This window comes from Aegilops tauschii, chromosome 2 (genome assembly GCF_002575655.3).
Source record: "Aegilops tauschii subsp. strangulata cultivar AL8/78 chromosome 2, Aet v6.0, whole genome shotgun sequence".
NCBI lineage: Eukaryota > Viridiplantae > Streptophyta > Magnoliopsida > Poales > Poaceae > Aegilops > Aegilops tauschii.
In genome coordinates, this window is record NC_053036.3 from 336,544,765 (window position 1) to 336,616,853 (window position 72,089).

At 43.0% G+C, this 72,089-nt stretch overlaps 1 protein-coding gene across 1 annotated transcript; it reads left to right on the forward strand.

Moving 5' to 3' along the window:
• The first annotated feature begins 23,736 nt into the window (after positions 1-23,736).
• On the forward strand, positions 23,737-41,277 carry LOC109786668 (protein TRANSPARENT TESTA 9). The gene is made up of 21 exons (XM_020345243.4): positions 23,737-24,087; positions 25,527-25,578; positions 25,664-25,740; positions 25,861-25,994; positions 26,083-26,179; positions 26,271-26,328; positions 30,074-30,182; positions 30,280-30,403; positions 30,490-30,673; positions 30,766-31,076; positions 32,194-32,282; positions 32,371-32,441; positions 33,393-33,503; positions 35,474-35,536; positions 36,106-36,243; positions 38,320-38,425; positions 38,518-38,589; positions 38,714-38,760; positions 39,932-40,091; positions 40,195-40,355; positions 40,498-41,277. Exons 1-21 carry the CDS (start codon positions 23,897-23,899, stop codon positions 40,801-40,803), a joined length of 2,661 nt encoding a protein of 886 aa, XP_020200832.1. The 5' UTR covers positions 23,737-23,896; the 3' UTR covers positions 40,804-41,277.
• The last annotated feature ends 30,812 nt before the right edge of the window (positions 41,278-72,089 follow it).

The window sequence follows — 72,089 nt, forward strand, 5'->3', positions numbered from 1 at the left end:
CTCATGATGACCCAGTTGGATCCTTTTGGTGGCGGGATATCCTCAAACTCTCCCCCAAGTTTAGGGGAGTCTCAAGCATTAACATTGTTTGTGGCACCACCGCTTTATTTTGGAAAGATCTCTGGGCTGATCAGATCCTGCATGACTCGCACCCACGTGCTTTCTCTCATTCTTTGAACGAAGACGTATCGGTCAGGGACTTCTTGGGGATCACGTCTCTGCATGAAGCGTTCCACCTCCCATTGTCGCCTCAAGCGCATGATGAGATCAGACAATTACAGGCGGTTGCCGCTGAGCTGCAACCATCAACGGCGACCTCAGATGTGTGGCACTACGTGTGGGTCAAAACAAACTTCAAGTCAACGGATTATTACCGTTTCTACTTCAAAGATCTCCATTCCCACCAAGTCTTCGGCTGGATCTGGAAATCAAAATGCACAATGAAACTTAAGGTGTTTGCTTGGCTGTTGTTCCACGATCGACTTAACATGCGCAATATGCTGAAAAGAAGGCATTACAACATCGGGGATGACCATAACTGCTTGCTCTGTGATCATAGCATCGAAGAAACTGTTGAGCACATGATTTTCACCTGCATTTTCAGCAGGCAATGTTGGAATAAACTTGGCATCACCTGTGATCCATTCCCTGGCAGACTACAAGCTATCCAAGACGAGAGGAATAACCACCCATCACCTCTATTCCTGGAAAAATTCATTGTGGCGGCCTGGAGCATCTGGAAGGAGAGGAATAATCACCATGTCCGAGCTATACCACCATCACTCCAGCTTGGCTTGGGAGATTTAAGAGAGACTTTGGGATTCTACAGCACAGGGTTAAAGAGACACATAAGCCTTTAGTTCTTAATTTTGTAAACTCTCTATCATAGCTCTTTAAAGTAGTTTTCTTCTCTTGCCACAAAGTGGCTGAGACCTGCCCCATGTAAATATCCATTTGTACAGTCACCCATATTTATTAATATATTAACACAGTAGGAGTCTTTCCTACTGTTCACGGTCAAAAAAAAAGAAACTTGATATTATTGAGATATGTAAGAGCATAAGTTCCTTCCTCATAATAATTTTTAGAAACATCATGAATGGATTCAACAATATAACCATCACATACAACGCTCTTTTCATGATGCACAAGCATAGAAGATTCATCACTCTTTATGGCATACGTGTCATCATAATAATCATCATAGATAGCAACTTCATTGTCATAATCAATTGAAACCTCTTCCAAAATAGTGGATGTATCACTAAATAAAGTCATGACCTCTCCAAATCCACTTTCATCAATATTGTAATAAGATTCAACACCCTCCAAAATAGTGGGATCACTACTACCTAGAGTTGACACTCTTCCAAACCCACTTTTATCAATGTAATCATCATAAATAGGAGGCATGCTATCATCATAATAAATTTTCTTATCGGAAGTAGAAGGGATCAAAGGATCATATTCATTAAGCAAAGCATCCCCAAGCTTAGGACAAGCATTATTTCCAGCAAATAAATCTTCAAACATGTCATACTCATTAAACATAGCATCCCCAGGCTTGTGGTTTTTCATATCATCACAAACATTCTTATTAATAGCATGAATGGCACCAATAGTATAGCAAACATTATTATCATATTCTTCCAAGCAAGTGCTAAAAAGATTTTCAAGATCATAAGGGATATCGTTGTCTTCCCAATCATAATCATTACAAAAATTAGTAGGTATCACAAAATCATACTCAATATCATCATCCTCCATCAACATATTTGATTCACTTTCATGAGGCACAATGGTGATAGGAGCAACATTATTTGGGAGAGATACATTTTTACCTTTATTCTTTCTTCTTTTCTTCTTCTTCACCACATCATGTGTGGGTTTAATTAATTTTTTCAAGCTTCTTGTTGAACAGATTGATTGGATAGGATGCTCCTCCTCATTACCTGATTCATCATAATAAACACTAGGATGGTATTGGGAAACATTTTCCCTTTCATTAGTACTCTCTTCATATTCCATTTGTTTTCTTGTCTTTAGGTAGTTGGCAATATAAGGATTCTCAATGCAATTTACCGCACAAAACATATAAATTTCTTCTAGATCAAAATCAAGAAATCTCTCAAGATTAAATTTTGGAATACCCTTAGTTATACGTTTCATTTCTTCATACCCCAAAAGAAGACTAAGCTCTTTATGGTGCTCAAGGGTAATCAAGTTATCACAATTTTTGGACACGATTTGATCATGAAAGAATTTGCATTGGAGATTTAAATGACCATGTTCATTGCAAAGTTCACAAGGATGGCGAAAAAAATTAAATCTTTCAGCACAATCATCTAACCTCTCTCGCAACTTTTTCGTTTCTAAATATTTATGCTTCTTACAAAATCTATCTTCCCTTTTTGGTGTGCAATTGCACTCCCAATTCACTCCACAAAAGGTGACATGCTTATAAGAAACATTTTTGTCATGACTTGTGCAATCATCAGCAACATTTTGGATATTCAAAGAATTCACACTAACAACATTGCAATCATGCTCATCATTCAAATATTTTGTGCCAAGCATTTTATTGACTTCTTCTTCTAACAATTGAGCACAATTTTCCGATGCATCATTTTCAAGAAATATATTATAAAGATGATCAATAATATGATGCAACCTCAATTCCATTTTTTATGTAGTTTTCTTTTATAAACCAAACTAGTGAGAAAACAAGAAACTAAAACAATCAATTTCAAGATCTAAAGATATACCTTCAAGCACTCACCTCCCCAGCAACGGCGCCAGGAAAAGAGCTTGATGTCTAGTATGCAACTTTATTCTTGTAGACATGTGTTGGGCCTCCAAGTGCAGAGTTTTGTAGGACATTAGCAATTTTCCCTCAAGTGGATGACCTAAGGTCTATCAATCCGTGAGAGGTGTAGGATGAGGATGGTATCTCTCAAACGACCCTGCAACCAAATACAAGAAATCTCTTGTGTCCCCAACACACCCAATACAATGGCAAATTGTATAGGTGCACTAGTTCGGCGAAGAGATGGTGATAAATGTGTAATATGGATGGTTCATATATTTTTATAATCCGAATAAATAAAAATGGCAAGGTAATAAATAGTAAACGGGCACAAAAACGGTATTGCAATGCTTGAAAATGAGGCCTAGGGTCCGTACTTTCACTAATGCAACCTCTCAACAATGCCCTCAAAGTGCAATAAAGTATCCCCGAGTTCCTATTAGCAGAGAACAAAAGATAGAAATTGTTTGTAGGGTATGAAACCACCTCAAAGCTATTCTTTCCGTTCGATCTATCCTAGAGTTCGTACTGAAATAACGCAAGCTATTCTTTCTGATCGATCTAATCAAGAGTTCATACTAAAATAACACCAAAGCAAATTCATATTCATAATACTCAATCCACACAAAGAACTACAAAGAGACCCCAAAGTTTCTATCAGAGAAAAGATAATAAAAACGTGCATCAACCCCTATGCATAGATTAACCCAATGTCACCTTGGGAATCCGCAAGTTGAGTGCCATAACATACATCAAGTGAATCAATATGATGACCCATTGTCACCTCAAGTATTAATACCGCAAGACATACATCATGTGTTCTCATATTTGAATATTCAATCCGACAAGACAAAACTTCAAAGGGTAAAGATTCAATTCATCACAACAAGAGTATAGAGGGGAGAAACATCATATGATCCATCTATATTAACAAAGCCCATGATATAGATCACAAGAGAGAGAGAGAGAGAGAGATTAAACACATAGCTACTGGTACAAACCCTCGGCCTCGAGGGTGGACTACTCCCTCCTCATTGTGGTGGCCGCCGGGATGATGAAGATGGCCAACGGAGATGATTCCCCCCTCCGGCAGGGTGCCGGAAAGGGTCTAGATTGGTTTTCGGTGGTTACAGAGCCTTGCGGCGGCGAAACTTCTGATCTAGGTTAACCCCAAAGGGTTTCGGAATATTTGGGAATTTATAGTGCAAAGAAGGGGTACGAGAGGCCACCGAGGTGGGCACAACCCACCTGGGCGCGCCTGGGCCCCCAGGCGCGCCCTGGTGGGTTGTGCCCCCCTCGGGGCACCCCCAGGTGCTGCTCTGGTCCATCGGGAGTCTTCTGGCCCATAAAAAATCCACAAAAAGTTTCGCGGTGTTTGGACTCCGTTTGATATTGATTTCCTGCGATGTAAAAAACAAGCAAAAAACAGCAACTGGCACTGGGCACTGGGTCAATAGGTTAGTCCTAAAAAATGATATAATGTTGCTATAAAATGGTTGTAAAACATACAAGAATGATAATATATTAGCATGAATACTTCATAAATTATAGATATGTTGGAGACGTATCAGTTGTGCTGAGACACCACGTGATGATCGGGTGTGATAAGCTCTACGTTCACATACAACGGGTGCAAGACAGTTTTGCACATGCGGAATACTCGGGTTAACTTGACGAGCCTAGCATGTATAGACATGGCCTCGGAACACTGGAGACCGAAAGGTCGAACATGAATCATATAGTAGATATGATCAACATAGAGATGTTCACCATTGAAGACTACTCCATCTCACGTGATGATCGGACATGGTTTAGTTGATATGGATCATGTGATCATTTAGATGACTCAAGGGATGTCTATCTAAGTGGGAGTTCTTAAGTAATATGATTAATTGAACTAATTTATCATGAACTTAGTCCTGATAGTATTTGCATATCTATGTTATAGATCAATAGCTCGCGTATAGCTCCCCTGTTTTATTTTTGATATGTTCCTAGAGAAAACTAAGTTGAAAGATGATAGTAGCAATGATGCAGACTAGGTCCGTGATCTGAGGATTATCCTCATTGCTGCACAGAAGAATTATGTCCTTGATGCACCGCTAGGTGACAGACCTATTGCAGGAGCAGATGCAGACATTATGAACATTTGACAAGCTCGGTATGATGACTACTTGATAGTTTAGTGCACCATGCTTTACGGCTTAGAACCGGGACTTCAAAAATGTTTTGAATGCCATGGAGCATATGAGATGTTCCAAGAGCTGAAAATGATATTTCAGACTCATGCCCGTGTTAAGAGGTATGAGACCTCTGACAAGTACTTTGCCTACAAAATGGAGGAGAATAGCTCAGCTAGTGAGCATGTGCTCAGAGTGTCTGGGTACTACAAGCGCTTGAATCAAGTGGGAGTTAATCTTCCAGATAAGATAGTGATTGACAGAGTTCTCTAGTCACTATCACCAAGTTACTAGAACTTCGTGATGAACTATAATTTGCAAGGGATAATGAAAACGATTCCCAAGCTCTTCACGATGCTGAAATTAGAAATCAAGAAATAACATCAAGTGTTGATGGTTAACAAGACCACTAGTTTCAAGAAAAAGGGCAAGGGAAAGAAAGGGAACTTCAAGAAGAATGGCAAGCAAGTTGCCACTCCCGTGAAGAAGCCCAAAGCTAGACCCAAACCTGAAACTGAGTTCTTCTACTACAAAGGAAATGGTCACTGGAAGCGGAACTACCCCAAAAACTTGGCGGATAAGAAGGATGGCAAAGTGAACAAAGGTATATTTGATATACATGTTATTGATGTGTAGTTTACTAGTGTTCATAGTAGCCCCTGTGTATTTGATACCCATTCAGTTGCTAAGATTTGTAACTCGAAACAGGAGTTGCAAAATGAACAGATACTAGTTAAGGGCGAGGTTATAATGTGTGTTGGAAGTGATTCCAAGGTTGATAAGATCATCATCGCACACTCCCTCTTCCTTCTGGATTAGTGTTGGACCTAAATAAATGTTATTTGGTGTTTGCGTTGAGCATGAATATGATTGGATCATGTTTATTGTGATAAGGTTATTCATTTAAGTCAGAGAATAATTGTTGTTCTGTTTACATGAATAAAACCTTCTATGGTCATACACCCAATGTAAATGGCTTACTGAATCTCGATCGTAGTGATACACATATTCATAATATTGATGCCAAAAGATGCAAAATTGATAATGATAGTGCAACATATTTGTGGCACTGCCGTTTAGGTCATATTGGTGTAAAGCGCATGAGGAAACTCCATACGGATGGATTTTTGGAATCATTTGATTATGAATCATTTGATACTTGCGAACCATGCCTCATGGGCAAGATGACTAAAACTCCGTTCTCCGGGACAATGGAGCGAGCCAATGACTTCTTGGAAATAATACATACCGATGTATGCGGTCCGATGAGTGTTGAGGCACGCGACGGGTATCGTTATTTTCTGACCTTCACAGATGATTTGAGCAGATATGGGTATATCTACTTAATGAAACACAAGTCTGAAACATTTGAAAAGTTCAAGGAATTTCAGAGAGAAGTGGAGAATTATCATAACAAGAAAAGAAAGTTTCTACGATCTGATCGCGGAAGTGAATATTTGAGTTACGAGTTTGGCCTTCATTTAAAACAATGTGGAATAGTTTCACAACTCACGCCACCTGGAACACCACAGCATAATGGTGTGTCTGAGCGTTGTAACCGCACTTTATTAGATATGGTGCAATCTATGATGTCTCTTACCGATTTACCAATATCATTTTGGGGTTGTGCATTAGAGACAACTGCATTCACGTTAAATAGGGCACCGTCTAAATCCGTTGAGACGACACCGTATGAACTATGGTTTGGCAAGAAACCTAAGCTTTCGTTTCTTAAAGTTTGGGGTTGCAATGCTTATGTGAAAAAGCTTCAGCCTGATAAGCTCGAACCCAGATCGGAGAAGTGCGTCTTCATAGGATACCCAAAAGAAACTGTTGGGTACACCTTCTATCACAAATTCGAAGGCAAGATCTTTGTTGCTAAGAATGGATCCTTTTTAGAGAAGGAGTTTCTCTCGAAAGAAGTGAGTGGGAGGAAAGTAGAACTTGATGAGGTAATTGTACCTTCTCTCGAATTGGAAAGTAGCTCATCACAGAAAACCGTTCCCGTGATGCCTACACCAACTAGAGAGGAAGCTAATGATAATGATCATGAAACTTCAGATCAGGTTACCAACCAGAGCACATTCCGCACTAGAGTGGTACAGTGATCCTGTTCTGGAAGTTATGTTACTAGACCATGACGAACCTACGAACTATGAAGAAGCTATGATGAGCCCAGATTCCGATAAATGGCTTGAGGCCATGAAATCTGAGATAGGATCCATATATAAGAACAAAGTGTGGACTTTGGTGGACTTGCCCAATGATCGGAAAGCCATAGAGAATAAATGGATCTTCGAGAGGAAGACTGACGTTGATGGTAATGTTACTGTCCACAAAGCTCGACTTGTCACAAAAGGTTTTCGACAAGTTCAAGGAGTTGACTATGATGAGACTTTCTCACCCACAGCGATGCTTAAGTCCGTCCGAATCATGTTAGCAATTGCCACATTATGAAATTTGACAAATGGGTGTCAAAACTGCATTCCTTAATGGATATCTCAAAGAAGAGTTGTATATGATGCAACCAGAAGGTTTTGTCAATCATAAAGGTGCTAACAAAGTGTGCAAGCTCCAGCAATCCTTGTATGGACTGGTGCAAGCATCTCAGAGTTGGAATATACGCTTTGATGAGTTAATCAAAGCATATAGTTTTATACAGACTTGCGGTGAAGCCTGTATTTACAAGAAAGTGAGTGGGAGCACTACAACCTTTCTGATAAGTATATGTGAATGACATATTGTTGATCGGAATTGATGTAGAATTTTCTGGAAAGCATAAAGGAGTGTTTGAAAGGTGTTTTTCAAAGAAAGACCTCGGTGAAGCTGCTTACATATTAGGCATCAAGATCTATAGAGATAGATCAAAATGCTTGATAAGATTTTTCAATGAGTACATACCTTGACAAGATTTTGAAGTAGTTCAAAATGGAACAGTCAAAGAAGGAGTTATTGCTTGTATTGCAAGGTGTAAAGTTGAGTAAGACTCAAAACCCGACCACGACAGAAAATAGAAAGAGAATGAAAGTCATTCCCTATGCCTCAGCCATAGGTTCTATAAAATATGCTATGATGTGTACCAGACCTATTGTGTACCTTGCCATGAGTTCGGCAAGGGGGTACGATAGTGATCCAGGAGTGGATCATTGGACAGCGGTCAAAGTTATCCTTAGTTACTTAAGAGGACTAAGGAGATATTTCTCAGTTATGAAGGTGATAAAGAGTTTGTCGTAAAGAGTTACGTCAATGCAAGCTTTTATACCGATCCGGATGACTCTGAGTCTCAATCTAGATACATATTAAAAGTCAGAGCAATTAGCTAGAGTAGCTCCATGTAGAGCATTGTTGACATAGAAAATTTGCAAAATACATACGGCTCTAAATGTGGCATACCCATTGACTAAACTTCTCTCACAAGCAAAACATGATCACACCTTAGTACTCTTTGGGTGTTAATCACATAGCGATGTGAACTAGATTATTGACTCTAGTAAACCCTTTGGGTGTTAGTCACATGGCGATGTGAACTATGGGTATTAATCACATAAAGATGTGAACTATTGGTGTTAAATCACATGACGATGTGATCTAGATTATTGACTCTAGTGCAAGTGTGAGACTGAAGGAAATATGCCCTACAGGCAATAATAAAGTTGTTATTTATATTTACTTATATCATGATAAATGTTTATTATTCATGATAGAATTGTATTAACCCAAAACTTGATACATGTGTGGATACATAGACAAAACACAGTGTCCCTAGTAAGCCTCTACTAGACTAGCTCGTTAATCAAAGATGTTTAAGTTTCCTAACGATAGACATGTGTTGTCATTTGATGAACTTGATCACATCATTGATGTGATGGACAAGACCCATCCGTTAGCTTAGCATAATGATCGTTAGGTTTTATTGCTATTGCTTTCTTCATGACTTATACATATTCCTTTGACTATGAGATTATGCAACTCCCGGTTACCAAAGGAATACCTTGTGTGCTATCAAACGTCACAACATAACTGGGTGATTATAAAGATGCTCTACAGGTATATCTGAAGGTGTTTGTTGGGTTGGCATAGATCGAGATTAGGATTTGTCACTCTGAGTACCAGAGAGGTATCTCTGGGCCCTCTCGGTAATGCACATCATAATAAGTGAAAGTGCAAGTATCACTTAGATTATATTTTGGTGTGATGACAATGTGGTTAGTGGAACTAATGTTGGTTGCTAAAGTTTATCTCAGGACGTTGGTTCCAAGGTGTCCATTGATGGAGGTGTGCGACCCCCCAGTCCAAAAAGATCAAAGGCGTGGTTACCGGCGACTCGAAGGTTTTTCGTTTTTGTTCGATTTGAGTCGTAGGTAAAACCGCACTATCAAGAGGGGTCTTCGTGGAATTAGTGTCGTGTGGGAATGCCTCCAAGACAGATACACCAGCCCTCCTACACCTCCTCAGATATTCCACTTCTTGTGTGCTTTGCCGTGGTGTCCTGTGATGGTTCATCAGAAATCTTCTGGACACCCCGTGTGCACGGGGTCTTTGACCCCCGTGTGCACGGGGTAGTCAGAATACTTCTGGACACCCCGTGTGCACGGGGTCTCTGACCCCTGTGCGCACGGGGTAGTCAGAATATTTCTGGACACCCCGTGCGCACGGGGCTGACTTGGCCCGTGCGCACGGGGTACCTCGAAACTCACTGGACACCCCGTGCGCACGGGGCTGACTTGGCCCGTGCGCACGGGGTCCAATGGGCAGAAATCCCCTCCCGGCCAAGAACACTATATAAGCCCCTTCTTCCTCCTCCATCCTTGAACCCTAATGTCTTGTTGAGCTCCTCCATTGCTACACCCCATTTTGCTCACTACTCTCAATCCCTCCACCCAATCTTGTTGAAACTTTGGGGATTGGGAGAGAAAGACCCGATCTACACTTTGACCAAACCAAATCGCATTCCCCGCAACATTCATCCACCATGACTTGTTACTCTTGGAGCTTGGGCTCCTAGGCGGTTAGAGGTTCCTCCGGAAGCTTCCTTGCTTGTGGTGTGCTCCGGAGAAGTTTGTAAAGGTGTGGTGGTCGCCTTCAAGACCAACCCCGAGTGATTCGAGGCTCACCCGTTGGGGGTGACTCGAAGGAGATTACGGTGAGCCTTCAGTGGCGTTCCGCAAGCTTTGGCTCCGGCACCGCTCCAAACGGAGAGTAGCTCTTCCCCAAGGAAGAGTGAACTTCGGGATAAAATCCGCGTCCTCGTCTCACTTGTGGTTAATCCTTTCCCGCACTTTACTTAGCCTTGTATGCTTGTTGGCTTGCTAATTAGTTTGTTGCCTAGCATATTTAGCTTAGAGCTTGCTTGTCATATAGGTTGTGTTCACCTAGTTGCATATCTAGTATCCGCTAAGCCTTAAAATTGACAAGAAAGAGTAAAATTTGTAGTCTCCTATTCACCCCCCCCCCCTCTAGTCGACCGTATCGATCCTTTCAATTGGTATCAAAGCCTCGTGCTCTAATATAAGGTTTTACAACCTTAGAGGATATGGTCGATCTAGGGAATGAGGGAGGTGACGCACCACTTGCGGAGGATGGTCAAAACCTACCCCCCCCCCCCCCCCCGCCACGGCCGACGCACTTGTTGCTCCGGCCGTTGCTCCCGTCGCCCCCATTAACCCGGGTGCACCGTTGACCGCGGCCGATATTCTTTCAATGTTTGCGGACCTCAAAACTTCTATGTTGAAAGAAGTTCGCTCCTCGGTCAAGGAGGAAATTGATGCTCGCTTAAAGCCCTCGACATCCGCCTCAAACTCATTTGATCCAAATGTGGTTCATGATGCGGATGATTCAAGAGAACCTCTTGCATCCCCGGCTCGCACTCAAGTTCCCAAGTACAATGCCGTGGAACCCTTTTACTCACCACAACCCTTGCAGCACCCTCGCATTAATCCTGTGGGGCCTCCGCCCCCTTTGAAAGCTAACGCGTTTGCTAAGTGGAAGCTAGATATGGAGTCTCATATTCGCAGTGCATCTACACAACTATGGTGGATTATGGTCAACGGTTTCAACCCCAAGGATCCCATGAATCTCACTCCAAGAGAAGCAGTTGATGATCAACTCAATGCTATCGCCCACCACATGTTGCGCACCGCGGTGACCGATGACTATAGTGACTCCATTGCTCTACTCAAGACCGCCAAGGAAATTTGGGATTGCCTTGAGGAGGCCCTCGAAGGTGATGAAGCAATTCGAAGATCTCGGTTGGCTTTGCTCAAGCAAGAAGTCAACCTATTTGTGAGAAATGAGGGTGAGTCCGCGGAAGAGGTATATCGAAGGTTGAAGTCTCTTGTGCTCAATTTGAGAACCTTTGGGTGCACTTGGGCAAATGATGATTTCATTAAGGACAAGTTCATTGATGCTATGGTTCTCACGGAACATACCATGGTGATGATGATCATGTGGGCACGGCTCCATTGCCATGCATGCCACTACCTCCTCCTCCACCACCGGCCTCTTCGACACTCCCAACGAGGACAAGCCGTTCACTCATCATTGCCTCATGGCCAAAGAGGTAAAAATAAAGTCCAAATCTCAAAAACCCTTCATCCACACTCCCAATGTTTCATGTGAGATAGTGGAGGATGAGTGTGATGATGGTGTGGATAATGATGAGGAATCCTTGATGGCTTTCATGAAAACTCTTCATGGTGAAGCTCGTGCTCGTTTTAGCGATCTCCTTAAATCACTCGCCGAACGCGGTGATTTTATTGAGAACGTTGAAAACCTCCTCATAGAGGAAAAAGAGAGAGTCGAACTCCTTGAGCACGAGCTACATGAAGAGAGTGTCATGAGAGCATCACTTGAGGAAGCCTTGTCTTCTCATAAAATTGACTTCGTTAAAACCGATGATGTGTTACAACTTGCTCTTGAGAACAACGATGCCCTTAAAGTAAGGGTTGAAAAGCTTCTAGTTGATCACACGAGACTTGTTGAGGAACATGAGCTCCTTGTGACTAGTTCCAAGGTTGTCAAAGGTGACCTCATTGCCCTCACCGAGTCTTATGCTCAACTTAAAGCTACAACCATTAAGGCTCTTACTTCCGTCCCTCATATTGATTTAAATGATGAATCTTGTACGGCTAACTTTGCTCATGATTGCACCTCTCTCCAAGAGGAGAATAAGAAGTTAAAAGCCCAAATTGAGAAAGGGCTTGTGTCGTGCATTCAAGGGGAGAAAAACCTCAATGACCTCTTGAGCAACCAAAAGGAGTGTGTTGCCAAGGAGGGAATTGGGTTTGACCCCTCTTCTAAGAAGAAGAAGACCAAGAAGAAGAGCCACAAGAAGAAGATCGGTCCTACTTCTCCTCCCCAACAAAAGATAGCATTTGTTCATGAAGGACACAAGGAGAAGGAGAAGGAAAAAGGGAATGTCGGGGATGGCAAGGTCACTACGAACAAGGCCATTCCCAAAGAGTTTGCCGGCAAGAACAACCCATCTTATGTCCTCATGAGAGGAGATGATGGTCATACCTTTGCTAAATTTGTTGGCACTAACTATGATGATTATGCTTGGACTATTTGGGTTCCTAAGACCCTTGTTGCTAACTCTCTAGGACCCATTGAAAAATGGGGACCTAAAATCAAAGCTTGATTCTTGTAGGACTATACCTCCGGTGGAACACAATGGGTGATCGATAGTGGTTGCACCAATCATATGACCGGAGAGAGGGAGATGCTTGTGGAGTTCATTGATTTGCTCAAGGCCACTTCAAACATCTCTTTTGGTGACAATAGCAAGGGCAAGGTATTGGGTTTGGGCAAGGTGGTAATCTCTAGTGATGCATCACTTAAGAATGTCATGCTTGTTCAATCCCTTCACTACAATTTACTTTCTACGATTCAATTGGCATGTGCCGGTTATGATTCTCATTTCGGTGAATTTCATGTGACCGTCTTTAGAGAAGCAATCTCAAAGTGGTCTTTGTTGGGCATGTTGAAGACAACCTTTACGTGGTTGATTTCTCAAATGAGAAAACTTATCTTGCAACATGTCTAATGGCCAAGGCCGACGTGGGGTGGCTTTGGCACCGTCGGCTAGCACACGTTGGCATGAGAAATTTACAAGCTCTCTTAAAGGGGGAGCACATCCTTGGACTAACCAATGTGTCTTTTGCCAAAGATCGTCCTTGTAGTGCTTGCATTGCCGGAAAACTTCATGAAAAAGCTCATAAGGTGTCGACTATCATTACCACTTTGAGGCCCCTCGAGCTCATTCACTTGGATCTCTTTGGGCCTCCATCTTATGATAGTTTGGGAGGGAGGAGGTATTGCCTTGTCATTGTCGATGACTATACAAGATATACATGGGTGTTCTTTCTCAAGACTAAAGATGAAACTCAAGACACCTTCATCAACTTTGCCAAAGAAGCTCAACGTCAACATAATTGTGAGATCAAGGCAATTCGAAGTGACAACGGCACCGAGTTCAAAAATTACACTATGAACGAGTTCTTGAGCGATGAGGGGATCAAGCATCAATATGCCGCGCCATACACTCCCGAACAAAATGGTGTTGCGGAAAGGAAGAACCGGACTCTCATTGAGATGGCAAGGACCATGCTTGACGAGTACAAGTCTCCATACAAGCTTTGGGCCGAAGCCATCAACACCGCGTGCCATGCTACAAACCGGCTTTATCTTCGTAAGCTCAAGAACAAGACTCCCTACGAACTCCTAATCGGGAGAAAGCCTAACGTCAAATACTTTCGAGTATTCGGTTGTAAGTGTTTCATTCTAAATAAGAAATCCCGTTTAGCTAAGTTTGCGCCTAAAACTTATGAGGGCATATTTGTTGGATATGCATCAAACTCGCATGCTTACCGTGTTCTCAACAAATCCACCGGATGTATTGAGGAAACGGTAAATGTGGAGTTTGATGAAGATAATGGTTCCCGTGCGGAGCAAATTGTTCCTAGTGTTGTAGGTGATGAGGCTCCTTCACAAGCTATAAGGACTATGGGGATAGGCCACATTCGTCCGCAAGAAACACCCCAAGTCCAAGTAGAAGAAGAAGGAGTAAGAGCCCCTCTTGTGGATTCTCCACAAGGTAAGTCATCACCGCCACCACAAGGTCAAGATGCTATGGAAAATCATGAACCTATCCAAGAACAAGATCAAGTCCCTCATGTTCCCGAGCAAGATCAAGGGCAAGCCCAACCAAATGGCGAAGAACCAATCCGTGAGGCCCAAGGTCAAGCTCTTGATCAAGATCAAGATCAATCCCAACCTCAAGTGTCTTCCACATCATCACATCCAAGTGATCAAGAACTAGAGGTTGTGAAGAGAAAGGTGTCTCCAAGGCTAAAGCATTCTCAAGGCCAAGCTTCTTCCACGAGTTCAAAACCAAGTGAAGAAGAGCTTACCCTCAAAGTGCAAAAAGCGGCCGCCAAGTTAAAGCATCTTCAACATCTCACCGACATTTATGGAAGCATCAACAAAGGGGTAACTACTCGTAGACGTTTGGCAAACTTTTGTGAACATCACTCGTTTGTCTCTTGTGTTGAGCCCTTAAGGTTGAAGATGCACTTGACGACCCGGATTGGGTAAATGCCATGCATGAAGAACTCAACAACTTCACCCGCAACAAAGTATGGACTCTTGTGAAGAGACCCAAAGAACATCATAATGTCATTGGAACAAAGTGGATCTTTAAGAACAAACAAGATGAGCATGGACAAGTCACTAGAAACAAGGCAAGGTTAGTGGCACAAGGGTTCACCCAAGTTGAAGGTTTGGACTTCGGTGAAACCTTTGCCCCCGTTGCCCGTCTTGAGTCCATTCGTATCTTGCTTGCATATGCTTCACATCATGATTTCAAATTGTATCAAATGGATGTGAAGAGTGCATTTCTTAATGGTCCTCTTAAGGAGTTGGTGTATGTCAAACAACCTCCTGGTTTCGAAGACCCCGATCACCCCTCTCACGTTTATGAACTCCATAAGGCGCTCTATGGACTTAAACAAGCACCTCGTGCTTGGTATGATCACCTTACGGCGTTCTTAAGCGAGAAGGGGTTCCAGATCGGGTTAATAGATTCCACTCTCTTCACGAAGAGGGTAAAAGGAGAATTGTTTGTGTGCCAAATATATGTTGATGATATTATTTTTGGTTCCACTAACCATGCTATTAACGTTGAGTTTGAGAATCTTATGACCAAGGAATTTGCTATGAGCATGATGGGAGAGTTGAAGTTTTTCCTCGGATTTCAAGTGAAGCAATTGAGAGGAGGAACCTTCATCAACCAAGCACTTTATATTCAAGACATGCTCAAGAGGTTCAAAATGCAAGATGTCAAGCCCATGAAGACGCCCATGCCCACAAATGGCCAACTTAATATTGATCCCAATGGTAAAGATGTGGATCAAAAGGTATATCGCTCTATGATCGGTTCTTTGCTTTACCTTTGTGCATCTAGGCCGGATATTATGTTGAGTGTGTGTATGTGTGCAAGATTTCAATCCGCTCCCAAGGAGAGCCATTTTTCGGCAGTGAAAAGAATCCTTCGATATTTGGTTCATACCCCAAACTTGGGCCTTTGGTACCCCAAAGGAGCAACTTTCAAGTTATTAGGATATTCGGATTCGGATTGGGCCGGAGACAAGGTAGACCGCAAGTCCACTTCCGGGTCATGTCAATTCCTAGGGAGGTCATTGGTAAGTTGGTCTTCAAAGAAGTAGAATTGTGTGTCCCTTTCAACCGCCGAGGCCGAGTACATTGCCGCAGGAAGTTGTTGTGCACAATTATTATGGATGAGGCAAACTTTGATGGATTATGGAGTCAAATGTGACAAAGTGCCTCTATTTTGTGACAATGAAAGTGCAATCAAGATCGCCGACAATCCAGTGCAACATAGCCGAACCAAACATATCGAGATTCGTCATCACTTCATTCGAGATCATGTGGCCAAGGGAGACATTGATTTATTCCATGTCAACACCGAGAAGCAACTTGCCGACATTTTCACCAAGCCACTTGATGAAGCAAGATTCCGCGAGTTAAGGCATGAGCTGAATATCGTGGATATAAGTAACTTGGATTGAGGTTCTTGCATACACACACATACTCTACTAGTATCTTGTTTTAGATGTAGGCACCTAAGTAGGGGGAGCTAGCTCAACTAATGAGCTATCTTATCCTACTAGTGCATAAATTGATCAAAATCTTTCACATTAGCCATTTGAAGATGGCATTTGTGCTTCAAAGATGAGTATTGGTCTTGGGCCCAAGGTTCATATCTTCGCGGTGCCATACCAAACAAACTCAAACATGGTGGCTTCGGCCACCGCCCTCCGTTGGAGGTTGGATCGTTTTTTTTTCTTTTTTTTGTGTGGTTCTTCTTGTCCTTGTGTTCGTGTTTCCGTGTGTGTGTGTTTCTCGATTCTCTTCCAGTGCAAGTGCTACACATACTCCTTTCTAGTAGTGTTGGATTTCTTCTGCGACTTGTTCAGAAGTGAGGCGGGAATGCTCTTTGGGGTCTTGGTAAGAATTTGCATTCAGCCATAACCCAACAAGCTTCTTCCTGTAAAAATCCTCTGGATACCCCGTGCCCACGGCCCTTGTACCATGCGCACGGGCCTCCGTGCGCACGGGGCCTTTAGCCCGTGCACACGGGGTCTGCGGTTTCTGGCCCTGAAGAGGTGGGACGTGGGGGGGGGGTTGGGTTCTTTCCCACCCAGTCGCCCCCTCCACGCCCCAGATCGCCTCCAGGCCGCCGCCGTCGCCTCCTTGTCGCCGGTGCTCCTCCGTGCGCCGTGGGACTTCGCTGCTCCGTGGAGATCTCCCGGGATGGGGTCCTCCTCTGGTATCCCCCTCCCCTTGAACTTCTTTTTCCTCCTTTGGATCCTTATTAGTCTAGGGTTTCCTCCTCTACTAGTCTAGGCCAGTCGTTCCCTTGTGGTAGACTAGAGGCGGATGGGCATTACTGTGGCGGTTCTCCCTGCCGCACTCACTCCCGGATCTCGATCTGGAAGTGGTTGCCATTGGGCGAACCCCATGTCCACGGGCCTTGTACCGTGCGCACGGGGCCCCCGTGTCCACGGGCCTTGTACCGTGCGCACGGGACCCCCGTGTCCACGGTGGTCAGACCCCCGTGTGCACGGGGTACACAGTGGTGCCAGTCCTGTTTCTTCTCTGTCTTCCATTCCTCGCCAGCTTCTCGAGCACTTGTACTTATTTGTGTCTCTCGTGTTTGTTGTGTTTTGTTGTTGTTGTGTTTCAGACTCTGCTGACAAGAGGTCCGAGCTCCGTCGCAAGCGCACCAAGGCAGGTTCCAGGGTATTCACTTTGGCTCCTCGTCAGCCGTCCGATAGCATTGATCAGGGCTCTGAGCCGGGCCGTGTTCGCCGTGCCGCCTCCAAGCAGCCAGTGATTGAAGCCTCCGAGGATTCAGAAGAGGAGTATGATTCGCAGGAAGATGCTCACTATGAGAACCCCGCAGATGCAGAGATAGAAGATGAGGATGATTCTGCTGATGATGTTGATGAGGAGGAAGGAGAGGAACATGTGCTCCCAGGAGGTCGGAATGTCAAGAATCTACCTCTCTCTAAGTGGACCAAGCCAGAGCTTTGGGCTCGCAGGCAGGATTTCCCCTATGTGCCAAACACTGATGCAGGGGTTGACCCAAGATTCAAGAATGATTTTCAACACCGTGTGTTCTTTGAGCTGATCATGACCAAGAAAAACAAGTTTGCCCCCCACAAGCAAATCAATGTGGAGGCTCTTCGGGACAATGATCATACCTATCCCGGTGTGTATAGTGCTCTTGGGAGGCTTGGCTTGATCCCGTTCGTCGCCTTCCACCATCCGTTCAGTGAAGATCTTGTGATGCAGTTCTTTGCCACCGTATACTTCCACAGTGATGAGGCTCGCACTATGACTTGGATGTCTGGCACATATGAGTGTGAGGCCTCCATGGCCAAGTTCTCTGACATCATTCCGTATCGGTTCTTTGATGAGGAGCATCCTGAGTATGGCCGTGTTCGTGAGACAGGTAGAGACAAGGATGAGATTGCTTTTGCTTACAAGCCAGACAAGGCCTTCACCACCGGTTCTATCAAACATTTGAAGCCAACCTATGATACTATGCGTCACATTCTTAGGTACACGCTTCCTAAGACCGGGGACTCTCACAATCTGAGGAGCTCCATGTTGGACATCTTTGTCTACCTTCATGACAAGAAGAAAGTGGATGTTCTGGACTTCATGTTCTTTGAGATCAGGCAGTGTGTTCAGGAGAACAAGTCATGCATCTATGCTCCGTTCATCCAAGCTTTGATTGAGTCTGTCTGTCCCGCCAGGTACATTGCCAAGTACCGCACCTCCTTTCCGAAGCATGATTCCAACTGGCTTCCGGCTGCTCCTCCACCATATGTGCCTCCCAAGAAGGGGCGCAACCCCAGGCCTGAGGATCGTGCTACCTACACTGAGGGATGTTCATCCTATGTGCGGATTCCGCGTAGCAAAGGGAAGCAGGTTGCTACTGATGCCAGTTTCACCAGAGAGGAGAAGAAGTCTCTTCTGAAGACCGTGAGCAACATGTTCAAAATGTGTTAGTCCATTCAGCGCCGTCAGGTCAAGGAGATCAACAAGGGCAAGCTGGTGAGGCGTCAGAAGAAGGCTGAGCGTGCTGCAGCTGGTGAGGAGGTTGGTCCAGGGTCCGAGGACATCGACAGTGTGGCCACAGCTCGTTCTTTTCCCTTGGGGGGATGGCACTTTGATGATGATGATGATGCTTCGAGCGCACCTCCTCTTGTCTAGAGTCTCGTTAGCATCGCCTTTTCCCTTTTTGTTGTCTTGATGACAAAGGGGGAGAAGTGTTCTATTAGGGGCTTTTGCAGTTGGTTTCAGTTGGGTGAGATCTCAAGGCCTCGTTTGTTTTGGTTGTGTTTATTTGGCTTGAGATACTCTTATTTACTTGCTTTCGCGGTGTGGTCGTGAGCTACCTAGTCTATGTGAGAGACTATCTACTTTATGGAATTTATCTATGCTTATGTTGATATATCTTGTGGAGTATGATCAAGCTTCTATATGTTATGCTTATGTTGATATATCTTGTGGAGTATGATCAAGCTTCTATATGTTATGCTTATGTTGATATATCTTGTGGAGTATGATCAAGCTTCTATATGTTATGCTTATGCTGATATATCTTGTGGAGTATGATCAAGCTTCTATATGTTAGTCTCACGTTTTCTGCTCACCACACTTGCATGTGATATAGGCACCGTGTTGGGTTTTATTATGTTGATCGCATGCCTTGACAATGTGGATCTAGGGGGAGCCTCATATGTGTGTGATTGATGCATAATCAAGCATTTTTTTCTTGCACATATATAGGGGGAGCTCCTTTGATCAACTATTGTCGCATGGCTGTTTACTTAAGTTGTATCCTATATGCCATGTCCTAACCATGTTGTCATCAATGCACCAAAAAGGGGGAGATTGAAAGTGCAAGTATCACTTAGATTATATTTTGGTGTGATGACAATGTGGTTAGTGGAACTACTGTTGGTTGCTAAAGTTTATCTCAGGACGTTGGTTCCAAGGTGTCCATTGATGGAGGTGTGCGACCCCCCAGTCCAAAAAGATCAAAGGCGTGGTTACCGGCGACTCGAAGGTTTTTCGTTTTGGTTCGATTTGAGTCGTAGGTAAAACCGCTCTATCAAGAGGGGTCTTCGTGGAATTAGTGTCGTGTGGGAATGCCTCCAAGACAGATACACCAGCCCTCCTACACCTCCTCAGATATTCCACTTCTTGTGTGCTTTGCCGTGGTGTCCTGTGATGATTCATCAGAAATCTTCTGGACACCCCGTGTGCACGGGGTCTTTGACCCCCGTGTGCACGGGGTAGTCAGAATACTTCTGGACACCCCGTGTGCACGGGGTCTCTGACCCCCGTGCGCACGGGGTAGTCAGAATATTTCTGGACACCCCGTGCGCACGGGGCTGACTTGGCCCGTGCGCACGGGGTACCTCGAAACTCACTGGACACCCCGTGCGCACGGGGCTGACTTGGCCCGTGCGCACGGGGTCCAACGGGCAGAAATCCCCTCCCGGCCAAGAACACTATATAAGCCCCTTCTTCCTCCTCCATCCTTGAACCCTAATGTCTTGTTGAGCTCCTCCATTGCTACACCCCATTTTGCTCACTACTCTCAATCCCTCCACCCAATCTTGTTGAAACTTTGGGGATTGGGAGAGAAAGACCCGATCTACACTTTGACCAAACCAAATCGCATTCCCCGCAACATTCATCCACCATGACTTGTTACTCTTGGAGCTTGGGCTCCTAGGCGGTTAGAGGTTCCTCCGGAAGCTTCCTTGCTTGTGGTGTGCTCCGGAGAAGTTTGTAAAGGTGTGGTGGTCGCCTTCAAGACCAACCCCGAGTGATTCGAGGCTCATCCGTTGGGGGTGACTCGAAGGAGATTACGGTGAGCCTTCAGTGGCGTTCCGCAAGCTTTGGCTCCGGCACCGCTCCAAACGGAGAGTAGCTCTTCCCCAAGGAAGAGTGAACTTCGGGATAAAATCCGCGTCCTCGTCTCACTTGTGGTTAATCCTTTCCCGCACTTTACTTAGCCTTGTATGCTTGTTGGCTTGCTAATTAGTTTGTTGCCTAGCATATTTAGCTTAGAGCTTGCTTGTCATATAGGTTGTGTTCACCTAGTTGCATATCTAGTGAACCCTTTTTATCCGCTAAGCCTTAAAATTGACAAGAAAGAGTAAAATTTGTAGTCTCCTATTCACCCCCCCTCTAGTCGACCGTATCGATCCTTTCAATAAGCCTTGCAAGCAATGTGACTAATGAGTTAGTTGCGGGATGATGCATTACGAAATGAGTAAAGAGACTTGTCGGTAACAAGATTGAACTAGGTATGAAGATACTGGCGATCGAATCTCGGGCAAGTAACATACCGATGACAAAGGGAATAACGTATGTTGTCATTACGGTACGACCGATAAAGATCTTCGTAGAATATGTGGGAACTAATATGAGCATCCAGGTTTCGTTGTTGGTTATTGACCGGAGAGGTGTCTCGGTCATGTCTACATAGTTCTCGAACCCGTAGGGTCCGCACGCTTAACGTTCGATGACGATTTTATATTGTATGAGTTATGTGATTTGGTGACCAAATGTTGTTCGGAGTCCCGGATGAGATCACGAACATGATGAGGAGTCTCGAAATGGTCAAGAGGTAAAGATTCATATATAAGATGATAGTATTGGGATACCAGAAAGTGTTCCGGGGGTACCGGGTACGTATCGGGTCACCGGAAGGGGTTCCAGGCACCCCCCGACAAAGATATGAGCCTTATTGGGCCAAAGGAGGGACAGACCAGCCCCTAGCAGGCTGGTGCGCCCCCATATAGGCCGAATAGGAGGAGAAGGAAGGAGGGGAAGGGAGAAAGGAAAGGGGAGGATTCGACCTCCCCCTTTCCTTCTCTCCCCCTCTCTTTCCTTCCCCCTCCGACACTTATGGAAGGGGGGAGGACGACTTGTGGTGGGCGCCCATGTAGGATTACTCCTACTTGGGGTGCCTCTTACTGCCCCTCTCCCTCTCCCATCTATAAATATCTGGGGGGCACCACTAGAACACACAACAAACATTGTTAGCCGTGTGCGGCGCCCCCCTCCATAGTTTACGCCTCCGGTCATATTCACGTGGTGCTTAGGCGAAGCCCTGCGCGGATCACTTCACCATCACCGTCACCATGCCGTCGTGCTGACGGAACTCTCCCTCGACACTTTGCTGGATCAAGAGTTCGAGGGACGTCATCGAGCTGAACGTGTGCAGAACTCGGAGGTGTTGTACGTTCGGTGCTTGATCGGTCGGGACGAGAAGAAGTTCGACTACATCAACCGCGTTGTCAAACGCTTCCGCTTTCGGTCTACGTGGGTACATGGACACACTCTCCCCCTCTCATTGCTATGCATCTCCTAGATAGATCTTGCGTGAGCGTAGGATTTTTTTTTGAAATTGCATGCTACGTTCCCCAACAGATGTGGCCGCCGAGGGCACCAACCCTGCCAAGGTGTCGACTTTTGGGGTGGAAGGGAGGTCTTCTGCGTCGTTTCGGCCGGCCGCATCGGTTTGGTGTATCCATGGATGAGGGTGGGGCTCGGATGCCATGGCGGCAGCCCGGTTGGTGGAAGCCGGTGTGCTCATGGGCAGAGCACGCGGCTCGTGCGCTGTCCGGTCACCATGGCCGTGTGGGCGGCATGTTGAGCGGGGTGTGTCGTTCAATGGCGGTGTTGCGATTGTCCATAACCCAATCCGGTGACGGTGAATGTTGGCCGGGGTGAAAACTCGCACTGTCTTGCGGCGTTCTGGCATCGTCCACTTCTTGAAGGAACCGTCGCAGCATCTCATTTGTCGCCGTGGTGCTCCGAGGGAAAGCCTAATCCTTGGATTAGGCAGTGGCTATGGTGTCGTTCCCTTGCTGAAGGCGCCACCTTGAAGCCCATTGTTCTTCATACACGGCTTCTCCTCTTCGTGGTGGCTCACCCACAGTTGAGGGCCCTGATGACTTCGTAGTAGTGCTTAGTGTTTCATCTGATGTTTGTTGGGGGTGGTGTTGCTGTTTTTCAGCGTCCTTGTATCCAGCCTTGGGTGCGTGTGGTGTGGTGTGTGTGTTTGTATCGTCTGGTTTCAATTTGTTTGGTGATGGTTGCTTTATATGTAAAGCGGAGGCAAATCCTTTTTCATCATCAGGAAACTTCTTCAAAGGTTTTAAAATGGCGAAGATGATCAAAAGGCAAATATGTTGGCACATGAGTTAGCTATAAATTTAGTCTTTTTAACCGTTTTCGATTTCGCACTGCGTAGCGTATGCAGTAATAGATGATTGTAACAATATTTTAATTTGATCGATACATGAGGTGGTGTTTTCAAATTCAAAAAGAAGATGAAGAAAACGCTAGAAGCCGGTAGCAGAACCGTCATTTGGCACACAAAAATCACATGCAAGATCACCCAGAAAGTTGTACTAGTAGTACCTAGTACTGCGTGTTAGATGAAAAAACACAATCAAGATCGCCAAAAAGATCGTCAAGAAGAGATATTACCTGGACTGGCTTAGCGATGGATCCCGGAGAGGGGGGCTTGGAGAGGGCGATGACCTTGAGCTTGTCTGCGGTAGTCTCTGTGGGGTGCTTGCGCTTCTTCGTACCCTGAGCCTCGACGGTTTTGGCCAGAGCCATAGACATCACCTCGGCCGGTGCTCTAGGGTCCATCAAGAAACTGTCAAATAGAAATAAAAGAAAAGAAACCATGATCACAAACCCAAAAGAAGAACAGAGAGGATATTCAAGCGTGGACATTGCATTTTGAATCGGTGATGGTTTTATATGTAAAAGCGGGAAAAAAAAATCCTTTTTCATCATCACGAAACTTCTTCAAAGGTTTTAAAATGGTGAAAATAATCAAAAGGCAAATATGGTGGCACATGAGTTAACTATAAGTTTAGTCTTTTTAACTATTCCGATTTCGCACTGCGTAACGTATGCAGTAACAGATGATTGTTATAATATTTTAATTTGATCGATACGTGAGGTGGTGTTTTCAAATTCAAAAAGAAGATGAAGAAAACGCTGGAAGCCGGTAGCAGAACCCGAAGCGGAATGCGCAAACCCGCTGGCAATTCCGGTTGCTCCACCGCGCCACGCAGGCCCCACCTCTTCCCTCTTGCCTTCTGCCCCCGATAACCCAGCGCGACGAAGTGACAACCGAACGACGCAACCGGGCGGCGAAAAAGATAGCGAAAACCCAGCGTAAGGAAGCGAGAAAAAAAAAAGAAGAAGCAAAAAGCGAGCCCCCGATCCCCACCCCCCTGCCCCCAACCACCGCCGGCGATCGCCGCCGCCGCGGATGCGATGCGCCCCCCCTCCTGCGGCCGGGGCGGCACCGTGGGCCGCGCAGGGTGAGAGATCCCCGCGCGTCGGCACTGCCTCGTGCGCCTCCGAGCTCGCCCCCCACGCTCACCACGCCGACCGCCGCAGCTTCGCGGCCATGTGGTTGTTCTGGCGTACCAGGAACCGCTTCTCCATCGAAGAGCTCCGGTGCGTGCCCACCTTTATCGCACCCGGTCTCGCTAGGTATTCGGAGGCCGCCCCCTGCAGATCTGTGCCGCGGTGGTGGTCGGAGTCTAGTTCACGATTCGAGCCGGTTGTGCAAAGTCTCGTCTCTATTCTGTTCGAATCCGATCGCGTTTGTAGAAACCGGAGGGCACTGTGGAGCCAATTGCTTCTCACTTCCGGGCTAATAGATATTCGTTATCAGTTGGTGTTTTACAAGGTTCTCTCGGTACTTTCAGCTTGGTTTAGTGCTATATATCACCGCAAGAGTGATGCTTATAATGGAAAAGCGAGTATACGTACTTGTGTTTGTTTGATGGATGGAGACTCAGGCAGTGGTTAACTTATTAACCAGATGATGCACTGACTGTAGAATGGAGGCTTCATGTCCTTCTATTCCTTGATAACTATAATATAGTGCGCACCAGCTTTAGGATCAGTTTGTGTTTGCTGAATTGTGCTGCACTCAACTTTTCTACTCCCTCCATTCCTAAATATTTGTCTTTTTAGAGATTCCAAATGGACTACCACATATGGATGTATATAGACATATTTTAGAGTGTAGATTCACTCATTTTGCTCCGTATGTAGTCACTTGTTGAAATCTCTAGAAAGAAAAATATTCAGGAACGGAGGGAGTATAATCTGCTAGGAAAAAAAAATAGCCACTAAAGTAGAGAAAAGTTGGTTAGCCAAACGGTGAAATGGGCAAAAGCTGGCTGGGCAAAATCCAATTATTCATAATCCAGCAAAAAGCCAAACACAGCCTTAAAAGGTTGTGTTCTTCAATTTTATTCCTTTAGAGTATCAGTGCCTTCATCCAAGTATATCTGCTTGCATTTGCCATTCACCAAGGAATAGGGGAAAAACAAGGAGACTGCATGTAGAACTACTGTGAGTTTGTGTTCTCTTTTCGCACATAACTTTTAGAGACCAGAGGAATTCGTGACAATACAAGATCTTTTCAGTACTATGTGATCTGCATCGGAGGAAACAGATGGATTATTGCATATTAATGATTAGACACATAATGAGTGCATATTTGATTAGCAATTCTAGTCGCTACCCTTGTGTAGAAAGTTCAATCTGTACCAATTTTCTTTTTAATAGCTACACTAGTCTATTAATACCACATAAAGCCCAGTTTTTGCTGTTTACTAACACAAGACCTTTATTCTAGTGGGAAGAAAGTAAAATCTTATCATAGATGCTTCATACATGTCTTCTTCTTCAAGTATGTCGTTGCAGATTGTATCTATAATTGTACATATACCTTTAAATTTAATATATCTCGTTTATATTTGATACATTTACTGAAAACCAACACCCAGATTTGCATCCTATTTTCCACCAAGTCAAAAGTACTTGCATCTTGATCATGCATTTATGCTTAATGTAAGTGTTGTGTTATTCTTCATTTGTAGGTATTTAACAGATCAGCTACAAAAGATTCATGTTGTTTATGAAGCTAATAAGGTAGGTTGAGCTGTTCATCCTTGTTATTTCCAGGAGTCTTAAGAAATTTCAGTTGATCAAGTTAGCTCTGATGTTTTTCATGTAGGAATTTGTGGTTGAAGCATTGCGATCAATTGCGGAACTTATGATATATGGCGACCAGCATGATCCATTATTTTTTGAGTGAGTGTTAGCCTGTTAGGCAGAGAGCATGTAGTTTCCAATAGTGGAGCTATGCAGTAGAAAGTGGCAGGCCGGTGTTGTAGAAACCTAATCTATTTATTTATATGGTATATCTTTCAGATTTTTCATGGAGAAGCAGATTATGGGTGAATTCGCTCGTATTTTGAGGATTTCTAAGCTGTCCAGAGTGTCACTACAGTTGCTGCAGACAATGAGTATCATGATTCAAAATTTAAGGAATGAGCATTCAATTTGTAAGTTAATCGGTATTGTTATATATATTACAGGTAAAATGCTGCATGGTTGAATAATCTAATCTGCAAGTGTTCATGTTTTGTACAGATTACATTTTCAGCAACGAGCACATTAACTTCTTGATAACTTACTCGTTTGATTTCCAAATTGATGAGATGCTATCGTACTACATATCCTTTTTACGGTTTGTACTCTGTCTTAAATTATTACTTATTATTTTTTGTGATTCCTGGTTATTATTATGTGTCGGCTTACTTTATTCTTGTCTCATGAAGGGCAATAAGTGGAAAGTTGAATAAGAATACAATTTCCTTGCTTGTGACGACAAAAAATGTACACATCTAATACCTTTTACTGCACACATACATATTAGGCAGTGTTGTTTTTCTTTGGCTTATTTTTTGGATCATTAAACTAGATTTATATTCTACTCTGATGTATTGATTTGTGTGTTACGTAGAATATGGCAAATTTGTAGCTGTGAATTGTAAATGGGCCTTCTCAGAAAGAGAAGTCCACATTTCAACCCTGAACTTGTCACTAGGTTTATGATTCAACCTCCAACTTCAAAACCGGTCATCCCACACCTCAAACTTACCACCCAGTTCAGGAAACAACCCTCTCCCCGTTTTTTACTCCCCGGTTTTTACTCACCGGAGCGGTTTTGACCATGTTGACTGCCGAGTCAACACTTCCAATCAGCTCCTTACATGCGGGACCCAACAACAACAACAACAACAACAACAATAAAGCCTTTAGTCCCAAACAAGTTGGGGTAGGCTAGAGGTGAAACCTGTAAAGATCTCGCGACCAACTCATGGCTTTGGCACATGGATAGCAAGCTTCCACGCAGCCCTGTCCATAGCTAGTTCTTTGGTGATACTCCAATCCTTCAGGTCTCTCTTGACGGACTCCTCCCATGTCAAATTCGGTCTACTCCGACCTCTCTTGACATTCTCCGCACGCTTTAGCCGTCCGCTATGCATTGGAGCTTCTGGAGGCCTCCGCTGAATATGCCCAAACCATCTTAGACGATGTTGGACGATGCGGGACCCACCTAAAAAAAAGAAAAAAATCCCTCTGTGGCAGGGTCAAACAACAAGGCATGCGCACCTCGGCGGCGGAACAGAGCGGCTCCGGTGAGTTCTTCCTGACAATAGCTACACCTCTTTCGTACCCGAGCACATGGGTGTGCCTGGAGTACAACGATGGGTAAGAGGACCGTTTATTCCTTCCCGGTGGACTGCCGGTGGCGATGAAAGAGGAATTCAGTCACAACTTCATCCTACATAAAATTGATGACCACAGCCGTGTTGCCATGACCAGGCCATGACCAGATGAGGACATGGCTAGAAAGAATTGAAGAATGGGGCAAGGGAAGGCTCGACATGACCGCATGATTGACGATAGCTGATTCAGTCGGCCGCGTGGACGACGACTCCTGTGGCTTGATTCGTTCAGGGGAGAGAAGTTGATTGTGTCGGCATAGTCACTCGCGAGGAGCGACACGCGGAAGTGACGACGCAAACGCCCTGTGGAGTTTGGACCCAGAGGCATATCGCGGTGGGGAGGAAGGATCGGGAGGGTCAGGTCATCATTGGTGACCACTGACCAGGGTCACTGTTCCAGGTCAAAGCGCTTAGGTGGATGGACACCATGTCCAGGTTCACCGACACACCCTTGGCCAGCTCAAAGCCTCAAACCCGTCGATGCTGAAGTCCTGCACAGCGAGTACCGCGGAAGCTAGCTTCGATAGTGGCTGCAGGAGGTAATAACTCCGCCCATGACTAGTAACCGATGCTGGACCTGCTCATGCGGCGAAAACTCGTCGTGCCCCCTGCTGTTCAAGCAGGTCACGTGCCTTTGGTGGCGTGGTGTTCGCCAAGCGCTGCACCACTCGGTCGTCGATGTGCGCAGCTCCACACACTTCTTTGAGATGTGGGCGAGCAGCTCCTGTTGGGCCGGAGCATCGACACGTGCACGTTCCATGATGTGGTGGCAGTGTGCCGCGCCCCCACGCTGCTTGCCGCGGTTGAGACACAACTCTGCTTCACTTTATGGCTGAGAAGTATCACGGTTGCCACACGGCGGCCGGAGTCGGGTGTGGCTAGAGCGGCCGGCACAACAGGGGCAGCGTGGGGGCGAGTGAGACAGAAACATTCCACTTTTGTTGTTTATTAGTCCTCCAATCCCTAGGCTTAGTTAGCAGCGGCTGCTGAGTTGGCAGTGCCCCGTCAGCATTGACTGCGGTCAAAACTGGTTGACCAACCCAAAACCAAGACCAGGGCTGAGTTCCGAACCTTGAGGTTAGTTGGGGGTGTATTCCGACTGGTTTCAAAGTTCAGGGTTGTAAATTAAACCGTGGGGTTAGTTCAGGGTTGAAATGTGGACTTCTGTCCTTCTCAGATCGAATGCTGGCCCCATCACACTGGATTGTGATTCTTTTTTCAAGAAAAAACATCAAACTTTGAGGTCTCGATGCATTGATAGAATTGGAGAAACAGCCAGCTTATTCAAGCCCAGGGATGGGAAAGCCAACACGCACTCTAATGACTAATCTAGAAGCCAACGGTTGGTAGAAGCCTTAGCCTGACGTGCATGCTACCTGCCCAAGATTGCTCTTAAGCGTGTACAGTGGAAGTACATCTATCACGGCCAAATGTAGTAAGCTGTCATTTTGGATCATCAACAAGGGAGACCCTTGCAGTGGGTGGTCCGTAAGGATTGTGGAGGATCACTGGCACAAAAAGTCGTCACAGATCATGGATGACCACCACTTCAAAATGTCCAACTGGCGGGAGGTTGAACTTTGACCAGAGCCAGGAGAGGACTCATGTTCCAACCAGAAGTTATTGCACAATTTCCAAAGCCTGGTTTGTCATACCCCACTAGTGTCATAGTGTGGAGGCCCTTGTGGCCAATGTGCAATTTTATGGCGAGACTAGTCCCACATGTAGAGTTTGATAGGTTTGGTTGTGCTCGGAACACAGCACCCCCAGGTTAAACCTTTTACACAAAGCAATAATGAAAGTGCAAGTGGGGTCCTATGCATATATGAGACCATTGCAATGTATTAAGTGAATCTGGGACAGGGTGTATTACAGGGGTGATATCAGAGCATCATCCGTCCCTCGCTGTGTGGGCTCATGATGGGTACACGGTACAAGATGCTGAGGACTGAGGGTTTGTTTTGGTCGTCTGCTGGCGTGGGCATCGGCCCTTAGGGGTGAGTGGAATAACCAATCCATTAGTGTGGCAGCCCAAGATGGGATTAGTCCCACGTGGATATGTTAGATTGCTTTGGTTTTTCATACCTACTTCCAAACGTACCACTTCCGGATTAACACTTTACACAAAATGAGGATAAGGAAGTGTAAGTGGGGTGTTATGCATACCTGGTCCCACCCTAATCTGTGGGATGTGAATTAAGCATATTATAGGGTTAGGGTGTTACATGGTCGCAGGACAAGCTTGTTGATACATGGGGAAAGCGAGCCATTCGGCCGTCCAATAATCCTATTGGCCATCTGGAGAATTGAACTCCATTGGGTGCCCAAGATTTGTAGTTGACTGCAAAGAGCCGTGCTGGATCACTTCGTTTAACATACTGCCATATCTGGATTTTTCCGAGTCTGGCCCACCGCTAGACCAGAGTCACCTGTGAGCTGGACATGGTGAACTGGCCCCAAGAGTTTGCTACTGCACCCATGATGCCTTGAATGTCTGATACACACGATCGCACATCAAGCGCCTTCAATGTTTGATACACAAGATCGCACATCAAGGGCCTTAGCCTGTGTGGGACGCTTCATCTTCCTTTTGGCACGATATTGAAGATCCAAGTTGACATGGCATTGAGGCCAGGAATCTTATTATGCATACACATTTCATTAATTGCAATGCTGTAAGCATTTCCAAGTTATATGCTATTTCTGGAGATACTAAATTATTTGGATTGCTGTTTATTACTAATTATTATTTTTGTGTAAGGAAGTTTGTATTAGCTGAGCCTGTCAGGTTCAATATGTGAATCTCAAATTCCTTCTTTACTAATCTTCTCTATATTATTATTATGCAGGATGAGGTCATCTCATTTCCTCTCTATGTTGAGGCCTTAAAGTTTGCTTTTCATGAGGATAGCATGATCCGTGTTGCTATACGTACCTTGACACTTAATGTCTATCATGGTAAGTTGCTAAGGCCTCGATGACATTATAGGTCAGCTATTCATGCACTAACTTGTATTTTTAATGTTGCTTATAACACAATTCTTCTTGCTTTCAGTTGGAGATGAATCTGTTAACAGATTTGTTTCGCGTGTGCCACTGTCAGATTATTTCTCTGACATGGTCAAACATTTTCAGAAGCAATGCATCGACTTGGATAAGTTGGTCGTGCGTTCTGCACGGTAAGCTTGTGAATATAAACAGGCCACAGAAGTGTCAACTTTTGAAAAGCAATTCTCATGCCTTCTGTCTATATTCTAATCTGTAGGAATGCAGAACCTGTGCTAATGGCCTCCATTGAAGATGCAATTGTGCAAATTGAAGATGCCCTGTATTATTTCAGTGATGTTATGTCTTCTGGCATCCCTGATCTAGGAAATTTTATCACTGAAAATATTCTGCAACTTTTGGTATTCCGGATTGTACTCCCATCATTGCAAAGGCAGCGCACTGTACGTACAGTGAGAAACATTACATTATATATTTTTGATACCTAGGCTTGTCTTTTGTAATTTCTCATGTTCCCTTTTTTTTTCTTCCCTAGGATTTATGGATAAGTGTGAGTACTTCCATGTATTTGCTTTGCTGCATACTTCACATTTTTAAGGACAAAGATATGGCAAGCACTGTTGCTGCTGCTCTTTTCCATCAGCCTGATTGCCCTGATAGGAAACAAGGAACACCTAATGGTTGTACCTCTGAGCATGATCATGGCATATCTGAGAACCAGGTCAGCAACACCTCTGCGGAAGATCAATCGAAAGCAGACAAGCCAACGTCTTCGTCTTCTGCACATTTGCAGTGTTTGCCTGATCATCCATCAGCAAGTGATTTCTGCCAAGGCAACACACTGAGGTATGCTGCTGCTGTGTATGAGAATTATTACACAAACTCCTTGATTTCGGTTCTTATTAGGATGGATGTAATATTTGCTATTTTCCCTTGATATAGTTATCATATAATATCTCTGAAGCTGTCATTGCTTGTTTATGCCATCGGGGTTAGCGAAAGAAAATTAGTTTGTCTAATGTTTGTTCTTTTTAGGGAGTCTCTTTTGAGGCGTAAAAGACATTCTAAGAAAACTGTTAGCATAATAATAATTTTCACAAGTACCTACCTAACCACCCTTTGCTAGTACTAAGAGTGGTAATTGATAGTGTTAATGTGTCATTTGATGTTGTTTCACGCGGTTAGGCTTTGAGCCCTTCACTGTTGAATTGGTAGTTCTAATCCCTAAGTTTGTACTCCCAGGTGGCAAGAATCCCTAAAAATACTGCCTGGTCAAGTTGGGTAAGAGTCCTAAGACTGGGGCTAGCACACTCCTCTTCTAGCACGCCTTAGCAGCATGGCTCTAAGGCTTAGTTGAAACTATTGATTCTTCATTGATTGATAGAACGATTACACTGTAGCTCCTTTTAGTAGGATGACAAACTTGATCCAGAAGCTGAAACTTAACTCAAACATGACAGAATCACAGCTCTGTCTTTGCTAGTTTGATTGCTCCCAATAAGTGATGTTTTCGACATGACACGGTCTCCACTCTCCAGAATGCACTTCTTGTAATCAATTTACTGTTCTGCGCTATATGTGTTTGTAGAAATAAAACCTAATAAAATTAGTACAACATTATGGAAGTATTACGCAGACAAATCTACTCCTATGTTCTTAGTATGAGTATGACCAATGTGTGTGTGTGTGTGTGCATAATATTCACAAATATGTTGTTCGCAAAGTTATAGTTTGACTACATGCATTTCGTGATGTCGCCTTTTTTTGTATTGGAAGTAGTATTATCGTAGATGTTGACAATCCATAGCTTTGCCGTACCTTTTGGTTGTTGATATTAGCGTAGAGATGCACATTTTTGTTGTTGTTATACTTCTAAAGCTGCTTACTTGTTTAATGTTGAAGTAATCCTTAAGAAATTGCACATTTGAGATCATTGTATATGAGTGTATTTCGTTATTTTCAGGGAACACTTGCTATCATATATCACAGGTGGGGATGGTTCCCAAGCTTTGGGTTCTTTGTGCTTATTTGCTACATTATTGCAGACAAAAGGTGTCTTTAACATACTCTCATCTGATTATTGTTATCATTGTGGCTTTCCCAGAAATATAACCATTCATCATACATATTGGCTTTTCAGAACTTGATGAATCAATGTTAGATGCACTTGGAATTTTGCCTCAAAGAAAGCAGCATAAGAAGCTTCTATTAGTGAGTATTATTTATTTCCATTTGCTGTCTGTTTTGGGAAATGTAATTAGGTTGATTCCTCTGATGTGGTCTTGCATCCCGATTGCATCAATATTTTCTGCAACATTAGGACACTGCTGCTGTGTGCACACCCAGAATTCCTAAATTATTGTTTCTAGATGTCCATGTATAGCAGTAATCATATGTATAAACTTAATAAGGCACCTGTGGATGACTGAAGACTGCTTTATGCTTATTTACTTGGATTTCGGAAATTCGAGATGACATGTATTTAGGAAAAACAAATTGATGCTAGAATGGCATGTATTTGAACAGAGGAGTACAAAATATTACAACTCTTGGCACGAGAATTCAAATGTGTCACCAGCCAGAGTTACCCTCATTAAGTTGGCTTGGCACACGAGAAACGATCCATTATGCACTTATTCTTGCATTTAAATGATGGGCACTGGATGGAGAGAGCAGCAACAGTTGTTACCAAACCACTAACAAGGCACTGAATGACTTAACGCCTGAAACAAAATAAGTCTAGAATAGCTGATAATTTGAAGTAGAGTAGCACTGCAGATTAGGGAAGCTTAAATTCTTTGCATCGATTCAAACCTTAGTACTCTAGTTAACCTGTAGTGGTGTAGCTGGCAAAGTGTTGTTGCCTCTTATGCTGTATCTGCTGTATAATAGAGGCAGTGCTGTAGCAGCCACCGACCAGATGTAGTAGTGGTAGTTTCTTTCGTAGTCCACTTGGTGCATATTCTGGCCATAGTCAATTTGGATATTTTACTTAAAGACTTGGTTTAAGTCATCTGTTACCTCACAGCCTCCCCTTATTTAAATTTTTTCCTGTTAAGTGTGCTGTTATTGGACAGATCACATGTTGGATCGTATTTCATAACTTCGTTACAGTGCTGCATTTTAATTCAATTTTCTGACACTTGCACTCACTACCTGTAGCAAGCTTTGGTTGGTGAAGATACAGCTGAAAGGCAGCTATTTTCATCAAGTAGTGGTGTTGCAGATGATAGCATCTGCAGTGATTTTGATATTTATATAAGGAAGCTTCAGGTATACATTTTCTAGACCTACTGCAATCTGTTACTTAGCCAGCATTTTTCTGATTGACTTTCTGGTGCGCAATCAGGTTACCACACTTTCCTGTAATAACATGTAACCTTTGGCTTGTTAAACGACCAAAAATATGTTCTTGTCTCTCATGTAAGGTGGAGTGGTCAATGGAATTAACTTAACGTTTGCAATTGGAATTTCACACACGGTGTTATGAGAAACAAATTAGAGAAATTTGTCTTATGGGCACGGGTGAACCTTGGTAGCCAAGAAAGTCAAGGCATATCGAATTATCGATAGGAAGATACCAATATTTTGGGATTCTGTGTGCCTTCTAGTTCCAGTATGGGGCCTTGCATGTAACAGCAGGGACGAGACCCTCAGTACGCATGGTGGTTAGCCTTGTCATCCCTTCGCTCAAGCCCTAATTCTGATACCATCTCGTCCCACCTCATTTTTGTATCTGATCCTTCACTACCAATGCTGGGCATTTTTAATGGAAAGGTGCATATTACTCACCGTTTTCATCTTGTCAGGATAACCCCTCAAACTTTTTTTGGTCTCATACTGTCTCCAAGTATCAACACCGGATTACTTCTCCCTTGACTCTTTTTTCCTCACGTGGTCTCCACGTCACCTTGGTCTTAGCACGTTGTCAGTGCCTCATTGTCATGTGATGGCTCATCGCTGTCTTCTTCATCTCTTCCCCTCCTCTTTGTGCTATGGCAGTGGCCAGCTGCTACACAGGTTGCTTGTATCCTCCCTCCTCTCACCCACCCTTCCTCAGTTTCACTCACATTGGTGTGGCCTCCAGTAGAGAAGTGGTCAACCTTCTCGGAGTACACTGCCATGCTCAGCATCTTTGAGGCACCATCCCTCTGCTGCTGGCCTGCTGCTCAAGAGAACTGAGTGGTCGAGCAAGCGCACACCCGGACGGTGGTTGAAGAGAGGAGGGATACGGAAACACAGATCTATTATGCTTGGGGCAACCATCGCCCCTCATCTTACCTCCTCAGGCCCTGACCATCTGCATATATGCTAAATGTGCACACACACCATCCCGAGCTGCCTATTTGCGCAAGATACAGGAAAGCAAGGAGTCAGGTGTGGATGGGCATGTACTTGAGGTTGTCGGGAGCAAGGCGAGACGGTGGTGCTCATCTTCACCTGCTACTCTGCTCCAGCTCCTACATGTGCTTGATTCCAAGAACAGAAGAAGTTCAAGATATCCCACTGTGTCACGACCTGCCCATTGCAGCCGCCACTCAAGAAACAATCAAATTTGGGGCATGCAAGAAGAGGAAGATATTGCAAGAGCAGGGACATGCAGATGCAGTCAGGGGGAAGGGAAAGGGGGAGGCTGGCGACCTGGGCACCCTGGACCAGGGGAGCCACAATTGAGTGAGCTGCTGGGGGAGGAGCAGATGCAGCTTGGAGCTGAGAGAGATGGAATGATGATTTGAGGAAAACCACTATTGAACAGGAAAATTCAAGATACCCCCCTGTGTTACCATCCGCCCATTGCAGCCGCCACTCAAGAAACAGTCAAATTTGGGGCACACAAGAGGGAGAGATTGCAAGAGGGTGTGCAGATGCAGTTCGGGGGGAAGGGAAAGGTGAGGCTGGCGACCTGGGCACCCTGGACGAGGGGAACCACAATTGTGCATTCGTGCGAGCAGAAAGGCTACCGCTTTTCTTATAGTTACAAGCTCCCTTACATTCACTGATCTACCTGCCGAAGAAATGTGTGGGCTTGTGTCGTACAATAGAATCAGCAAGATTGTTGTGACAATCTGTCCTTAGATACAGTATCCAGGAACATTATTAATATGTTTTTATCAATGTAGTTACTCAGAGTGATAATCCTTAGTTCCTGTCATATTCCGTGTATTCTTTTAATTGCCTAGCTATTCTAGTCATGTCTATGGTGAGTATTTTACGAACTAAACATTTTTTGGTCCTCTTTCCAGAGTAATTATGGGTTACAGTGTCATCATCCACGTCAATTGACTTCTAAAGTTCACAGATATCAGGTTTATTTGTTGAGCCTTGTGCACATATTCAGTTCTTTAGCTGTGAAGTATACTTTTAATTATAGATCTTTATTATTTCTGTGCTGGTTTTGCTTGTGCCCCACCTGATAATTGAAAAGAAAACCAATCCAACCTGATCCATTTAACTCCCTCAGTGTCCTAGTACATGTTTCACCTGGGAATTCCAAAACCGGTTGCTGTTTTAGAGGTGGTGGCTTTATGTCCACAGCACGGAGTAGACACGACGCACATCGGTGTGGAGTAAACAAGCTCCCTGATGTAAAATGGACTTGCTACTTGATTCAACTGGTTTTGTATCAGTGCATGAACTAGTCTGGGTACTGTTGGTGCACATTTTACTGCTTTAGACTCACAATCTGATACAACATGTGTTCTTATGATTGTTGCATCTTTCAATCTACCATGCTAGTCTCCTTGACATGATTAATGATTTATTATGACTGGTTGCTCACATTCAGATCTATATTTTGTAGTTGAAGGTTGATGTTATGCTTTTTCATGTGGATGCTTACTCTGTTATGTTCATGTGTGCATTGATTGTTTTGTAGGTGCTCGATGCATTAGTCACCCTTTTCAGCAGGGCTAATATACCAGCAGATGTTCGCGTAGTTGGTGGCTGGCTTTTTAGGCAACTGCTGCCCCATGGAGAGGACGAGTTTACTGCTTTTCATCTAAAATTACTAAAGGTACACACATACCGCCTCATTATTCCTATGATACTACACCATGATTGACATATAGTAGTTTACATACCTTAAGGGTGTTAAAGGTGAGGGACTGATGCAGTACTGCTATAAGTTTGGTTCTGACAACATAATGTTTTATACGAGATATTGAGATCCAGTATCAAGTTTGTTTTAACAAAAAAGGTGAAGGGAAAGAGTGAGTCCAGTTCTTTTTGTTAGCTGTCAAGTGGTACTGTGAGAATATGTTTCTTGGAATCACTTAAATTCCCCAACTGAGTATAATTCTGCATGGTTTTAACGGTTCTCACTCCATTTCCGGAACTTAGCAGTTATGCTTGTTTCTGGTCCTGGCTCTGGAGCAGAACAATCTCGCTTGCAAGAAAAGTGGGTACTTTGAGAGAGTTAGATCATCCCTTTGCCTTCCCATACAAATCTGTAATAACTCCCTAAAGATTCTTTTTTAGGGAGTCGACACTGTCTATCCCTCCCTTAAACGTTTAATAAATTTTAGGAGTTAAGTTTGGGGAGGAGCAAATTCTGCCTATATTTGACCAGAATTTGCTCCCTCCTTATCCTCTCCCTATCGCATCAAAAAGTGGCAGGAGGAAGTTTCCTTACCAACGTCACCTCCCGCCACCGCCAAAGTCGACGCCGGCGACCTCTCTGGCCGCGCCGCCCCCGCCACACATTCCTTGAACCGAGCCAGAACTCATGGCCATCCTCGCCGTGCCAGAAGAGCTCCCCGCCGCTGCGCCCGACCACCGCCACCTCCCGTGCCACGGCACACCCCTCCCCTAAGGCTTCGAGCCACCTCCCGTGCCGGCCGTCGCCGCCACTCGAGCCGAGCAGTGGCTCGAGCTTTGGTAAGGCTGGGAATCAGGCTGTGGCACCTCTCTGCCTCCCCACGCCCCCTATCAGGCCAGCATGACCTCTGGCTGCTGAGTCCGCTTGCTCTCCGGGCACGTAGCTTCCCAAAGAGCAGCTCTGCCAGGCGGCGACAGTCTCTGTCAATGGTTCCGCACGCATCGTCGGCTATATGCGTGGGAGCGCGGGGTGATTGGCCTGGACAGGATCAGGATCATATGCGTGCGTGGCAAAGGGGAAACCGCTTTGGCAGCAACAAGCGCGTGAGGTTTACTTGTAACCATCTTCGATGATCCCCCCACCGCCCCCCTCCCCCTCCCCCCCCTCCCTGGTCTTTTCTGAGGTGTTCGACCAAATGGCAAGAAACATTTACCCCTTTTCTTTTCTCCCTTTTCTGTAATAATGTGGAAATATATTTGAAATGGTTCTTTTTGTGTGCAAATGAAGGCATGAATTAGCAAAATAATTTTTCGAGGGAGTTCTGTTTAGGGGAAGGACTAGGCGCACAGAAATTTAACTCAAATTTTTAGGAGTTAAGATTAGGGAGGTGGTATAGGGAGTTAAATTTTAGGGGAAGGGCTAGAGATGCTTCTAGGATCAACCTCAGAGCAAATAGCTGACAAACAGACCGTATGGCCACCTCTTCGTTGGAGCTGCAGGAGATCCGACCCCGGTTTAGTGTACTATTTTTAAAGGATTATCACTTACTCAACAGTCAGCAAAATTCTGCAGCACAGATGGGCGTCGCACTACCTGGGAAGGAGCTGAAATCAAATGTTGTGTTTGAGATTACCTCTCTGCTGGCTCAAAATAAATAGCATTTTGAACTGTGATCTCCGCCCTCTCCTGCTCTCCCAAAATGTTCTAGTTCGCTAGTTGCTGTATGGGGCTTGACCTGCCAGCAGTCCTAGCTTCTGAGCTGCTCCTAAAGTTACGTTTGTGGTAGTGACCCGATTTTAAGTTCTAATGCAGCTAAATTATGGAGAAGTACTTCCTTGCTCTGTGCAAGTATATTATGTAGTTATTTCCACTATTGCCTATCTATCGAAGGACAATTGAAATTCATCCTGGGTATAGCTTTAGCTTATGTCTTCCTGCGATATGGTTGAATTTGCAGTCTTTCATGCACAATGTCATTGCTGAAAACTTTGATATATTTGAATTACGCAGGTCAGATGTGATATGTGAGATGCTTTTGTTTGTGTCATGTAGGATTCACACAAGGATTGCAGTGAAAAGCTGCTGGAAGAATCTGGAGGATGCTGGTGTGACTTGCTTCTTCCTATCGTTAGAGAAGCTTGGAAAAATTGCAAGAAAGGTAGATTTCAGTTTGGAGCGGAAGTCCTGTGTTTTTATGTGTGGTGCAAATGAAAATCCGTCCTAATATTCTTTGTTTTTCTTTGGAGTTAGCAATTGAGGCATCTTCACCACCCAAAGGATCCAAGTCTATTATTTCACCTTTGGAGCCGTCTTTATTTGGAGGTCAGGACTCAATACCACACTAAATGAAAGTATATCTTACAAGTATCCTGTCACTATCGCGGAGAAGTATCTTACAAGTATCCTTCTTGGCTTGCTGTACTGATCTATAAACATTGTATTCCAGGTGATTCTTCTATCGCTATCGCGGAGAGAATCTATGAGATGGTTAAGGTATTGGCTTGATCTTTTTCATTCGCTGGCTTTGACATATTTATTTTTCTAATTGGTTCAGTCCCAGCCAAGAAGTTTGTTTGGTTGATTTCTGTTTTATTTATTATTCTCAACGTCAACAGAATAAGCACATGACGCAGAAGTACCTATGTTTTGATTGAAATATCCAATGTGCAACTCAACCAGCATTTAAGAAACGCGTCCAGATCAAAAGGCTTAAGGATATCCACAATCCTTTTCCTGATAGTTGTACTGGACTTTTAACAATGCACAGTTAACTTAATATTGCGCTGTGCTGCAGTATTAGGAGGTGTTTGGCTAGAGAAATGGTAACGTAAACGTAAACGTAATCAGATCACGGCGTTTTAGGAGGTGTAATGAATTCTTTCCAAGTTTGTTTGGTTCGCTCACGTAAAGGAATTGATCCCGCTTGCCGACCATGATCCTCTCCATCAGTGACCTGCTCTTGCTAGGCCCCGGCCGTCTAGGATCTCAAGCGCCGCCGTCCATCCTCGAAATCAGCACCGCCGGTTGCTCAGATCTTAAGCGCCGTCGGCCCTTCGGATCATGCGCGCGGCGGCCGTCCTCCGATCTCAAGCGCCGCCAGCCGGCCCCGGTCTCGCGCGCCGTCGGCCATCGCCGGTCTCGTGCGCCGCCGGCCGCCGCCGGTCTCGCAAGCCCCCGAGCATGCGCGTCTTTGCCTCTCTATTCTAGACCGAGAGAATAACTGCTGCTACAAAATCGGGGGGTACCCGATACCGGAGGGGTGTGGGCGGAATCAGATTTGAACAGCAGTGTAATCTGATTACACGGGACCTCATTACGCTTAACTCGAACCAAACAGAAAATAACGTTTTCAGTTCCCGCTGTTATCAGGTTACGTTACCAAACGATCGAACCAAACACCTCCTTAATGTATTATTATACTTGTGAACAATGAGTGTGTACAGGTTCACCAGCTTGCTGGTCTAATGGCGCCATGAGGGTCAACTGTGGTTCAAACTGCATGTATTTTAATATTGAATCATGTGAATTTAAAATCTTATGCATTGTTGGTAGGTTGATATTTGAGGATACTGCCTGTTTTGTCTCTGTTACCAGCTAGCCCAGTGAAGTTAACTTTTTCAGTTCCTCGTATGTTTGCTGAAATGTGTGATGATAATTTTTACAGGGTTTTGTGCTACAGCATCAAGTTATACTCTTCTGCCTTGGAGAAACTTTCACTGATCAGCTGCCTATTTACTCTCCAGTCGATCTGCCTGTAAATAAGCGAGCAACTGCAGCAGGCTTCGATGGTTCAGTGCCCAAGCCTGGGCTTGAAGTCAACTTAGGTCTGAGTTTCCTTGAAGTTCTTACGTTGGCATCATAGAGATTGAAGTTCCTTAATTCCTCTCTATGTTTGTGATTTAAATGTTCGTCTTGCTGTTCTTACAGTTGATGCAATTCCTTGCCGGATAGCATTTGAAAGGGGCAAAGAACGTCACTTCAGCTTTTTAGCTCTATCTAATGGAACTTCTGGGTGGATTCTCCTTTTAGAAGAATTACCACAACAACGTGGAATTGTTCGTGTCACTGCCCCCTTGGCTGGATCTGATGTATGTATCATGCATTTATCGTGACATTGAATATCTTTGTTCAGTTGCTCTTTCAAAGCCATATATATATTCTTTGTAGCATTAAGACATTTTTTTATGAATAATGCATCTGATGAAGAAAATTGTGGCATTATTATTTCAGCCAAGAATAGATGAAAAGCATGTGAAGTGGTTGCATTTAAATATTCGTCCTTCAACTGTTCCTTTTCTTGATCCGGAAAAATTCAAAGGCAAGACAAAGAAGTATCTTGTTGATGGGAGATGGACCCTTGCCTTCAGAGATGAGCAATCTTGCAAGGCAGCAGAGGCCATGGTTATTGAAGAGATGAAGCTCCAGCAAGATGCCGTCAGGGAACAGTTGAAGGAATTGCTTGAACTTAACATGCCTGAGAATGGATTGCAGCATCCTCAGCTTTCCCAGGAAACCTCTTCTGATGACGGTTCATGACCGGTTAAAGTTTCTTGTGCAGTGTTGAACTTCTAAGAAATGGCGACAGGAAGTCCTCCATGTTGGCGAGTAGGTCGCCATGCTCTGTATATTACATCGGCAGATTAGATATCTTGTTTACACACACACACTGTAGAGTTTCAACCCTTTTGAGGTAAGTTAGGTCTATAGGATTCTTTGTACAATAGTCTGTATCTGCCCTTTGTCCCTTGTAATGTTATATACATATCGCAGTCCATTCTTTGATAAGCTTCAGGGCAGAGTTGGGCGGTCAGTGTACACTAATTGTTTGAAGAGGCCGGCCTGCAAACAATAAGATCTCTTGTCAAGTGTACACTAGCTGTTTAAAGAGGCCTGCAAACAATCAGATCTGTTGTCAAGTGTACACTAGCTGTTTAAAGAGGCCTGCAAACATTCATATCTGTTGTTAAAGCGAGCACTGCCAATAATAATAATGTTGGAACCCTTTCATGATTTTTCTTGTATCAACTGAACTGTTAATGAACTATACTATGTTCCTCTCCACTTAAAATATGGAACATGTATTCTGGCAATTCACTTTCTGGTGACTGTTAACTTCGACAAAACAGGATGTTTGTCTGATGGTTGTTGCAACGGAAATTGCTCACTGTTGAGCTGACACTTTTTTTGGTAAGGTTTTATGTGCGAGACATACTACTCTGCTGTTGTTTTATTCTATATATGTGGGAATGAAATGATTGATGTGACAATAAACATATCTACTGTAGTTCGCAGTACAAGAAACTGTTGCGTGGAGTTATGTACTTATTGAAAATCTTCCCATCATATTTTTAATCAAAGCACATATTTGACTAGTAAAGTGTTAATGCATGTCATAAAAAATAATATTGTTGGATTTGTATTTGAATGTATTTTTAATGATTTTTTTACATATAACATATTCAGTTAAAATTGTGATCAAAGTATGACCTAAAATAGCAGTGGGATAGTATAGCAAGGAGGCACTCTATCTGTCCCGTATTAATTATCGCTCAAATAGATGTATTTAACAATAAAATATGTCTAAATATTTAACAATAAAATATGTCTAGATACATCCGTTTCAGCGACAGACTACTAATATGGATCAGAGGGAATATGATATCATTTCTATATACCAAAACCAAAGGAATAAGGGAACTTTCCCTATAAAATTTTATCATATATAATCCCTGTAATTTTTTTTGTAAATGATAAGAGGTCGCATTTCTGCAAAAGTATGAGCCATATGTATTTGTTTGGTAAATGAGCCGTATGATTGAACCGGCCTTTCTAAATCTGAGGCTTGTGAGCGTTCTGCGAAAATAAGATAAGAGAAAGCAAAGCTTTTCAAGTCCAAACGATATGCGTTAAAAAAAGTCCGAACAATATAAACAAAAAGTTAACGCGTCTAATGACTAGCATCTACTGTATTGGGTAGTGGTACTTCCAAATTTCTGTGCATTACGTGGTTGGTGAAACATTGATGTCCATGTGCAATCGATTTTGTTAGATGTTCAAATTATTCGTCCGAGCCTGGGCCAGGCCTCAGTCTTGTTTTCGTCGTGTCATAGTTTGGGAGAAATGCTAAACGAGTTTTATTTAATATATAATAATCACTAGCATCACATATAATTTTGATAGATAAATTTTAGGTGTAGAAATTAAAGTTTTCTTGAGGATTTCAATTCTTAGAAACATGACAAAAAAAAGTGAACATATTTTTATAAAAGATTAGTAAGAAGCCTAGAATTTTTGATTTTTTTCCTTAAATAAATAATCTATAGAAACCAATATGACCCAGAAAACTTTGTATACCTCTTATATCAATAGAATAAGACATTTTCTCAATAGCGTCAAAATTAACTCTATCAACTTCAATATATCTTTCAGAAATTCTACGTTTGATAACAATATCTTCATTTACCATAAAGTGGCACATCTCCTATTTTAGTACAAGATTTGTCTCCTCACATCTCTGCAAAATTTTAAGATTGTACAAATTATCGAAAGAAGTTCATATAGAAAGTCATCCATAAAGACCTCAACAATATTTTCACAAAAATCGATAAAGATAGCAGTCATACATCTTTGAAAAGTATCAGGTGCATTACATAAACCAAAATGCATATGTCTATAAGCGAATGTTTCAAAAGGAGGATAAACAGGTATTTAAGAAAAGTTAGAGTAACCATCAAGATAACAAAAATGTGATGGCTTACACTATTTCTAACATCTGACCTATAGAAGGTAAATGATAGTGATCCTTCCTAGCTGCGTTATTTAACTTTCTGTAAGATAAATTCATTTTTATTATTAGGAACAACAGTAATTTCTTCTTTTTTAGGAACACAATGAACAATATTGACTCATCTACTATCAGATATATGATAGATTGTACCAACTTCTAGGAGTTTAAGAACTTCATTTCTTTCCACATCCTTCATCTTAAAATTCAAACGACGTTGATGATTATATCAAGTTTAGCATCGGGTTCCATATGAATCCTATGCATGCAAAGGGCATGACTAATACATTTGAGATCATCCAGAGTGTACCCAATAGTAGCCTAATATTTCTAAGAAGTGTAGGTAATCTTTCTTCTTCATACACTGAAAAGTCAGTACTAATAATAACATGATATATCTTCTTTTCATCCAAATAAGCATATTTCAGACTTTCAGTATATCAGATAATGGTTTAAGTTCAAACACACGATCACCTTTAGGAGGCGGTGTAGGTCCCTAAGGCTTCAAATCATATTTAAGTAAAGTTGTCTACCTAAAGAAAACTTCATCTATTTCTTTCCTCTCATGCATATTAGATAAATTTCATGCTCCAATAAATATTGTTCTAATGTATCACTAAGAGGTATATCTATTGCAACAATTCTTTCTATCTCATCCACATGAAGCAAATCTTTAGCATGATGTTGTTTAGTAAACTCAGAGAAATTTAAGAAAACTTCATCTACTCCAAACTAAGGCCCCGTTTGATAGCAAAGTATTTTCAAAGTATTCTGACAATACTGCAGTTTTTCTGAATACTAAAGTTTTAATTACTATGAGGTGTTTGGTTACCCATAAAAACTGCAGTATTAATACTACGGTATTTCCAAAACCATAGTATTTTCTCTGTTTTAAAAAAAGAACCCCAGACCTCTTTTTTTTTTAAACTGAGCACCGGAAAGAACGGGTGTCCTTATCTTCTTCGCCTCACACCGCCGTCGTCCCGTCGTCTCTGGAGATTTTCTTTGCCAACCATGCACAAACGAAGAGACAGCCGAGGAAAGAAAGTATGCTGGTCTTAATCCAATTGCCCTCCTCCCGTTCCTCTACGTGAGCTGGGAAGTTGGGCAGCACGCTGACCTTGGTCACCCACAATATAAGCTAGCACAGGGGTTCTAATCCAGTTTACCATGCATGATTTAGCCATAAGTGTGCTTCCGCCTGCAGAGGTAGCTAGCCATGGGTTACTCACATGGCTACGTACCTTGCCGACTATGCTCATGGATGCAGGGCCGCAGAACGGCGCTGGAACGTCGGTGACGCAGATCGACGGTGACGCAGAAGAAGGCCAAGCCATCTAGTCGTGCATCATCGTCTACGTCATGTTGCAGAGTGTCCTCCATGGTAAGCTACAAGCTATGAGATGGCCGTACAGTGCTGTTCAATTTGTGCATGCGGATGGTAAGTATGCATGGCCGATGTCGGAGTTGAGACGACGATCTAGCGAAGCGAGGTGGAAGACGAGGTTTTTGCCTGCGTAAACTCTGATCGCAGTTTTCTGTTTTACTGATCCACCTTTTATGTGAGATTACAACAAAGGAAACGGGGCTCATGGCCTCCGGACTGTGCGCCACTCCTCTCCACAACGTTCGTGCCATCCCACGAACAGATTAGAGGGCGCAGGACTCGGACTCGATCGCTGCCAGACGAGCTACTCCCGCGGCAACGCTAACTGACGAAACTGAAGAAACAAGCACCTGAGCTATCTGAACTAACTGAAACTCTGAACTAACTGAAACTGAACAAGCAAGGTTTATTCTAACAATCTCCTCCTAAGCCTTGCTGTTCCTACCTTATTTTGACGATTCCAATCTTGCTCCTCAGCTCCTGAAACTTGATCTTGCCCAACGGCTTTGTCAAGATGTCTGCGAGCTGAAGGGCAGTGCCGATGTAGTCCACCGCGATCTTCTTCTCCTCCACACAGTCCCTGATGAAATGAAATCGCAAGTCTATGTGCTTACTGCGATTATGATGGACAGGGTTCTTGGCGAGGGCGATTGCAGATTTGTTGTCCATCTTCAGAGTGGGCACACCAGCTTCTCTCCCCGTCAGATCCTTCAGGAGACGAGTGAGCCACACACCATAGCACGCCGCCGCCGTGGCGGCCATGTACTCGGCCTCACAGGATGAAAGCGCCACCACTTTCTGCTTCAGGGATTGCCATGAGACCGGACTGTCACCGAGGTACTAGAGGAGACCAGTGGTGCTCTTGCGTGTGTCTGGATCGCCTCCCAGGTCGCTGTCGCTGTACCCGGACAGAACAGGGCTACCGCTCCTCCGGTAGCTGCAGCCGTAGTCGATCGTGCCGGCGATGTAGCGTAGGATGTGCTTGACCGCCGTGAGGTGCTCCGTTGTTGGTGCTTCCATGAACCTGCTCACATACCCGATGGCAAACGAGATGTCTGGTCGAGTGTGAACCAGATACCTAAGACTGCCGACGATGCTTCTGTAGTCGCTGGCGTCCGTTGGTGGAGCCTCGCTGTTCTTGCTCAGTTTGAGCCTGGGCTCCATAGGCGCGTGGCAGGGGTTGCAGTCCAGCATGTCCGCCTTCTCCAGAATCTTGCACGCGTACGCAGCTTGGCCGAGTGTGACCCCGTGCGCGCTTTGGTGCACCTCGATGCCGAGGTAGTAGGTGAGTAGGCCCAGGTCGCTCATGCGAAACTTGGCCATCATCTCCCCCTTGAAGCTGCGGATGTCGTCGTCGCTTGGTCCGGTGATGAGGAGGTCGTCGACGTACACGCCCACCAGGAGTCCGCGTCGGACGTAGACCGCGTGCTCTGAGCCGCTCCTGACAAAGCCCAGAGCAGCGAGCGTGGCGTCCAGCTTGGCATTCCAAGCCCGCTGTGCTTGTCGTAAGCCATAGAGTGCCTTCCTCAATTTCAGCACCTTGTGCTCCTCTCCTGCAACGACAAAACCCGGCGGCTGCCGGACGTACACCTCCTCTGCCAAGTCGCCGTTGAGGAAGGCAGACTTCACATCCATGTGATGGACGCGCCAGCCTTCCTGCGCGGCGAGTGCGAGCATCAGACGCACCGAGTCCATGCGAGCGACCGGCGCGAATACCTCGTGGAAGTCGATGCCCTCCTGCTGGACGAAACCTCTCGCCACCAGCCGTGCTTTGTACTTGGTCACCACTCCGTCCTCGTCGCGCTTGACCTTAAACACCCATTTCAATCCAATGGAAATGTGACCTGGGGGAAGATCAGTGAGCTCCCAGGTTTGATTCTCCTCAATCGAGCCTATTTCCTCGATCATGGCCTTTTTCCAGCTCGGCTCGTGCTCTGCTTCAGAGAACGAGGACGGCTCCTCTGCAGAAGTGAGCAGCAGCTCCTCCTCCTCATCCAGGTCCGGACCGAACAGATCCGACACACGCCGGAAGCGCAGAGGACCGTGGGCATCCACGGCTACATCGTGCATCTCCGAGCATGGCGTTGGTGGCGTGACGTAGGTGATCCGTGGACTGCTCGCCGGAGATGCTGAAGTTGTTGCTGAGCTGGGCGTCGCGGGCTCAGCATATGTTGGAGATGCTCCTGTTGCAGCTGAGCGGGGCGTCGCGGGCTCACTGCGTGTTGGGGACGCTGCTGCCGCTGCTTCTGATGCGCCGCCCGCCGTTGCTACGGCTGCGTTCTCTGGCTCGGGCGTCACTCCGGCCGCACCAGGAGACTGACGCGGCGGCGTGTTAGGCACAATCCTCCCTGCCATTGCAGGGACGCGACGCACCTCGTAGTCGATGGTGAAGGCGTTGGTGCCCGCAGCGCGTTCCTCCGCTTCCCAGTTCCAGTGCGCCCCCTTGTCGAAGACGGCGTCGCGCGTCACATGGACGCGCCCACCGATCGGGTCGAAGACACGGTACGCCTTGCTGCCTTCCTCGTAGCCGATGAACACCATCGGCGTCGATCTGTCGTCGAGTTTCTTCAGGTGCGGGCGCACGTTCTTGACATGTGCCACACACCCGAAGGTGCGGAGGAAGTGCACCGCAGGACGCGTCCCATGCCAGGCCTCGTAGGGAGTCATGCCGCGCACGCTCTTCGTGGGCGCGCGGTTGAGGAGGAAAACGGCCGTGGTCACCGCTTCCCCCCAGAACTTGGCGGGCATCGCCGTCGCCTTCATCATGCTCCGCGCCATTGACACCACCGTCTGGTTGCGCCGCTCGACCACCCCGTCCTGCTGGGGTGAGTATGGGGCGGTGAGCTGCCGCTGCACGCCTCGATCGGCGCAGTACTCGCCAAACTCGATGGAGGTGAACTCGCCGCCGCGATCAGTGCGCAGCGCATGGAGCTTGCGCCCTGACTCGACCTCGACGCGCTCTTGGAAGCGACGGATCGCGTCCGACGCCGCGTCCTTGCTGCTTAGTAGTGTCAGCCACATGAACCTGGACATATCATCAACGAGGAGCAGGAAATAACGACGGCCAGAAGGAGTCGCCGGAGAGATAGGGCCACACAAATCGCCGTGTACAAGCTCCAGTGCATGCTCGGCTCGATAATTCGCCGCGTCCGGGAATGATGCACGGCGCTGCTTGCCTGCCAGGCAGATGTCGCAAAGCTGATCGACGTGCTCGACCGCCGGCATGCCGCGCACCATGCCCTGTCGAGCCAGCATCTGAAGGGAGTTGAAATTCATGTGCACGTACCTTGCGTGCCACCGCCACGCCTCGTCGGAGGTCGCACGTGTCGCCAAGCACACCGGCCTGGCCAGCTGCATGTCGTAGGGGTAGAGGCGATTGCGAGCTCTGGACGCGCGAGCAAACACAGTGCCGCGCCGATCACTCAGTGTGAATATGCCGTCGACGATCTCCGTCCGGCAGCCGCTCTCGTCCAGCTGCCCGACGCTGATGATGGAGCTGCGCAGGCGAGGGATGAAGTAGACGCCGGTGAGGACGCGGTGGCCCCCGTTGCTGTCGGTGAAGAGGACGGAGCCGCGTCCGTGAATTGCCACGACCGATCCGTCCCCGAACTTGACTGTGCCAGCGACGCGGCGGTCGAGCTCGTGGAAGCACGCCACGTTGCCTGACATGTGGTTCGAGGCGCCGGTGTCCAAGTACCACTTGGAGTCGTACTCCTCCGTGCGCCCGAGGTGAACCTCGGCGTGCTCTTCGACGAGCTCGACGTACTCGTCGACGCGCTCGCCGTCATTGGTGATGGTGCACACCTGCGCCATGAGGAGGGCTGGATCTTCATCATCTGCGCCTTCTGCCTGAGTGAGGTTCGCAGCCTCCCCCTTCTTCTTCTTGCGATAGTCCTGAGCCCAGTGGCCGGGGATACTGCAGTATCTGCACTTTTCGTCGGCGGCCTTTCCGTTGCCGCGCCCACCGCGGCCACGTCCACGGCCTCTGCCGCGCCGACCGCCGCCTCGCGGCGCGTTGCTGCTTGAGCCGCCCCGCCCCTTGAGGTGTGCAGCCCACTCCTCCTCCGTCATCAGGAGCCGGCCGACGCCGGTCTCAGCCTGCTCGAGATCATACCTCTCCTCAGCGGCCTTGAGCCGCCCGATGAGCTCTTCCACCGACAGTGTGTCCAAATCGACGAGAGTTTCAATGGAGAGCGCGATCTGAGAGTACCTCTTGGGGACGACGGAGAGAAACTTGCGCACAACCCACTTCTCGGGCACAGTTTCTCCGAGTTGTGCCATCTGGGCCACCATGTTTGAGATCCTCATGGCGAAATCATCGACGGTCTCGCCGTCGGCGAAGCGGATGTCGTTGTATTGCTTGGAGATGGTCGCGAGCTTAGCCTCGCGGATGCGCGCCACACCTAGACACATCGTCTTGAAAGTGTCCCACGCCTCCTTCGCCGTGGCCTTGCCGGCGAGGGTGGGCGCCATCTCCGGTGGCACCCCGCGCAGGATTACTTCAAGCGACAGTCGGTCGTCGCTGCGCTCCGCCGTGCCCGTCTGCACGGCGTCCCAGAGGTAGCGGCCCTCCATCATGACCTGCATGAGAACGGCCCAGTCGGTGTAGTTGGTTCGGGTCAGCTGCGGCCACGTCGCACCGCCGATGTCGCGCGCCATCCGCGCCGTGGGTCTCTCGGCCACGACAAGCTCGTTGCCGTCGGAGACCCGTGCCCACGGAGTGGCCGGCGACTTGCTACCACTGGAGTCGTCTGGGCCTGCCATTCCCACGATCAAGAACCCGCTCTGATGCCAATTGTCGGAGTTGAGACGACGATCTAGTGAAGCGAGGTGGAAGACGAGGTTTTTGCCTGCGTAAACTCTAATCACAGTTTTCTGTTTTACTGATCCACCTTTTATGTGAGATTACAACGAAGGAAACGGGGCTCATGGCCTCCGGACTGTGCGCCACTCCTCTCCACAACGTTCGTGCCATCCCACGAACAGATTAGAGGGCGCAGGACTCGGACTCGATCGCTGCCAGACGAGCTACTCCCGCGGCAACGCTAACTGACGAAACTAAAGAAACAAGCACCTGAGCTATCTGAACTAACTGAAACTGAACAAGCAAGGTTTATTCTAACAGCCGATCGGTTGCATGAAAGGTCAAAGCTAGCTAAAACCAATTTCACATTGCTGCATGCGGCACTAGCCAAACAGGTTACTGTATTATCAATACTCTAAAATAGTTTGGTATGTGAAAACCGTGGTATCTTACACCAACAAGCTAAAATACTGCAGTTTTTTCAATACTTTGTTTTTTACTTTAATTTGCTACCAAACACAGCCTAAACATAAACATTTTGTTTTTAGCAATCAACAACTGTACTACAAGTATTCAAGAAAGTTCTACCAAAGATTATGGGATAAAAATTATCTTGTATAGTTCCAAGTATTAATAAATCGGTAGGATACTTAGTCTTATGACATATTCAACATCTCTAATAATTTCCATAGATGAAATACTAGACCTATCCGCGAGCTTAATTGTTAAATTAATATCCTCTGTCGAGCAAGGTAAAATATCTTCAACAATTGGTTGATAAAGAGAGAAAAGAATTACACTTATACTAGCTCTTATATCACATAGACCATGGTAACAATGAGTACCGATCTTAACAGAAATAGCAAGCATGCCAAAACATTTGGAAGTCTTTTATATTTAACAATATCGATAGCTTCCTCACAAAGCTGAATAACATGCCCATCTACATCTTGAGTTACAAGATCTTTAATGATAGGGTTAGGACCGACAGTATATCGACCAGTGGGAGGGGGGGGGGTGAATGGGAGATTCGAATTTTGAATCTAAACCAATCGCCACATCAGAACTAATAGTCGATGAAGAATACCTAAAATTAATAGAAGCATGCGAGCTTAACGAACTAGAAGAGAGAAAGATTAAACAATAATTTAGATGAAAGTGATGATAATCTTTCACGTATAATAGCACTCACCTTTAGCAATAACAATAGTGGGACATAATGGAAGTGAAGGCAAGAACATAACAGGATAACCACGGAGGATAACAGGTTAAGATTACACATAACTAGTCAGAATGCATCGAAGCATACAACAAGTATAACGATCTATAGCACAGAGATATTTAAGGATAACACGAGAAATAAGCAAGAGAAGATAAGTGATCAGAGATATCTATCGAGACACAGAGCACGAAATATAAACTACTAAAAGATTGCAGTAGAGTAGAGTAGAGTAAATCAATGGTGGTAGATGGCGATAGATGATTTGGTAGACCAATTCACTCTTCTGTAAAAGAGGTACGTCTTGTTGGAGGGACTTGTGATTGAACACAGGAGCAAACCTATCTCCTTCCTATTTTCCCTCAACCCGAAGCTTATCAGACTTTGGTTGAATTCACTCGGGGTAGATTCTTATTAGCGATCGCCAAACCTTCGATAGACTTCTTCGTGAACCACAATTACCTTGGTTTCTGAAGACTTAACTTGGTGAAGACTATGAGTCTTCGACACTCAAGCCATCACCTACCCGTCTAGAGAGTGAGCAACTCACAAGAGTAATAGGTACAAGAACTCTAACTCAGATCTACTATGATGCTCAACCACTATCTAAGTTTCGGCTCTTGATTTTCTCTCAGTGGATCTTCAACCCAAATATTTATAGAGGGGTGCTCAATCAATCTTCTCAGAATCTGAAGCAGAGCATCCAATAAAAAACGTTGGAGCGGGGTGACTATTTATAGCGCAACCTTCACTGATAGGAAATGACCATTTAGGACACGAAGCCCAACCAATGGCCAACCTACATGTTTCCAATGGTCAAATTTTGAGCACAACAGTAACATTACTACTCCTCGGTCCGAAAGATATCTCTCGCAACCCAGAAGAACATCGTCTCTGGCTGGCAAGTAAACTTTCGGTGCACAAAGAGATTTCTCTCAGTCTTGCATAGGTTTCAGCTAAGCATCACAACAGACCTAAGCATCAAGAACCTATACCCCTCTTAATAGTACGGAGGTCCTTTGACTCAAACAAGAGAAAAAGAAGAACGAAACAAATACTACATTTTCGTTTCATCTTCAACCTTCTCGTCTATAGCCATTCTTATTCGAACACACCAAATTAAAATTGGTTCGCGTCAACAATAATTTTGAAGGGGTCATCTCTTTCACACAGTCTCAACGGTATACTTTCTTCTCGAAAAGTATATCTTTCTTATCTGCAACGCAAATGTTCCTCGGTGAAGTTCTTCGAACTTCAGGCAAGAATACAACATTCTTCTTGATACTCCAGGGACTATTTCTCTCTGTGTGCACTAGCAAACACATCAGTCCCTTACTGTTTCTGTCAATAGTCTCCAAAACGCAAGGGGCAAGGTATTGAGCCAACAATCTCCCCCTTTTTCGTCGATTGTTGACAAAACAGAAAACATCAAAGAGTAGATAGAGGGGTAACTGATAATGTGTGAAAAGTAAATGTTGAAAGATTATAATATCCGAAGATAAAGTATGCTCCCCCTAAATGTGTGCATTTTACTGAAGGATTTGTCATCCTGAAATCCTGCACTATTATGAACCAGGGTGTGATATATAGATCTTCATAAATGAGTGTCTTTGAGATATGATTTGGTTGAGTAAGAACGATAAATGCATTTAGTGAAATCTGAGTGAAATGTTTGCTGCAAAATAGTGCCTTTGAAATGATTTGTTTCAATATTACAAAGACTTTGAAATGATTTGTCGCAGAGATAAGGGGTGAATTTTAACTTAGAAAACCATACACAGTTTTAGATCCATCTCTGAATGATTTTCTCCTGCAAGTCAGATTGTCGAGAATTATAGGAGCAAGAGAATCGAAACATTTCAGAGAACTTATGATAAAGTTTCGGCTACAAAACAGATAGGATAACAATAGCATAACATGGGGGTTATTAACATTACATGCCAAGATGTTCATCAGTACCACATGCGGTACCGTAAAATATTAACAACCAACCAACTGAAGTTCGACGACATGACTAAAAACCAAATGTTTCAAGAAAGCAAATGACGAATGAAAAGCCCAACCCCTGGCAAAAGACCCGCACATATAGACTCTAGATGTACATGTCCCCCTTTTGTCAACACGAGGCAAAAAGGAATAAGATAACACGAGGAACTACTTGTCTGAAGAATCAATAGAGCTAAACTGTTTGGTGAAACCAATCCAGCGGTAGCAGAAATAGAAGACTGTGCAGCAATAGAGCTTCCGACTTTGGCATCGAGAGTGCGAGCTGATTTTTCTTCGGGGCGTGATACGTCTCTAACGTATTTATAATTTTTGATTGTCCCATGCTATGATATTATCAATCTTGTATGCTTTATATGTTTTATATCATTTTTGGGAACTAACCTATTAACTCAGTGCCTAGCGCGAGTTCTTGTTTTTGCCTATTTAATTGTTTCACAGGAAAACCATACCAAACGAAGTCCAAACATGATGAAACTCTACGGTGATTTTTTCTAGACCAGGAGAGACCCTAGAAGTTTCGAGGGGAGACCAGACGTGTTGGGAAACATAGTAGAAAAAACAATTCGAGCCTACGCACACCCAAGACCAATATGAAGATGCATAATGGGTTGGGATCACAATCGTTATCGTCACTGAGTTCCAGCGGATGAAGAATGTGTTGGTGTAGACCTTACTTGGAGTCCCTCGAACCGTCGATGAATTATCCCTCGTACCGCCCACAAACAGTCCCTCAAATCGAAGACCGAAAGCACGACCTCTCTACTTGGTTGCAAGCGTGCAACCCTCACGATCCGGCAGCGCTTCGCCGTCCAGAGCTAATAGTCGCCAAAGAATTAAAGGGAGGAGATTTGGAACCACACGGGGCTTCTAATTATGAGGACAAGAGGATTAGCCTATCTCTATCTAATTAGTCAACTAGGACCAACTAGAACTAGAACTAGAAGAACTAGAGGAGGCTTCAAAACTTGTATGTTCAAAAGAGCACAAATCCTCAAGTATATATAGGTTAGAGGGGAGAGGGAGGGCTGTCACCAAGGAGGGAAAGCCTCCTTGGGGCGCCGGCCAAGGGGGAGGAGGAGTTGGACTCCTCCCCCACTCCTATTCGGCCTCCTTCCTTAAGGAAGGGGCGCCTCCCCAACTTGGGCTCTTGTGGCCCAACTTGCCTTTCACCTCTTGGCCTTTTAAGGACCGTTGATATTAAATTAAATATAACATTGTTCAAAATAATTTTAGACCACTTTATATATAATTTAATAACCACCCAAAAATTTCCACCTATTTATGGGTAATACCCGATATTCATCGAAACCTTTGACTGACCCCGAAACGCTTCCGAATCATCTCGGAACTATTCCAAATATTAATGAAACAATTACAAAAATATATGCTCATCACTCCCATCCTACTAGCACTCAACAGTGTGATTGCCTTAAGCTTGTGACCCGTAGGTTCGGTAACTCATAGACATGAACGAAAACCCTTCGTTCAATGACCGACAGTGTGACCGTGGAGCTATCATGTGATGTTCCCTTTGCTTCGCGATACTTCACGAAACCCGAGATGCATTGGTATCCTCTTGATTCATCACTACGCTCACTAACCCGAAATCCTCATTACCGGTTTTCTTCTTTCTCGTTATTGTGTTCCGGCATCCTGTGATGTAGTCACCTGTGTCTAGCCAGACGATGTTCGATTCCGTAGCATAGAGAGGGCCCTAAGAATATCTCTCCATTGTCTGAGGAGCAAATCCCACTCTCGAGCTATCTAGTCTCTTGTCAAACTTTCCGATGAGCCTGGAAGTTGTCATTATGATCATCGTGTTATAGGTGACGTTTGAGCAACCCCAAAGTCCATCGTACCGTAAGAAGTGACTACGATACTCTCATGGTCTAAGGAGAAAAATCACAAGTAACACTCCGTGGTATTACAATTGATTATAGACGATACTATCTCAATTCATAACAAACAAGTTTGGGTCGATTCAGTATGATCGTTCTTCCAACATCATAATCTCAGTGTTGTTTTAGGACTATCGTTACACTTAACAACATCCTAAGATCCGGAAAATGTGATCACCAACAACACTTGAGCTAGTCTTAGAGGCGAGACTGGAATCTTTATTTTATCCGTTTATCATTTCACACTACATATATGTTTTCCACTGAATCGCATATTCCAGCATCATAGCAGTTATAGCATGAAATATAAACACTTAGTTATGGCCTCTAGGGAATATTCCCAATAGTCTCCCACTTGCACTAGAGTTAATAATCTAGTTAGCACTTTAACTTTTACACCAATGGCAATCCGGTGTCAGTCCATGCTTTGCTTGTGGTATAGACTTCGTCCTATCGAATTTGACAATCTTCAGATCCATGTGTATTATTCACATTTTAATGCATCTTTCATGCTTTCACATAAATTCATAATTTGTGTGAAACTGGCTCTGTATGTATTGAATCACTGGTAGGACCTATGATTCCTTAAACTAAGTTATGGAACCACTATTTACAAACAGTGTTCCATTTGCACAATCATCTCGAAACCATACCAAGCTCATAAATAAAAATTTAATTCATCACCCTCTATTGTTACTTATAAAGTGACAATATACTTAGCCTTCTGTTGTAGAATTCACCACAGTAATCTCTTGGACCAAATCCAACTTATTCTGCCACTATAAACTGAAATCGAAAAGCGCTTGGAGTATCAGTGAAGTTTTTATGAAGTACTACTTACAACGAGCATGTATTGATGTAACCCCTTACAACAATCTCTTCATCTTCTCCGTATGCGAGAAACATGTCATTAGTACTTAATGACATTTTACTATTGTCCTATGATCAACAATTTAGTCATTCTGGTAACTTTACTCACAACTTACTTGAAGTACTAGACATATCTCGCTGTTTACATACCATGGAACATATTTAACACAAGAATGATTGAAATCATGTATTTTGTTTTGTCAGCGTTTCAGGACACCGATTAAAACTCCTTCCATGTGACTTTGACAAGAAAATCTTCTTGCGTATTTTAAACTAAACTGCTTTAGTATTCCGTCAATTTGTATTTTTGCTAAGCCCAATTTAGGCACTAATATCTCCATAGATCATCATGCCTAATACCAGGACTATATATTGCCTAAGTACTTTACTAAAAAGCTAGTTTCAATAAGGTCTTAATCTGTGTCAAGAAATTTATATAATTTCCAATCAACAATGTGTCATGCACACACAATGTTTAGAAATATCGTCATGCTCCCACTTACTTTCAAGCATCTTTGCCTATCGATGAAATCATTTGATCAATTCATCAAAACAAAGATTCCAACTCCACTATGCTTGCTTCAGTTCATTATAAGATCTCTTGAAGTTTGCACACTTACTAGCATCCTCTGGATCGACAAAATTATCTTGGACTGTATCAAATATACAACCTTGGCTCTATTTCCATCTCATGGGAATCATTTTGACATCCTTCTATTATATCTCACAACTAAAAATATTTAGTAATTGCTATTTAATCCGAACCGACTTTAAGTATTATCATGATGAGACAATCTCGTCATAATCAACTTCGTGATCTTATCATAAACTATTTGCAACAAGTCAAGCATTATGAAACATTTTTTATCTTTGTCAATCTATAGATCCATCACTACACTTTAGAATTTAAGTCTTTTAGAGGGTCCAGTTCTAAACTTGAATTATGTGTATGGATACTATATCGGATTATTTTGGCGCATAGCCAATTCTGGAGTCAGGGCCCATCAACGCTTCTTTGTGTATTATAGGTTCATTATTTGTTTTAAGAATATTTCGTCTGCATACCCTGAAGGTCTACATGAATTTTCTCAACCTATATGGTTCAGCTACAAGTTCGACTAAAGTCTCTATATCTCATGTAGAGTCTTTGGTATCAGTCGTGGTAGGAAATTCTAGAATCACTTCCAGCGTTTCTTTTCTTTGACCTGATCACGAAGATTCTGCAATTTTGTCGAGTTGCACTGTCCTCCCACTCACTATTTTGTACAAAACATTTTCTTCAATTTTTTTGCACTCTCTTGAAAACACTTTGCCTTGGTGTAGTGATAGAGGAATACCCAACCATTTGGGATAACCTACAAAGTAACACTTATTACAATAAATTTGATGGCACTCTTTTAGTGTAAAAGCTACTATCTTTAAAGCATCACATTAAAAAGTATATAGGCGAAATAATTAATGTCATCTTTGATCACACAATGTCGTACATAGCTTGATTACATCTACTCAAAACACTCTACTTTAGTAGTGTTTCTAGGAGGTGCAAGCTATAAAATATTTTTCACAGCTCATCAGACATTCGCTAAATTTGTAACTCAAAATTTCTTTTCTGCAATCCAATTGTTGAAACATAATCTTCTCATTACAATAAATTCTACTTCATTCTGAAAATCTTTTGAAACATTTCAACAGATCCAGATTTATGTCTCAATTAGTAAATATAAATATCTACTTGATTCATCCTTGAAGATAGATAAATCCACTGCTTGCAACAACACTTATTGGACGACATACATCAATTTGCATATTTATAATTCTTTTTCGGCTTGTTCTTTATGGCATGTGAATTGTATTTTTGTTTACTTCACTATTTGGATGGAAGTTGCAAGTGTCAGATGACCTGTAATTGTATGACTCCAAAATCCATCACTATAGAATTTCTGCATGCGGGTTTCTCCAATGTGACTAAATGAAGTGCTACACATATGTGGTATTCCTTTAGTCTTGCGACATTTAGCGTCGGTGTTATGGATGTTCAATTCTATCATCAGTATTCATAAATTACATCCTATTCACAATAGGAGCATGGCCCTTTTGTTCATTACATCGAACAACTATTGTTGTCTTATGAACAACCTCCTTGCAACTTCTATGCCATGGGCTAGAGTGTACAAAACTCTAAAATGAATTATGACATTAAATTCAAAGGTAATATGTTGATAAAAAGTATCATAACTTCTACAAAAAATTTCAACACATATTTTAACCTCATTAATTTGTTGGTCATTAGGCTGTAGTAATTCTTGCATCGATCCACAACAACATGCAATCAAGTTGGTATCCTTGTGATCATCTCTTAACCACAATTCCCGAAAAATTTAGTGTTTAACAATTTAATCACAATTCTCAAGAATCACACTTTACCTGAGCAACTTTCTCTACATCTTATAACTTGTATGACATTCATACATGAGCTGGACATTCCAGTCTTTTTTTCATTCTGCTTGTAAAATTCTTATAAATCATCTAACCTTTTAAGAGTGGCGTGAGCCCCGAACTTCCCTAGGTATGTAAGTCTCATTACATCCTTTTTGTTCTTTCTCTTTAAGTTCTCACCATCAACTCATGACTGGTGTTCTTCCGGATCTTACACATTTTAGTCTCAAACATAGTCGAACACTTCACTAAACAAAACACTTATTTAGATATCATATATCCTTTAACCTTTGTTTGTTTCTAAAAACAATTTTCAGTTCCAAGAATATCACATAACTATCCCAAACATTTTGAAGTTCAGGTTTCTTGGAAGCAAGCAGACGGTAATGTAATTCTTAGCATTTTGGATCGAAAGACATAAGTCTCGTCATCCATAGCATTAGCAGGAGAGCATTGCAAGCATGCAGCAGGAAAAAATTTCCTTCTTGGCACTCGTAGAGGACAATCCTCCCAACCGTAAAAGATTCAACCAGATAAACAATAGTTAATCAATTTCAACAGCAAGGGTGGAACCGCAAGCCATCATTCCACAACTATAATGCAAACTACACATATACATTGTTCATAATTAATTTACACTAGTGATTATACTAAATTAGTACATAATTGTGCTCCCACTCAAATCAATATCTCTCATAATTAATATTGAGTGATTTAAGATCCAAATGTTGTTCTCCACCATTGATGTGGACATCACTAATGACAAGAATTTTGACCAGTTGGCAATCTTTTGCCAATCATATCAGCATATGACTCTTGTTCATCTTTCGATGTTTCTTGCTCCAAGCTCAGAATGATTCTACAAGAACTTCAAGACAACCGAGTGTTATCTGCTTGCTCGACCCTGATGTCTGCTAGGACTACGTCGGTATTTCCCCAAAGAGGAAGGGATGATGCAGCACAACAACTGTAGGTATTTCCCTCAGTGATGAAACCAAGGTTATTGAACCAGTAGGAGAACCAAGCAACACAACGTAAACATCACCTGCACACAAATAACAAATACTCGCAACCCGACGTGTAAAAGGGGTTGTCAATCCCTTTCGGGTAACGGCGCCAGAAATTGGTAAATGGACGTGACAGAGTTGTAATAGATTGATAGATCGAACGCCAAATAAAATAAAATAAGAATAAATTGCAGCAAGGTATGTTTGTATTTTTGGTTTAAAAGATCTAAAAATAAAAGCAAAGAAAATAGATCACAAAGGAAAATAATATGAGAAAGAGACCCGGGGGCCGTAGGTTTCACTAGTGGTTTCTCTCGAGAAAAATAGCAAACGATGGGTAAACAAATTACTATTGGGAAATTGATAGAACTTCAAATAGTCATGACGATATCTAGGAAATGGTCATTATATAGGCATCACGTCCAATATTAGTAGACCGACTCCTGCCTGTATCTACTACTATTACTCCACACATCGACCGCTATCCATCATGCATCTAGTGTATTAAGTTCATGGAGAAACGGAGTAATGCAATAAGAACGATGACATGATGTAGACAAGATCTATCTATGTAGAGATAGACCCCATCATTTTATCCTTAGTAGCAACGATACATACGTGTCGGTTCCCCTTCTGTCACTGGGATCAAGCACCGTAAGATCAAACCCACTACAAAGCACCTCTTCCCATTGCAAGATAAATAGATCAAGTTGGCCAAACAAAACCCAAATATCGGAGAAGAAATATGAGGCTATAAGAAATCATGCATATAAGAGATCAAAGAAACTCAAATAACTTTCATGGATATAAAAAGATAGATCTGATCATAAACTCAAATTTCATCCGATCCCAACAAACACACCGCAAAAAGAGTTACATCATATGAATCTCCAAGAGACCATTGTATTGAGAATTCAGGGAGAGAGAGGAAGCCATCTAGCTACTAACTATGGACCCGAAGGTCTACAAAGAACTACTCACGCATCATCAGAGAGGCACCAATGGAAGTGGTGAACCCCTCCGTGATGGTGTCTAGATTGGATCTGGTGGTTCTGGACTTTGTGGCAGCTCGAATTGTTTTTCGTCGACTCCCCTAGGGTTTCTGGAATATTGGAGTATTTATAGAGCAAAGAGGCGGTCCGGGGGGCACCCGAGGTGGACACAACCCACCAGGGCGCGCCTGGGCCTCCTGGCGCGCCCTGGTGGGTTGTGCTCCCCTCGGAGCACCCCCAGGCGCTGCCTTGGCCCATCTGGTGTCTTCTGGTCCATAAAAAATCTCCGTGAAGTTTCGCTGCATTTGGACTCTGTTTGGTATTGATTTCCTGTGATGTAAAAAACATGCAGAAAACAGAAACTGGCACTTGGCACTATGTCAATAGGTTAGTACCAAAAAATGATATAAAATGACTATAAAATGATTATAAAACATCCAAGATTGATAATATAACAGCATGGAACAATAAAAAATTGTAGATACGTTGGAGACGTATCAGCATCCCCAGGCTTAACTCCTGCTCGTCCTTGAGTAGGTAAGTGATAAAAACAAATTTTTTGATGTGGTATGCTGCCTAACATGTCATCTCATATTCTTTTCTTTATAGCATGGACATTTGGACTTTTATGTGATTCAAAGCAATTGTCTAGTTTTGACATGATAACTTAAATACTCAAGCATATCAACAAGCAACCATGCCTTTCAAAATATCAACGCTAAAATAAGCTATCCCTAGCCCATCATGCTTAGTCATTGATCCATTCACAAAACACACTCAAATATTAACTACACCCAATACTCAAGTACGATCATATTGCCTCCTAGTTGGTGCTTTTATAAGAGAAGATGGAGACTCAAATTCAAAAATAAAAATTTCATAAAGTAAAAGAAAGGCCCTTCGCAGAGGGAAGTAGGGATTTGTAGAGGTGCCAGAGCTCAAAGCGAAAAACTTAGAGATAAAAACATTTTGGGAGGTGTGCCTTTCCCACCAATGAAAACAACTTAGAGTTCCCAACACTTTCCATGCTAGATATATCATAGGCGGTTCCCAAACAGAAAATAAAGTTTATTCCTTTTTCCACCATACTTTCACTTTCCATATACCAACACTTTCCAAGGAATTTATTATTTTACAACATAAAGTAAATTTATTTTTCATTTCGGTACTGGCATCCCTAATACTTTGCCTTACTCTCGTGCAATGACAAGTGAATAAACACTCATCGTGAGAATAACACATCTAGCATGGAAAATATTAGCCACCCCTCACCGCTCCATGAATAGTACGAACACACAAAAGAGAAGTTTATTTTGAAAATTAGAGATGGCACATACAAATTTGCTTAGAACGGCAAAAGAATACCGCATATAGGTAGATATAGTGGACTCATGTGGCAAAACTGGTTTAAAGGATTTTGGATGCACAAGTAGAGATCATACTTAGTGCAAAATGAAGGCTAGCAAAGGATTGAGAAGCGACCAACCAAGAAACGAATAATCTCATAAGCGAGCATTAAGCATAATTAATACCGAATAATGCACCACAAGTAGGATATAATTTCATTGCATGACTAATGACTTTCGTGCTTGCATAGGGAATCACAAACCTTCACACCAATATTCTTACTAAAGCACAATTACTCATCAACATGACTCACATATCACATCATCATATCTCAAAACTGTTACAGGGAATCAAGTTTATTTTGTCCAATGATCTTCATGAAAGTTTTTATCATATCCTTCTTGGATATCTATCACTTTGGGACTAATTTTCATGTGTTTATTTTGATAAGATCAAACAAATATAAGTGAAGATCATGAGCACAAAATTTCTTTCTCTCAAATTAATTTAAGTGAAGCAAGAGAGAATTTCTTGAAAATTTTACTAAATCTCAAATAAATCTAAGTGAAGCAAGAGAGCATTTCTTCAAAAATACTAAAGCACACCTTGCTCAAAAATATATAAGTGAAGCACTAGAGCAAGTCTATAGCTAATAAAAATTTAAGTGAAGCATAGAGAGCAATTCTAACAAGTCATGACATAATTTTGGCTCTCTCAAATAGGTGTGTCCAGCAAGGAATCAATAATTAAAACACAAAATAAAACAAGCAAATACTCTTATCATACAAGAAGCTCCAAGCAAAACTCATAGTATGTGATGAATAAAAATATAGCTTCTAGTAAAATACCGATGGTCGTTAGAAGAAAGAGGGGATGCCACTCGGGGCATCCCCAAGCTTAGTTGCTTTCTCTCTTTTGGATAATAGCTTGGGATGCTGGGGCATCCCCAAACTTAGGATCTTCTTACTCCTTATTCCTTCATCCATCATAAGATAAACTTAGGCTCTTCTTAGGACGACCTGAGCAATTCCTGTGATTTTTAACAATTCTGTGACTGGCGTGCAAAGTTTCTGTTTTTCAGCAAGATCAAACAACTATACCCCAAGAAGATCCTAGGCTTTACTTGGCACAAACACTAATTAAAACACAAAAAAACACAATCATAACAGTAGCATAATTGTTCAAACACTCAAGAACAGAAAACAAAAATAAAATTTATTCATTGGGTTGCCTCCCAACAAGCGCTATCGTTTTATGCCCCTAGCTAGGCATAAGATTTCAACGATGCTCACAGGAAAGATAATAATTGAAACACAAAGAGAGCATAATGAGACATGTGACAAACACATTTAAGTCTAACATACTTCCTATGCATAGGAATGTTATAGGAAAACAAATTATGAAGACAAGAAATATCTAGCATATGCAAAGGAGAGGAATAAAACATTGACAATCTCAACACAACGAGAGGAAATTTAATAACATGAAAATTTCTACAACCATATTTTCCTCTCTCATAATAATTATATGTAGCATCATAATCAAATTCAATAATATAACTATCATATAAAATTTTCTATTTATAACCCACATGCATGCAAAGTTGACACTCTTCCAAAATAGTGGGATCATCAAATAAAGTCATGACTTCTCCAAACCCACTTTCATCAAAAAATTCATAAGATTGAACACTCTCCAAATATGTGGGATTATTTTAGCTAAAGTTGAAACTCTTCCAAACCCACTATCAATATTATCGCAAACATATTCATCATGAGGCTTAAATAAAATTTCAAGATCATAAGAAATATTACCACCCCAATCATGATCATTGCAATAAGTAGCGGACATAACAAAATAAGCATCCCCAAGCTTGGGGTTTTGCATATTATTAGCACAATTGACATTAATAGAATTTATAGTAAAATTATTGCAATCATGCTTTTCATTCAAGGAGCTATCATGAATCACTTCATAAATTTCCTCATCACAATTTTCAGATTCACGAATCTCAAGCAAAACTTCATAAAGATAATCTAGTGCACTCAACTCACTAGCAATTGGTTCATCATGATTGGATCTTTTAAAAAGATTAGCAAGTGGATGGGGATCCATACAAATAGAGTTTTAGCAAGCGAAGATGCAAGCATATAGAAGGCACATGGCAACACAAGCAAAATATCTGACGAGAAAAAGGCGAACGAAAAAGAGGGCGAATAAAACGACAAATTTTTGTGAAGTGGGGGAGAGGAAAATGAGAGGCAAATGGCAAATAATGTAAATTGCGAGGAAATGAGATTTGTGATTAGGAACCTGGTATATGTTGAAGATCCTCCCCGGCAACGGCGCCAGAAATTCCTTTTGATGTCTGCTAGGACTACGTTGGTATTTCCCCAAAGAGGAAGGGATGATGCAGCACAACAGCGGTAGGTATTTCCCTCAGTGATGAAACTAAGGTTATCGAACCAGTAGGAGAACCAAGAAACACAACATAAACATCACCTGCACACAAATAACAAATACTCGCAACCCGACGTGTAAAAGGGGTTGTCAATCCCTTTCGGGTAATGGAGCCAGAAATTGGCAAACGGACGTGAGAGAGCTGTAATAGATTGATAGATCGAACGCCAAATAAAATAAAATAAGAATAAATTGCAGCAAGGTATTTTTGTATTTTTGGTTTAATAGATCTGAAAATAAAAGCAAAGGAAATAGACCGCAAAGAAAAATAATATGAGAAAGAGACCCGGGGGCCGTAGGTTTCACTAGTGGCTTCTCTCGAGAAAAATACCAAATGGTGGGTAAACAAATTACTGTTGGGCAATTGATAGAACTTCAAATAATCATGATGATACCCAGGCAATGATCATTATATAGGCATCACGTCTAAGATTAGTAGACCGACTCCTACCTGCATCTACTACTATTACTCCACACATCGACCGCTATCCAGCGTGCATCTAGTGTATTAAGTTCATGGAGAAACGGAGTGATGCAATAAGAACGATGACATGATGTAGACAAGATCTATCTATGTAGAGATAGACCCCATCGTTTTATCCTTAGTAGCAACGATACATACATATCGGTTCCCCTTCTGTCACTGGGATCAAGCACCGTAAGACCGAACCCACTACAAAGCACCTCTTCCCATTGCAAGATAAATAGATCAAGTTGGCCAAACAAAACCAAAATATCGGAGAAGAAATACGAGGCTATAAGAAATCATGCATATAAGAGATCAAAGAAACTCAAATAACTTTCATGGATATAAAAAGATAGATCTAATCATAAACTCAAATTTCATGCGATCCCAACAAACACACCGCAAAAAGAGTTACATCATATGGATCTCCAAGAGACCATTGTATTGAGAATTCAGGGAGAGAGAGGAAGCCATCTAGCTACTAACTACGGACCCGAAGGTCTACAAAGAACTACTCACGCATCATCGGAGAGGCACCAATGGAAGTGGTGAACCCCTCCGTGATGGTGTCTAGATTGGATCTGGTGGTTCTAGACTTTGCGGCGGCTGGAATTGATTTTGGTCGACTCCCCTGTGGTTTCTGGAATACCGGGGTATTTATAGAGCAAAGAGGCGGTCCAGGGGCACCGAGGTGGGCACAACCCACCAGGGCGCGCTAGGAGGCCCAGGCGCGCCCTGGTGGGTTGTGCCCACCTCGGGTGCCCCTAGACGGCCTCTTTGCTCTATAAATCGGTGGGTTGTGCTCCCCTCGGAGCACCCCCCAGGCGCTGCCTTGGCCCATTGGGTGTCTTCTGGTCCATAAAAATCTGCGTGAAGTTTCGCTGCATTTAGACTTCGTTTGGTATTGATTTCCTACGATGTAAAAAACATGCAGAAAACAACAACTAGCACTTGGCACTATGTCAATAGGTTAGTAGCAGAAAATGATATAAAATGACTATAAAATGATTATAAAACATCCAAGATTGATAATATAACAACATGGAACAATAAAAAATTATAGATACGTTGGAGACATATCAGGCCCGGCCTCGCCCATCTTACACTTCATGATTCATTTGTGCTCATGTGGACATGACGCACTCCGGAAAGCCACATGTTATAGACAGTTGAAAAAATGGGAAGATCACCTTTTAACTTGATATTTACTATGAGAGATCACCCTAATAATTGAATACTGCTCAATCAAAGGGTGCAAACAAAAAAGGGATAAACACCTCAGGCAGTTCATAAAAGCATGATATGGTATAGCCCTGGGCGCCGGGAATCCTCCAAGATCATCTTCAATGTTCTGTTGAAGTGTCGTGACGGCCAATATTTCGTTGCCGTGGCAACTGTTTCAAAAACGTTGTCGTGGCGGTAATTTCAAAAAATGTTGCCATGGCGACCGTTTCAGAAAACGTTGTCGTGGCACCAAATTCAGAAATTCTGCCGTGGCACGAAATTATAGCTCCTCGTCCCGTGCCATGTACACCTTGTCCGCGTTGGGGTCCTCTGTGTATGGTTGCCATCGTCACCTATAATCTGTAGGCAATCTCTATGATTTACTCGTGGCTCCAGCCATCATGCCGTGACACACAGGCCACTTAACATTACAACATATAACCATCTCATACATAAACTCATCATGATGAAGGCTATACCACATCATATGCATACCCTGCAAAACCAAGTTAGACGTGCTCTAACCGGTTTTAGCAAATTTTAATTACGTGGTAAACCAGTTTTGATAAATAACACTAGCTACCCACATCCACAATTTAGGCGATGATTCTTGATGCTAGATTAAGTTTCGGGGTGTGTGAAACAAGAGACTTAATGAAAAATCTCTAGCCCCACACTAAACTTTTTCAAATACGCGTGACCCCCTAGAAGATCATCCATCTTCGCGACACTCTCTTGTGTACGCGAGGTTCACTATTCTCAACTATGGTGAAGCCTAACGAACTGTTAGCAGATCGTTGATAGCCAGAGTCAATCGATTGTCAGAACCTTGGGAAAACAACACCATGCCATGGATGAATTGAACCAAAGCAACACTCGAGGGAAGCGTAGCAAGAATATCAACCCTCACAATCACATGTGATCTAGATCGCAACCTGCACCTACTCATATAACTGCTCATGATCCTATTGTTGGGAAATGTAGTAGAACACAAAAAATTCGTGCCTTGATGTCTACTACACAACTTATTCTTGTAGACTCGTGTTGGGCCTCCAAGCGCAGAGTTTTGTAGGGCAGTAGCATCTTTCCCTCAAGTGGATGACCTAAGGTTTATCAATCCGTGGGAGGCGTAGGATGAAGATGGTCTCTCTCAAACAACCCTGCAACCAAATAACAAAGAGTCTCTTGTGTCCCCAACACACCCAATTACAATGTTAAATTGTATAGGTGCACTAGTTCGGTGAAGAGATGGTGATACAAGTGTAGTAATGATAGTAGATATTGATTTTTGTAATAGGAACAATAAAAAACAACAAGGTAGCAAGTAACAAAAGTGAGCACAAATGGTATTGCAATGCTTGAAAATGAGTCTAGGGTTCATACTTTCACTAGTGCAATCTCTCAACAATTCTGATATAATTTGATCATATAACAATCCCTCAACGTGCGACGAAGAATCACTCTGAAGTTCTTATCTAGCGGAGAACATAAGAAGAAATTGTTTGTAGGGTACGGAACCACCTCAAAGTTATCCTTTCCAATCGATCTATAAAGCTATTCCAATAAGTGTCACAAATAGCCCAAGAGTTCTTATAAAATAACACCATATGATACACATCAATAACTCTAATGTCACCTAGATACTCAATTGTCACCACGAGTATCCGTGAGTTGATTACACGATATGCATCAGACAATTTCAGATTCATAATGCTCAATCCAACACAAAGAACTTCAAAGAGTGCCCCAAGATTTCTTACGGTGAAACAAGGACGAAAACGTGCATCAACCCCTATGCATATATTACCCCCATGTCACCTCGGGAATCTGCGAGTTGAGTGCCAAGACATACTCAAGTGCTCTCAAATCCATAAAAGTATTCAATCTGATAATAATGAAATCTCAAAGGTAAAAACTCAGTTCATCAAAACAAGTTAGAGAGGGGAAAACACCATATGATCCAACTATATCAACAAAGCTCGCGATACATCAAGATTGTGCCAAATCAAGAACATGAGAGAGAGAGAGAGAGAGATTAAACACATAGCTACTGGTACAAACCCTCAACCCCGAGGGTGGACTACTCCCTCCTCATCATGGTGGCCGTCGGGATGATGAAGATGGCCTCCGGTGATGATTTCCCCTCCGGCAGGGTGCCGGAACAGGGTCTAGATTGGTTTTTCGTGGCTACAGAGGCTTGTGGCCGCGAAACTTCCGATCTAGGGTTATTTCTGGGGGTTTCTATATTTATAGGATTTTTCGGCGGCGGTCTCACGTCCAGATGGGCTTCGAGGTGCACACTACCCACCAGCCCACGGTCGAGGCCCCTAGCGCCCTTGTGGGTAGTGGCCACCTCCTTCACCTTCTGGTCATCCCACGAAGCTTCTAGTGCCTCTTTTGTTCAAAAAAAATCATCAAAAAGTTTCCTTGCATTTGGAGAACTTTTATTTTTCCACAAAAACAACATCACTGTAGTTTTGCTGAAAACAACGTCATTAGTTCCATTCAAATCATACCAAAACCATATAAAATTGCTGTAAACATGGCATGAGTACTTCATAAATTATAGATACGTTGGAGACGTATCAGCATCCCCAAGCTTAATTCCTGCCCGTCCTCGAGTAGGTAAATGATAAACGAAATTTTTTTATGAAGTGTGAATGCTAGCATAGTGCATACGTTTGATCAATGATAATTTCAATCACTTATCCTAGCATTATAACAACAACTCTTTCTCATAAAACTCATCATGATAAAGTAGCAATTGAAAACGGAATTTTTGATGTGGAATGCTACTTATCATATTCATCATTTTTCTTTTGTAGCATGGACATTTGGACTTGAATGATTCAAAGCAATAGTCTATAATTCGACATGAAGATACTCAAGCATACTAACAAGCAACCACGTGTTTTAAAATATCAATGCTAAATAAAGTTATCCTTAGACCATTATGCTCAATCGTTGATCCATTAATGAAACACACTCAAATATTAGCTACATCCAATGCACAAGTATGACAACAATGTTCCCTAGTTGGTGCTTTATAAGAGAAGATGGAGACTCAAAATAAAAATAAAAATTTCATAAAAGTAATTAGATAGGCCCTTCGCAGAGGGAAGCAGAGATTTGTAGAGGTGCCAGAGCTCAAAGCTTAAATTCAGAGATAAAATTATTTTGAGAGGCATGCTTTTCCTATCAACGAAAACGACCGAGAATTCCCAATATCTTCCATGCTAGATAAATCATAGGCGGTTCCCAAACAAAAAGTAAACTTTATTTCCTTTCCATAATTCTCACACAATCCATGGCTAGGCGTGTCCACGGGTGCCTTCCATACCAACACTTTCCAAGGAATTTATCATCATAGTATTTTTTTTCACTTCGGGACTGGGCATCCCTATTACCTGCCACACTCTCATGCAATGACAAGTTAATAAACACTCATCGTGAGAATAAAATACCTAGCATGGAAAATATTGGCCACCCCCTGCCGCTTCATGAGCAGTACATGCACACAAAATGGAAATTCATTTTGAATATTAGAGTTGGCACATAAAAATTTACTTGGAACGACATGGAAATACCACATATAGGTAGGTATGGTGGACTCATTTGGCACAATTTTGGGTTTAAGGAATTGGATGCACAAGCAGCATTCCCGCTTAGTACAAATGAAGGCTAGCAAATAGATTGAGAAGCGACCAAACAAAAAACGAAAACGACCATAGACATGAAGTGAACATAACTAACACTGAATAATGCACCAGAAGTAGGATGTAACTTCATTGCATAACTATTGTCTTTATGCGCATGCATAGGGAATCACAAACCTTAACACCAATATTCTTACTAAACCACAATTACTCACTAACATGACTCACATATTATCATCTCCATATCCCAAAACTATTGCAAGGAATCAAAGTTATCATATCCAATGATCTACATGAAAGTTTTTATTATATCCTTCTTGAATATCCATAATATTAGGACCAATTTCATAGCTTGTGCAAATTGTCATCACTATTATACACTCTCAAAATAATATAAGTGAAGCATGAGAGTGTTAGACAAACTACTCCAAAAAGATACAACTGAAGATCAAGTGAGTAGTTAAGTATATATGTGCTATGTGAGGACTCTCTCCCATTTAAAAATTTCAGATCTAAGTATTTTATTAAAACAACAAGTAAAACAAAACAAAATTACATTCCAATAATAGCACACATCATGTGAAGAAGCAAAACCTTTAGGCTCAACCGAGGCTAACCGATAATTGTTGATGAAGAAAGGTGGGATGCCACCGGGGCATCCCCAAGCTTAGATGCTTGAGACTTCTTGAAATATTATCTTGGGATGCCTTGGGCATCCCCAAGCTTGAGATTTTGTGTTTCCTTAATTCCTTTTATATCACGCTTTCCCTAAATCTTAAAAACTTCATCCACACAAAACTCAACAAGAACTCGTGAGATAAGTTAGTATAAATCTATGCAATAACCTTATCATAATCTATTGTAGCAAATCACTAAAATTATTATTTAACATTGCATACTAAATGCCTCTGCATATTTAATACTCCTATCCTCAAATAGAATCATTAAACAAGCAAACAGATGCAAACAGTGCAAACAAAACAACAATCTGTAAAGGATGCAAGAAGATTCATACTTATTTAACTCCAAAAATTCTAAGAATTTACCACACTGTAGAAAATCTATGATAGCATACTGTGTAAAATTTTCTAGATTTTATCATCTTCTGGTATTTTTGAAGAATTTAGACAATGATAGAAAACTTTCTGTTTTCAAAACAGCAACATATTGACTTGCAAAATAAGCATGGTAAAGGCTATACTTGACACTTTTATTGAAATGAAAGATGCAAAACATTATTCTAAATAATAGAAAGCAAATCCTACCAAGATAAAATGATGCTCCAAGAAAAACACATATCATGTAACGAATGAAAATATAACTCCAAGTGAGGTTACCGATAATGTTGAAGACAAAAGAGGGGATGCCTCCCGGGGCATACCCAAGCTTAGTTGCTTGGGTCTTCCTTGAATATTACCTTGGGGTGCCTTGGGCATCCCCAAGCTTAGGTTCTTGTCACTCCTTATTCTTCTCATATCGACATCTCACCCAAAACTTGAAAACTTCAATCACACAAAACTTAAGGAAACTTCGTGAAATAGGTTAGTATGATAAAGACAAATCATTCACGTTGGTACTGTCAAAGACAAGATTCATAATTGTTCTCACACAATTCCTACTGTACCTTATCATTTCCACAATTTATATTGAGCAATATAAGCCATAGAAACTAGAAAACAAACAAACTATGCATTGAAAACAGAATCTGTCAAAAAACATAAGAGTCTGAAATGATCTGGACAATGACCATACTTTTGTTACTCCAAAAATTCTGAAAATTAGGAAAACGTAGATTTTTTTATCAATAATGTGTAAAAAATACAGAATTTTATCGCATCCCAGTGAATTTAAACAATTCTATTACCGGGGGCAGAAGTTTCTATTTTTGCACATAATCAAGTCAATTATCATCCACACTATCCCAAAGGCTTTACTTGGCAATTTATTGAAACAAAAGCTATGAAACATGATTAATACAGTAGCCTAATCATGTGAAAACAAAACAATAGTTAATAGTGTTGGGTTGTCTCCCAACAAGCGATTTTCTTTAATGCCTTTTTAGCTATGCATGAAGATATCAATGATGCTCACATAAAAGATAAGAATTGAAACATAACAAGAGCATCATGAAGCATATGACTAACACATTTAAGTATAACCCACTTCCTATGCATAGGGATTTTGTGAGCAAACAATTTATGGGAGGAAGAATCAACTAGCATATATAGGACGGCAAAATAAGCATAACTTCAAAATTTTCAACACATAGAGAGGAAACTTGATATTATTGAGATATGTAAAAGCATAAGTTCCTCTCTCATAGTAATTTTCAGTAGAATCATGAATGAATTCAACAATATAACTATCACATAAAGCATTCTTTTCATGATACATAAGCATAGAAATTTTATCACTCTCCACATAAGCAAATTTATTCTCATTCATAGTAGTGGGAGCAAACTCAACAAAATAGCTATCTTGTGATACTTGATTGGGATAATCAATTTGAGCATTAAAATCATGATGACAAGTTTCATGGATATCATTACTCTTTATAGCATACATATCATCACAATAATCATCATAGATAGCAACTTTTTTTTATCATAGTCAATTGAAACCTCTTCCAAAGTTGTGGATTCATCATTAAATAAAGTCATGACCTCTCCAAATCCACTTTCATCAATATAATCATCATAAATAGGAGGCATGCTATCATCGTAATAAATATTCTTATCAAACCTTAGGGGACTAAAAATATCATCTTCATCAAACATAGCATCCCCAAGCTTGTAGCTTTGCGTATCTTTAACATAATGGATATTCCAAGAATTCATACTAGCAACATTGCAATCAAGCATATCATTCAAAGATTTTATGCAAACATTTTATTGAATTCTTCTTCTATCAATTGAGCACAATTTTCCGATCCATCATTTTGAAAGACATGATAAAGACGAATAATATGAGGCAACCTCAATTCCATATTTTTGTAGATTTCTTTTATAAACCAAACTAGTGATAAAACAAGAAACTAAAAGATTCAATTGCAAGATCTAAAGATATACCTTCAAGCACCCACCTCCCGGCAACGGTGCCAGAAATGAGCTTGATGTCTACTACACAACTTATTCTTGTAGACTCGTGTTGGGCCTCCAAGCGCAGAGTTTTGTAGGACAGTAGCAATTTTCCCTCAAGTGGATGACCTAAGGTTTATCAATCCGTGGGAGGCGTAGGATGAAGATGGTCTCTCTCAACAACCCTG

Bases quoted from the DNA above. Each gene is read 5' to 3' on its own strand.
- LOC109786668 (XM_020345243.4), top strand. From the start codon at position 23,897: ATGCGATGCGCCCCCCCTCCTGCGGCCGGGGCGGCACCGTGGGCCGCG. The intron at 26,180-26,270 runs GTTTGTACTCTG...TGTCTCATGAAG, and splicing joins TACTACATATCCTTTTTACG to GGCAATAAGTGGAAAGTTGA. The intron at 36,244-38,319 runs GTACACACATAC...TGTGTCATGTAG, and splicing joins TTCATCTAAAATTACTAAAG to GATTCACACAAGGATTGCAG.